At 43.7% G+C, this 71823-nt stretch overlaps 3 protein-coding genes and 1 pseudogene across 10 annotated transcripts in view; 3 read left to right on the top strand and 1 right to left on the bottom strand.

Annotated features, from left to right (window-relative positions):
- The first annotated feature begins 2629 nt into the window (after positions 1 to 2629).
- On the top strand, positions 2630 to 7480 carry LOC116910926 (annotated as a pseudogene).
- Positions 7481 to 18695: 11215 nt separating this feature from the next.
- On the top strand, positions 18696 to 20924 carry LOC116911217 (pyruvate kinase PKM-like). Its single transcript, XM_032915109.1, has one exon. It carries the CDS (start codon positions 18778 to 18780, stop codon positions 20371 to 20373), a length of 1596 nt encoding a protein of 531 aa, XP_032771000.1. The 5' UTR covers positions 18696 to 18777; the 3' UTR covers positions 20374 to 20924.
- A 3024-nt stretch (positions 20925 to 23948) lies between these two features.
- LOC116911423 (sphingolipid delta(4)-desaturase DES1-like) lies at positions 23949 to 30990 on the top strand. The gene is made up of 3 exons (XM_032915389.1): positions 23949 to 24030; positions 28085 to 28827; positions 30841 to 30990. Exons 1-3 carry the CDS (start codon positions 23949 to 23951, stop codon positions 30988 to 30990), a joined length of 975 nt encoding a protein of 324 aa, XP_032771280.1.
- Positions 30991 to 52245: 21255 nt separating this feature from the next.
- Positions 52246 to 71823, bottom strand: part of Nvl (nuclear VCP like) — a 51317-nt gene continuing 31739 nt past the window's right edge. For 7 of the 8 annotated variants that reach the window (XM_032914847.1, XM_032914845.1, XM_032914844.1 and 4 more), the window contains 8 exons: positions 70345 to 70449; positions 67724 to 67786; positions 65444 to 65563; positions 63899 to 63998; positions 60345 to 60451; positions 56457 to 56533; positions 54749 to 54837; positions 52246 to 53003 (listed from right to left, as the gene is read on the bottom strand). In XM_032914847.1, the coding sequence (XP_032770738.1) occupies positions 52786 to 53003; positions 54749 to 54837; positions 56457 to 56533; positions 60345 to 60451; positions 63899 to 63998; positions 65444 to 65563; positions 67724 to 67786; positions 70345 to 70449 (879 nt within the window). In that variant the 3' untranslated portion in view covers positions 52246 to 52785. Of the gene's footprint in view, positions 53004 to 54164; positions 54389 to 54748; positions 54838 to 56456; positions 56534 to 60344; positions 60452 to 63898; positions 63999 to 65443; positions 65564 to 67723; positions 67787 to 70344; positions 70450 to 71823 lie in introns of those variants that run through there. The other variant, XM_032914846.1, reaches the window with a different exon arrangement.

Here is a 71823-nt window from a genome sequence, read left to right on the forward strand (position 1 = left end):
CCTACATCTGGGGAAGGAGGTGTCTTTTTGGGGCAGGTTGTATCTTTCCTAGGGCAAAATGTCTGTCTGTCTCCCTCTCCCTCTCCCTCTCCCTCTCCCTCTTCCCCCTCTCTCTCCCTCCTTCTCTCTCTCTCTCTCTCTCTCTCTCTCTCTCTCTCTCTCTCTCTCTCTCTCTCTCAGAGGAGGACTACAAAGGGTCCACACGTTTGAATTTGTACCGTTTCTGAATCTCAAAAATAAATAGCAAAGAAAGAGAAACTAAAATCAACCCCACACCCTACACTAGATTAAAGAGTTAAATAGTAGGATGTGGCAGTCACATATGCTTGTAATCCCAGCACTGGAGGCAGAGAGAGGCAGGCAAGTGTTTGAGACTAGCCCTGATCTATAGAGTCATAGGACTGCCAAGGCTACACAAATATACCCCATCTTAAAAAGAAGAAAACAATTAGATTGTTCAAAATAATCTTCACTAATGAACTAATAGACTCTAGGAATGAAAAAAAAATGAAGACACACAAAATGCTCCATATGCACCCTGAAAATATACTCTTATCACACTGTACAAAAGTCAGCTTAAAATGAACCAAATAGCTGAACTTAAGATTTGATATTGCTGGAATAAAACCCACTCAAGATATCAGCAGTGAGGGCTAGAGAGGTGGCTCAGTGGTTAAGAGCACTGACTGCTCTTCCAGAGGTCCCAAGTTCAAATCCCAGCAAACACATGGTGGCTCACAACCATCTGTAATGGGATCTGATGCCCTCTTCTGGCGTGTCTGAGAACAGCTACAGTGTACTCATATACATTAAACAAAGAATATTTTAAAAAAGATGTCAGCAATGAATGAGCAGAGAGTCCAAAGGCAAACACGAAGCAGACTCATGAATGAGCTTCTACCAACCTCGAAAGCTTCTGCAAGCGAAGGGGATGACAACAACAGTGTAGAGACAATGTACAGAAGGAGAACATGTTTGCCCGTTGGTCATTGGACAGAAATCTAACATCCGGAATACATAAGGATTTCTTAAAAACTGCAAGCCCACAAGAAATCCAAGATTGAAAGGAGTTCGTGGTCTGAAGAGCGGTTCTCAATAATGAACTACAGATGACAAAGATGTGTATGATAAATGTCAGCATCCTTAGCGATGAAGAGGCATGCTTGCCCCTTCCTGTGGGGGCCATAAACTATACACTTGGCTATAGAGGCCAATATGGATTTTCTAAAAACTAATTCTAAAAAGAAATTGTGGTCCCCCCCCATAATAATCTCACAATAGATCTACCACGTAATCCTCTCCCCTCTTCCTGCTACACTTCCAGAGTGAGTGCAGTCAACGTGCAAATGAGAAACCTGCACATTCGCATGTGTTGTGGCACTCACAACAGCTAGGGTGTGGAGACAGCTGATGTGGCCGTCAATGAGCAGCCAGTATAACAGCAAGTGCAAAGAGGCAATGGTGTGTTTATATAAGAGTGTATTGTTGACCTATGACAAATAAGAATGAAGCAGCCTTAGAGACATAGCTCAGTCAGTGCAGTGCTTACGATGGTGACCTAAATTCACCTAAGTTCCCAGATGAAAGCCAGGCACAGTGGCCCAGAACAGTAATCCTGGCACATGGGCAGCAAAGACAGGAAGGGGCTTATTATTGTGGCTTAGAGCTGTGGCCTGAGCATTCCAGCGACGGTTGTCTCCTGATACAACATTGCCAAGGATACAATAGGTATTTAGTTAGAGAGTCTGAATGTCTCAGCAGTCACACTCTGGAGCTGGAGTCCCAGAGACATCCTACACTGGAATACCAAAGAGGTAGGGCCTGATGCCAGCAAAGAAGTGCCTCACCACAGGGTAGATGAACTCGCCAGTGAGAGTGAGGGGAAGCAGGCAAAAGGCAAAAGCTTGCTTTCTCTGTATCCTTTTATGTGGGTTGCGACCAGAACGTTTGCCTCTGATTTAGGATGGGTCTTGCACCTCATGTAATCCAACCAAGAGAAGTCCCTCACGGGTGTGCTCAGCTGTCTTGGTTTAAGTTAATTCCACAGGTAATCAATCTGGGAACCAAGATTAGCTGGAGAAATATCTGCTCAGACAGTTTTACAATTTTTTTTTAAAAAAAGATTTATTTATTTTTATGAGGTAGCTGTCCTCAGACACACCAGAAGAGGGCATCAGTCTCATTACAGATGGTTGTGAGCCACCATGTGGTTGCTGGGAATTGAACTCAGGACGTCTAGAAGAGCAGTCAGTGCTCCTAACCACTGAGCCATCTCTCCAGTCCACAGCTTTACACTTTTTAAGTTGGATTACTTCTTATTTGTGCAAGCTTTAAAAGTTCCTATACAGTCTACAGAAAGGTTCCTCGTCAACGGTCGTCCCTTTTTCGGTGACATTATTGGCAGAAGAGGAGATTCCTATGCAGTTAAACTTCTTCTTTTATCAAATCCTTTGTGTGTCTTAAAACCCACTGAGGCCATGAGGGTTAACTTGAACATTGTCTTTTGAGATTTGGGGTTTTATCGTTAGGTCTTTGACCCAGTTTCCGTTAATGGCCGTGCGTGCTTGAAGGAAGGTGCTTTTGTGGCAAGTTCTCTTACCCACTGAGCCATCTCCCAACTCCTTTAACGATGGTTTCTTCAATGTGTTCATGTAAATATACTTGATGGTGATTATAATTACACTAATCTCCACCTACTATTCTTGTATTTTCTTTTCTTACAGCAAAGTATCCAGAGATAAAAGCCGACCCTAACCTGATCTGGATCGTAACCGTAATAGTTCTTACCCACTTGGCTTCACTTTACTTAGTCAAAGACTTGGAGTGAAGCGGCTCATATTTCGTGCCTATGTATTTGGTGGCTCTGTTAACCACTCACTAATTTTAGGTTCTCATGAGCTCTGTCATAATTTCCCCTTCGGCCACCACAGGGCCCTGTGGAACCGCTGGTTTAGAATATTTTCAAACCTCCCTATCGGGGTTCCGTATTCGATTTCCTTTAAGAGGTACCACATGGATCATCACTGGTACCTCGGGGTTGACGGCATCGATGTGGGTGTTCCTCGTGATCTTGAGGGCTGGTTCATTCTGCACCACTTTCAGGAGGCTGGTCTGGGTTGCTTTTCAACCACTCTTTATTACTTTTCGGCCTCTATTTATCAACCCCAAACCAATTTCTTACCTGGAAATCATCAATGCTGTTGCTCAGATCGCTTTTGACCTGATAGTTTACTCTGTTTTCAGAATTAAATCTTTAGTCTACGTGCTGGCGTCCTCCATGCTTGGTCTGGGTTTGCACCCAATTTCTGGCAATCTTATAGGGGACCATTGCCTCTTCTTAAAGGAACACAAGACATTCTCCTACTATGGGCCTCTGAACTTTACTCACCTTCAATGTGGGCTATCCCACCAAACACCATGACTTCCCCAACATTCCTGGAAAAGACCTGCCCTTGGTAAGTATAAAGGGTTTGGTAAATATTTTCATTTCCAATAGCTGTATAATCTAAATTAGTCTCCAGTTGCTCATTGCTTGAGGGAAGTTGGTACATTTTAGTAACCAAAACTGCTCATCAAAATGAAAATCAACGCACAATATCATCTGATATCTGACAGGCTAGTTTGACCAAGGGTACGATCTTTCAGATCCTTCAGCTCAGGTTCAGAAGTATTGGCAGATGTGTAAAATTTGTTATGAAGTAAAATGACTCTGTCTTAACTACTGTTCTATTGCTGTGAAGAGACACCATGACCAAGGCAACTTAAAAAAGAAAACATTCAATGGGGGGACTTGATACAGCTTCAAGGGTTAGCCCATAATCATCATGGCAGGGAGCATGGTGCTGGGTGAGACTGGACCTACCATGTGCTTATGAAACCTCAATCCCACCCCCAGGGACACACTTTCTAAAACACAGCCATACCTCCTAATCCTTCATAAGGGGACCCTTTTCAATCTGAGGTGGAGGAGGTCTCATCACTGTTGAACCGGTGGGCTTTGCTAAGATGGCGTGCTGGCTTATGAAATGCTATTACTGTTTCATGACAATGCAGCACACAATCACGTGGTTGATTTGTCCATGAGAACCATGAACTTCTGCATAAGTTTTCTGGAAAATGGGTAGACATCTGCTTGCAATGCTCTATTGCGTTCCTGGCAGGAGCCGTCACTTCTCCCTTGCACAGACTCGTAGAATGTATTGTTGCTCAGTGCTTGGTACTTTGTAGAGTGACACCTTTGGGATATCGAGGGATGAGATACCAATGTTAGCTTCTCTGGAACTCATGCACGCTGCCTGCAACCTAATCCCCATGGGTTCCACGAGGAGAAGAAAGAAAGCGTCTGTGTCTTATGCAGATGGGCATCACAGAGGGTAACGGTGTTACAGCTAATTGTCATGGGAGCCTGTATCACACTTTCAAACTGGGGAAGGGTGTATGGGAGCTAATGATGATTCTTTCAACTGTCCAATGGGGTTCACATTTTCTCAATAAAGTAGTCAAGGGAAGAAGCAGGCACCTGTGTGACCACAACCTTGAGCATGTGTAATGTGACATAGCGTCCAATGCCTTGGTATCAGTCTTCTGCCCTCAATCTCTACAGTGGTTTTTGTTGACCTCTGCTGTGACTTGGCAGGTGAATTTTCATTTTTTTAAGGATTGATTTTTTGTGCATGTATGAATTCCTGCATGTATGTGTGGGGGCCACATGCATAGTAGAGGTTTAAGGAAAGCAGAAGAGGTGTCAAACACCCTGGAACTGGAGTTATAGGCCTTTGTGAGCTGTCACATAAGCTCCGAGAACTGAACTCAGGCCCTCTACAGGAATGGAAGGTGCTGAGCCATCTCTCTAGCCTAGAATTTTAATTATTTTTTAAGTAGGTCTACCAAGAGACAAAGTTGGTAGTATTTTGAACAAACAGATTTTTCTACCCTAAGGTACATAGAAAAGTATGTGAAACTTTCTGTAGCCCTCCGGATCCTGAAACTTTAGTCCAGTTCGGACATCTTGACTTAAGGCCCATGGTACTCCCACAACTATTCAAGTCCCTCTTCCTTTATGCTTTCTTTTTTTATCTGAGCTAATCTTACAAATGTCCCTAGATTTCACTAGTCTAGATTTCCTTGCTCTTTCTATGATTTAATAATTTCCTGGTATTTATTACATTAATTATAGTAGTCGCATTTGTGTAGCTATGAAATGATTGCTGGGGATGCAATGATAAAATGGGTATTTTGTTTGTTCCTTTGCTTGTTTGTGTTACTAGAGATGAAACCATAGCCTCGGGCATGCTAGGCAAACATGGTATCACTGAGCTACACTCCCAACTCGTATGACTTGTAATAGCTTTATTAAAGTGTAACTCATACACAGTGCTGGACATGATGGCATACACTTCCAAATCCGATACCTGGGAGGCAGAGGTAGGTAGGTCTCCAAGTTTGAGGCCAGCCTGGTCTACAGAGCTAATTTCAGGACAGCCAGGCTACACAGAGAAACCCTGTCTGGGAAAAAACCAAAATACATATATCTATGTGTGTGTGTGTGTGTGTGTGTGTGTGTGTGTGTGTGTGTGTGTGTGTTTTCAGGGTGTACATAAGTCGTACACAAAATTTGAAGTACCAATAATCAATTACAGAACATTTTTATACAATACAGTATCAGTTAAAAATGTTTTCAATTCCAGTTTAACATTTTTAATAACTCAGTTTGAGTTAAATTTGCTGTTCACAAAACTGTTGAAGTATTTACATTTTGAGTGTGTGTGTGTGCATATTTCATGGTGTGTATGTTGGAGGCGGGGGTCAAAAGACAGTTTTCCAGACTTGGTTCTCTTCTTCTACCACGTGGACCCTGGGGATTAGATTCAGACCTGCGGGATTGGCAGTAAGTACCTTTGCGTGCTCAGTGATCCCATAACTCACACTTAAACATGCATTTCCCCTGTTCTTACAACTCCATAAAGTACACAGACACCCAGAGATTACGGCAGCCTCTGAATTGTATTGGACAAATTGCTTATAATTTTTCTAAGATTATAATGTTAGAATGTATTCATTTTTAGCCGTATGCCCTTTAGATGTTTATAATTTATCGTCATTTGTATCATTCTGGTTGCTAATATACTTTCAGTCTTTTTGTTTGTTTGTTTGTTTTTTGTTTTCCGGAGCTGGGGACCGAACCCAAGGCCTTGCGCTTGCTAGGCAAGCGCTCTACCACTGAGCTAAATCCCCAACCCCCATACTTTCAGTCTTATTTAATATCTTAAATGCTTATCCAGGCTCTGACTGGTTCCGTCAGTTTACAGTTCTGGAATACTAATGGCTTTATTTATTTATTTATTTATCTATCTAACTTTTTATTGATTTTTTGTGAATTTCACGTCATGCACCCCAGTCCCACTCTTGTTCCCATCCCTTGAAATCCATGCTCTGTCCTTGCAGCCTCGCCCACAGAAGAAAAAAACCCACCTTACTCTGAAGTCAGTAGTGTGTCACAGTACGCCCCACAGTGTGGGACCCCTTTGCCCACACTTCTGTGCTTGCAGATGTTTATTGCAACGAGTCACTGGTCTGCTGGGAGGCCTTATGACACTATCAGTATTGGATCCTCACTGGGACTCCTCTTGCATACCCTGTTGTTGCCCTGTGTCATGGAGATCCTGCAGCTTTGGAACTGTAGGATTGGTCACTCGTGCTTCAACAGTTCACAGATGGGATAGATTTTGGGATGGGCCACCTCAAAGCCCTGGATCTGGACCTGGGTGGTCACTGAATTGGTCACCCCTTAAGATCTCCTGTGCTCATACAATTAGTGTGAGCTTTTCAGCACTGCCCCAGATAGGTCACCCAATGCTTCAGGGGACAAGCAATAGGGTCAGCTCTACTGTGCTACCCAGGTGAGGCACAGGGCCCTCTCACCCGAGTGGTACAGACAGTGAAGGACAGGACTAGCTCTCCAGTTCTCTTGACCCCAGGGCCATCTGATCCCAGGGCTATCTCTCCCATCTGCAGCAGGTGGCAAGGGTCAGGGGTGGAGAGAGGGCATCGCTGCCTTACTACTGTAGTGCAGACACACATTGATGGCTTTCTGTTCTAGTTGCCAAGTGAACTGAATGCTGCTGGCTTTGCCATAAGTCCAGTGTGTAGTATGATGGAACTGTTAATGTGCATGATCTGTAGACCATCTTTATTCATGAAGAACTGCAGTGGTCTGAAGGACCACAAACAAAGGCATTGCCCTGTAGCTGGTTTGGTTGTTTGTCCCTCTGTGTCAGACACTCACTTGTCATCCTGAGTAATCCTCACTGTGTTCTGTTTTGCTTTTTTTTTTTTAAAATTTCAGGTGAGGAAAATAGCGGCTGAATACTATGATAAACTCCCCCATCACATCTCCTGGGTCAAAGTGCTGTATGATTTTGTGATGGATAACATAATAAATCCCTATTCACCGAAGAAGATGCTTCCAGAAGGGAAATAGCTTTTGCAGCAAACACTGTCAGAGCCTAAGCAAGTTCTGCAAAGATTTTTTAATTGCTGGTAATGTGGATTTCTTTTCCTTGCTAAAATTAAGAGCTGTCAGAAGCCAATTAGTAAATATGGCAAGCAGTTTTCTGGTGATGACCTACTGATTTGCGTGGCTGTAATGGGTGCACTCTGAGATGCAGGATCCTCAGAAACTTCACCCCAGAATTGCTTCTTACATCCAATATGCATTTCCTGCCAGTCTTATGTAGCCTAATGATTCTTGGGCATCTACCAACCCTATTGGGCAGATTTTCTGCAGAATCCATATGAAGATGATACTTTCATGTAGTAATGCTGTATAGATGAATTGATGACTTCATAATTCCTGATAATAACTTTATAGAATTCCTAAATTGATACAAGTAATCTCAAATCCCCTATAAAACAAAAGCTGCAAATGGAGCTCTGTAAACCTTCATGTGTCACAGGCTAATTGCATTAGAGAAAGAAAATAGGCTTGGGACAAATTTACAGTGTAGGAGAACATCCCTTCAAGGTTAGGAATGAGGCCCCCTATCTGGTAACTAGGGGTCATAAACTGGGAATGGGAAATGTATTGTAGGTGCAAGGATAAAGCATAAATGATGGACTAGTATATACAAGTCTTCAAAATAATAAGACACAAGGCAGATGATATGTCACTTGACAACTATGTTAACTTATGCTAACTTATGCCTTAAAAATTGTTGCTTTAAACTTTTAATGAATTTATGAAGCTAGTATCAGATAATGAATGTTTAGTCAGGTACAAAAATTACTGCTTTAAACTTTTAATGAACTTATGGATCTAGTAACATATAAGGAATGTTTAGTCAGGTACAAGCCTAATGGAAAGACATATAAACAATTCTATTTTAATCGCTTAAACCTTATTGATCTATGAACTTATGGAATGTAAAAATGTTTAGAAAACCATGTAATCAATTATGAGAAAGTATAAAAACCAAGAACAATAATAGAATGGCAGTGCAGCCTTCTTTAGCTTCATCCAATATGTGTATATCTACGATGTGTGCTTTTCTTCCTTCTTTCTTTTCTTTCTTTCTTTTTTCTTTCTTTCTTTTTTCTTTTTCTTTTTCTTTTTGTTTGTTTCTGTCTCGTGAAGAGTTAAGGAACTCCTCCAAGCCTCTGGCCTGGTTAGTGAGAGGCCTGAGTCAAAGAGAACAGAACCCAGGTAATTAAGTTCCCTTTTTCCTACTGCTATCAGCAGGAGTTAATTGTCAGAAGCCAGCTGCTTTGGGCCCCAGAGATAGAAAGAGATAAATTGTCAAAAGTAAACAGCTTTTGGCTCTGATCACCAACTCTATACCCCTTTGCTGCCTTTCTTGGGGAACTGGATGGCACTATAGCCCCGACAAAGAGCAGTGATGCTCAGAAACTGCCCCAGAACAATTTCACCCCCATGTCAAGAAGCTGTTCAGGTTTCCAGGCAGCCTGACTCTGTTACAGAGCTCAACTGGGGGCTTGTCCAATTACAATCCCAGAGAGGGTGTCTATCCATGTCTGTCATTTTGCAAGTATATCATAAAACTACCTATTTCTACTATATAATTTTTATCACAAAGTTTTACTTTTAAAATAGCTGGTGACCTAAGTTGTTAATCATAGTATATCAATATCTATTGCCTTTTTTAAAAATTTTTCTTTATTACATATGGCTACCTGACTACTAGAAGAAACTTATTTTAAACCTTCCTTTCAAAAAGAGGTTGTTGTGTTTTGTTGTGTTGTGTTTTGTTTTGTTTTGTTTTTTAAGGTCAAGAGGTATGGTGGCACACACAGCACAGCCACACAACAAGAAGGCTACATAAGAGAATTGATGTCCTCAAGGGTTTGGAGCCATTAGCCAACACTCAGCTTCCTTTTCCACCTGTGTAGACACTTACCCTAGCGACACCCCAGGTGGGCTGATGATGGGCAGTTGGTCTCCAGAGGCTGGTTGTTAGTCCAGCGGTCCAGATTACCTCAAAAGCATCACACAGACCCTATGACATAGGGAAATATGATACAATGTAAGCAAATGTTTTCAAATTACTATCAGTCACAGTGCCAGTTTTTAAAGTGTCAAGGCAGGCACAGACTATGGAGATAGAGTCCTCTGTAGGGTTGATGAATTCAATGAACTCTTCCAGTGTCACCCCCAAAGCACACTGGACTCCTTTCCGACCTTCTCATCCAGAGACATTACTACCATCATTCACTAGCTATTGATTTAATGTTCTCTAGCCCCCCAAACCTAGCAAGGGCAGGGCTAATTACTTGATAAATTCAATGAAATCATCAGAGGGTTTACTTGAAAATTATATAAAACGAACAGCCAAAGGCTGGGGTGATTTTCTATGACCTTCAGGTCAATGTAGTATACTAGAAGAAATGGACATTTAAAAATCATTTATGAAACACACTCATATGAAACATTTATGTTGTAAATCCAAAACACAAACACGTTTATTCTGTAGGTTCCTTATCAGACATGGTGTGGCTCTTTGACCCTCTCCCAGAGTGATGCTGAAAGCTTGCATGGCTCGTGAAACTACCAAGGACTAAGGAGCCTTGAGAGGCCCAACCAGTGGACTGTAGACAATGCTGGGAAGTAAACTTCAGTAGTGTAGCAAGATCGACTAACAGTTTTCCTAACTGGTCACCAATGGCGGGTAGGGCTTTGGGCATTTCAGGTGCTAAGAGTTATCCATGTAAGTAATGCCAGTAAATTCATTGCTTTACCAAGCTAGACTCATTTATTTGATGTGCCGTTGGTACCTCTGTCTGGAATGCTACATAAAGACGTCTCAGGACAACACAGCTTCAAGCATTGCACATGGCAGTAAGGATACAAAGTGTGGTCCTAAATAAAGGGTTCTATGCTTTGTCTCTGTGAGATGCTGTCCCTACTTGGCATCATTTAACTGTCAGGAGCCATAATGGGACAAGCTGATAACTAGCAGGTGATCTTACTGAGAAGGTCTGCTTCAGATTATTATATAATCTGCAACAGGTTTGCCCTTATAAGGCAAAGCTGAAAGGAAATTCATTTAAGGAAAGATTCTTACTATTAAAATGCTTTTCTTGTTATGATTAAACACATATAAAAATCACTAAGTAATAGCCCATCCCTTTGAAGCAGATCCCTGCTGATCCATGAAGATGTCTTGTCTTGTAGTGATGCTATATAGACAAATAGATGACTTCTTAATTCTTAACGATGATCCTATAAGAATTCCTAAATTATATCAGTGATTTTTAAGCTCATTTACAGTGGGACTGCTATTAGGTCCTCTTTTTGATAGCCAAAACTGCAATGAGAACTCTGCCAGTCTCCCATGTGTTACCAGTTAATTGCTCTTAATAATCAGATTTTCTCTTACTCAGAGCACAATCCAAGAGGTTGTAAAACAATTAACCAAAGGTGAAAAAAAGGGAAGTAAAGATTTATTATAGGTGCTAGGACAGAGGATAAAATATTGACTGAGTTTATCTATACAAAACTTCACTAATCACTTAGTTACGGTTTAAACCTTCAGTGAACCCATGGAGCTGAGATAGGTGGTGGTCGTTTAGCCAGATAATTACTCCTAGTGGATATGCATGTAAACATCCTCTGTTGTAAACTTCTATTTCAATTTATGATTTGATTTTTTGCGTGAACTTGTGATGAACTTTGTAACATGTGATCATGTACTTTGAAAGATGTGTAAGTACTGAGGACAAAAAGGAGAAAGGAATATTTTTCCCTTAGAAGAACTTTTCCCTTTCCCAGCTTAGGCTCTTTCCACTTTCCCCCTTAGATAGCTTTCATAGGAAACTTTTTACAACTTAGTGATAAACGCCGTAATCCTTTTCTAAGTGTCCCTTTTCTACCTGTGAGACTTTGGACAAGCAGGCTGAAAGTTATAGCCCAGAAGTTTCTGCTGAGAAAGTACAAAGGCTGTGTACTTAATCCTTTGCTGTTTTAGGAAGAGGTGCTAAGTGCCAGAGACCACAGTTTCTGGCCTCAGAAGAATACAGAAGGCAGGTCAGCTACAGAAGCAAGGTAACCTAGATTTAGATAAGTAAACTTTTTATTATACAGCAACCCTAAATATCTCATAAGACAAAGTCTCACCCCCTGTATCTTGTAAGACAAAGTCTTACCCTCCACCGATGCTCTTCCTCCTTTGCTGCCTCATGGAGAACCAACAAGAAAGAAGAATCGCCCCCCCAACTGGGGCTGGCCCTTGGCATTTAACAATAAAGATTCCATGAAATATAGGATAAGCATGTGTCTGGCAAGGGCAGGCAGAGGATGTATGTCTGGTCCTTGGCTCTGTCAGGTCCTACTGTGACAAGCACTGTAAGTCTCTGTCAACCACATGGATGAAGGCCAGATTTGACATCTCAGAATAAACTGAGGCAGGCAGCAAAAAGGAGTTGGGCACTGGCAATTAGGATCATGCTGATAGCTGATGGAGGGCCAACTGACAGTGACAGACTACAGAGTCAGTACTGCAGATGAAATGAAAGAAACAAAACAAAAGAATGTCCAGAGAGGAACTTTGAACTCTTAACTCTTAACTGTACACACACACACACACACACACACACACACACACACACACACACACACAGAGAGAGAGAGAGAGGGGGGTGGAGATACACACACATACACACACACACACATATGGAGAGAGGGGGGAGGGTAAGAGGGAGACAGACAGACAGACATATTCATTTGGTGGATTGGGCAGAGCCCTAACAACTATACTTTATTCCTTCTCTCTGGCAGTTTATACCTTCTTAGACAAAAGTTCTTTATAAAATTACCTCCTAGATAAAATGTTACACAAAAAGGGGAGTTACAGAGGATGTCCTTAGTAAGTTCAAAGCAGTGTTTTATTCTATAAGCTCATTATAAGTTCAAAGCAACAGTTTTACATGGCCTTGTTTTATCATAGTGCACACCTAGGGCTTCGTCCTTGGCATTCAGCATGCTCTAGAATGAATTTTTTCCCAAGCCTGTTTCTCTAATTAGCGCATTTATGAAACCTCACTGTATTCCTTATTGTGCTGCCTTTACTTACTATTCCATGAGGAGCGGCACATTCTAATCTTGATTCTCACTTTACTGTATCATTACATCTTTCTTTTAAAACAACTAAAACCATCTCCTTAAACTTTCATTCTGAGATTATTTGAATCAAATCATGAATTCTATAGTCATTAATTCATCTAAACAGCATTAATTCATGAAAGTTTGCCTTCATGATGATCTGTAGGAAATTTACCCAAAAGGGTGGGCTGACGCCCAGGAATCATTATACTATGTGATGGTGGCAGAAAAGGCACATCAGCAGCGAGAAGCGATCCTGGATGAAGTCTGGGCTGTGCTCTCCAGAGCGCACCCATCACAGACATGGACACAGTGGGCCATTCCCAGGAAACTCGCTTGCTTGCTATACCTTTCCAAGATGGCTTCTGTCACCCCGTGTGATGGCTGTTCTCTCCACATGTTCTCCATGAAGGAACCAGTGTTCAACACACAGGCGACTAACCTGAGCCCACAGGACAAAGACCCAGGGCCCAAACCCAAAACCTAGGTAGGTCAAAGCCCTTCTGTTACTCCACCTACATAGCTGACTCAGGAGTTCTGTTCAAACAAAGAAATGTGTCACATTCCCCCACAAAGTACACCAGGAGCCTTTTCATTTGAAAGGGGGTGAGGCTTCCCATACCTGGATGGAATGGGAATGTCAGGCTAGATTTCTACTTAGCTGAACAACATCCAGCAATCAGGTGAAGGCTGCTGGCTGTGCGCTTGATGAAAGCTCACGTGAACCATTTCAGCCAGTGTGCTGTATCTTTAGCTGACTCGGGAGCAGATGCTTCTGATGAAGGCGCCTTTATCCGAATCCCATTCAGACCTTCGACTAGCAATTCCAGAGTTCCTAGTCTCTGACAACACCATCCTAACTTCAGCAGGAAGTAGTTATAAAAGGACTCCATCATCCCTTATCTTCTACAGAAGGCTGGAATAGGACAGGATGCTTGACCTGCTCTCTGTTAAAATAAAGAAGTTATTGGATGAAGAAAAAAAAGTTGATGTTTGTATGCAAACTACCTGAGAGGCATTAGAGATAATCTGTATAAAAAACAAGATAGAAAATAGAAAACAAAACAAATCCAAAACCACAACAGCAACAAAAACATTGCAGGGGAGATGGGAGCCAAAGATAAGATAAATGACGCTACCATTCTCATCCCGGGCACTTCCTAGGTAGTAATTCTGATGTCAGGCATTGGAGGGCCTTGGATCTTTCTGTTTCTGGGAACTACTGCTGGCCAGTGCATCACTAATGCCTTAACGATATATAGACATTCCCTTTTGGGTGACACCCTTTTGGGTGTCATTGAGCTCCTGGTTATTAGATTCCAATATGAACAGACACCCACCACACAGTCAAGGATTTGACTCAGAATACAACTCAAGGGGGGAATGGGATGTCTAAAGTTATAATTTATGTTTGTTGTGTTTAAAAGATCAACAAAACAAAAATGCTTTTAACCTGTAAGCCCCACTTGTCCGCAGACAGACAATTTCCTGGAATAGCTGATGAATGAATGCCCCGATGCCTGAATTCTGTCTGATTAGCATTCCAGGATTCCTGGACCCTGACAATGACATCCTAATTTCAACAGGAAGTAGTTATAGAAGAAAAACATCAAGCTATTATTCATGTAAGATAACAAGTCATGTGTTTTTTTCTTCTAAGAACAAGGTTTGCCTACGTAGCTAGCTGCACAGGATATACCTGGTCTCACAGCGGCAGGAGGCACATAGGAAGTATAACAGGATGTATGCTTGCCCCCTGCTGGATGGAGGCAGGAAGTAAGTAGCCTTCTGGGTTTGCCTATAAATTCCTGACTAATGTAATTTGTGGCCATAATCTGGGAATGCCTGGTATAATCCTGGCCATCTATCATCCTGGCCAGAATTTATTAGGGCCTGCTTTGCTTTGGTGCAAAGATTGTATTATTTCCGCCCAGTGGGATTACTGTTGGCAGCAAATGTCTCTTTGTCAGCAGGGCTATGCACGAGCTGTCTTTCTGGTCTTCCCACTGGCCTTTCCCAATACAGAACCCCTTCCCTACAGGTAAGAGGAGTGAAGATGCTGGCTCTTCATTCTTAGCCTCGGACAATTGGTGTAGGGTCAAGGGTGCGAGTGTGAGTGTAGCCTTGGACTGCTTGTGGAACTCCCTGTCTTTGCAACAAGGAGAAGCTGGAAGGGGATGAGAAATGCTGCAAACCCGTAGTTAGAGCAGTGTAGTTTTATGGAGGCACTGGGGTTCCAGGGACTGGGGAGCAGGAAGTCTGTTTCTCAAAACCAGCTGTGTAAGATGCAGAATCTTCTTCACACGGAGCTGTGAAGAAGGGAAATAGCCCATCACGCACGGCCCAGATACCAGAATACACACCCCCTGAGCGAGGCTCACCTTTTCTTGGGTGAACGTTGATGGGACGGACATCCCTGGGACAATTTCTAGAGACATTAAGTTGCTATCACAGTCTCAGACATTTTTTAAAAAATGATTGCTGCACTGTAGGGTAGACACCAGAGTTCCCATTCCTTCACTCAGGCAGTAAGAGTTTCTGGAAATGTATCCTACTGTGCCTTTTATCCACATGTCCCTGATAACAGGGGATGGGCATATTTCACATCAACCTGGGAAATTTATATACACTCATACCTGTTTAACCCCAACTCACTCATTTGGGTTTTCCTGCCCCGCTCTGCAGAGCAGCAGGTCCTGTAGGCTGTTGCTGAGGCTTCCCCATCAGCTGGACTCTGGCTATTTGCCTATTGGGAGACACAGGAGGAGGTGGAGGGAGAAGTTGAGGATTTATATCCCTTCTTTTCTCCCTCAGGTCCCACTTTCTGTTGTTTGGGCTCCAGGTCCTTGTAGAGGGCCGCAATAACATTCGCCACCACTAGATGGCGCTGGCTTCAGCTGCGCCCCACGTGGAAGGCCAAGTCAGACAAGATGGCGCCAGCCGGCCCCCTTTCAGGAAGTTAACTGTGCGCATGTGCAAGAGTGCCTTCGTGCCAGGTCTTTGCCCACTCCGGGGCGTGCCTAATGAGATCATGGGCAAAGCAACCAATCAGGTGTGGATGCGCGGCACTAGGGGGTATATAGTGCACCATGTTGGCGTGGCAAAGGGCTTCCTCTTCTAAGATTAATAAAGTTTATCACAGTAAGGATTTCTAAATGTCCACGTGCTTCTTGCCAGCGGGAAGTTGCGCGCGGGACAGGTCCTGACTGACAGGCCTTCTGTGGCTCTGCTGTAACTAGGTGACATGGTGCTGAGTCCTGTTGTCCCTTATCTGAGGAGGAGGCCTTCCAACTGAGGGACAGTGTCTCTTCCTTGTGTGCATTGACTCTGAACTTTGCATTATCTGTGTAACCGCTACCACAATAGAATCCTTTTGTTACCAGGACTTGAAAGGGCCTTTGTCCTCCTCATTAGACCTTCACTGCAAAGCCATAGTGCGTCTTGTCCTGATAAGTCCTTTGTTTCTTGTTTTCTATTCCTCTTTCCTCCTTTTATTTTAAGTCAGAAACCTTCCTTGAGCATACATGTGGCGGTCATTTTCTCTTGGTGTAAGGCTTGATATCCCATTCTTGTCTCTGGAGTCTTGTCTCTGGAGTCTTAGATGTCCTCCTTTACTTTTGGTTTGTGGTTCCAGCCTCCGGCCTCTGCAAGCTAAGCAGCTCTTGACCGTTGAACTGCACACTTAGTGACCAATATATCTCCATGATGACTTGTGCTTTTTGTCTTTTAATAAGTCCTCCCCTAATTGTAACAAGTTCTGTGTCTCCTAAGTTTAAACATAGCTTAGTCTCACCGACCGCATTGCAGTCATAATCTGCCTGAAGCAGTGTCAGCATACAGTGCAGGTGGACTCACTTAGAGCTCCTTCCTCCCCTTTACTGATCTTATAATACTACACACGTGTAGGATTCCTTGCTGGACACTGTATTCTGTCCCTAGTGCTATGTTCTGTATGCATTGGTCAGTAATATTCTGTCTCCTCCAGAATAAGTCATCTGCTTGTACCATTGTTAAGGTATTTCTAGACAGGGCCCTGGAGAAATAAGAGTAGAATCTCATTTATAGGATTAATTCCCCTATAAAAGAAAAAGGCCCAAGGGAGCTTCCTTCTACGCTACCCTGAGAACACAGAGAGAAGATGCCCTCTATGAATTAGGAAGGCAACCTCACCGGTGAAACTGCCAATGCTAAGGTTGTACCCTTGACTACCTGTGACATAGAAGAACATGCCTTTGTATCTTGGGACCCACCTAGTCATTGTTTTTCCAGCAGCCCGAGTTAGCCATGGCGCCCCATAAGTGGCATATTAGAGCTGTATAAAAGCTCACAACTTCTGGCAAGGTCACTTTCCTTCTATTCCGCAGATGTCTTGGTGTTGCTTGATTTTCTTGCCACTCTCCCGTGTAAACTGAAAAGCCATCTGAACGATTCCTAACAAAATTCGACTTGGAAGCTTGGTTAGAACCTGCCAGTCAACTAGCTGAATGGGAGAACTTACATTTTTTATGGAATTTAGCCTCCCACTCTATTAGCATTGTTTTGTGGAGCATACAAGTCTTTAATGTCTTTTCATAAAGAGCCAATGCTAGCTGAGCAGTAGACTGCTTGACACCAGCAAGCCCACCCTCACTCCCTTGTATACCTCTGTCTTAGTTAGGGTTTTACTGCTGTGAACAGACACCACGACCAAGGCAACTCTTATCAGGACAACATTTAATCGGGGCTGGCTTACAGGTTCAGAAGTTCAGTCCATTATCATCAAGGCAGGAACATGGCAGTGCCCAGGCAGGCATGGTGCAGACAGAGATAAGAGTTCTATATCTTCATCTGAAGGCTGCTAGCAGAGTACTGGCTTCCAGGCAGCTAGGATGAGGGTCTTAAAGCCCATATCCACAGTGACACACCTACTCCAACAAGGCCACACCTACAAATAGTGCCACTCCATGGGTCAAGCATATTCAAACATGACAACCTCCAACAAAACTGTTGACATTTAATCTTTTTTTTTCTTTCTTTTTTCGGAGCTGGGGACCGAACCCAGGGCCTTGCGCTTGCTAAGCAAGCGCTCTACCACTGAGCTAAATCCCCAACCCCGACATTTAATCTTAAAGGTCTAGTAAAACTTTGGTTAGATTTGTTTCTAGATGCATTTTTTATGTCTTCATAAGTGTTGTTGTTCCATTTAATTGAAACTTAGAAACAGTTGTTGCTGGTATGTAGAAACACAGAGTGCTTTTGCACGTTACTTTTCTCATCTATCTTTTATTCTGACAACTCAGTCCCACTGGATTGTATGAAAAAATGATGTTAAAAGGGAATTGGATTGCATTACATTCGTTGTTGTTGTTGTTGAGATCATGAAATATGTTTCCCCACTGTCTGCCTTTGTTCTTGCTCTGAGTTGGAAGGCATGAGTGACCGTCTGGCTTTCATAGGCTAACCAGACAGCTTAGCATCACAGGGTGCCCTTGCCTGCAACACGCCACTTGACCGGTAGATTAGCAACTGGAACCTGAGATGTCTAAATCCACAGGCATGAGGGCAGACCCACAGAACCCTACAGAACTGGGTGAACAACTCAGCCACTGGAAGGCATCCCTCTGAAAGAGAGAGGCCCAGAGCCCTGGGTAGACTGTGCTAGAAGAAAGGGTGAAACCACTCAGCTGGGTAGACACTGAGACTGGACAGGATGTGGACCTAAAAATGCCAGCAGTAAATGGCACCGTAGCCTTCCAGTACTGACCAGGGACAGCAGTGCCAAGGGAGGCCTGAGGGGCAGACAACTGACAGGCAAGGTCTCACATCAGTTCTGCTCTAATTAGTCATCCTTGTGGGTGTTTTAACTGAAAAAGTATTGTTATTAATCTAAAAGCACAAGAAAAAAAATCAGATATTTGTTGGCAAAGAATTACCGACTGGATGCTGGGCCCGCCTGACATACAGAAGAAGATATCATGATCAACGTTTGTTTAAAGTGAGTGAGGAATGCTTACTATAACTTTCCCCATGTGACTTAACATTGACGAAGCAGCTCACAGGCCCGAACCTTGCAAAGTCATTGTAAGAGTTCAACTGAGGCACAGCAGCGACCCGTCCTAAGTCGACAGACGTCTGCTTTAGGTATTGCAACAGGATCCGAAGTACGCCCGAGGATCGAAGAAACCATGCCCAAGCCAGACAGCAAAGCAGGGACTGCCTTCATTCAGACCCAGCAGCTCCATGCAGCCATGGCTGACACCTTCCTGGAACACATGTGCCGCCTGGACATTGACTCTGCACCCATCACGGCCCGCAACACTGGGATCATCTGTACCATTGGCCCTGCTTCCCGATCTGTGGAGATGCTGAAGGAGATGATTAAGTCTGGGATGAATGTGGCTCGGCTGAATTTCTCTCATGGAACCCATGAGTACCATGCAGAGACTATCAAGAATGTCCGTGCAGCCACAGAAAGCTTTGCATCTGATCCCATTCTCTACCGACCCATTGCGGTGGCTCTGGATACAAAGGGACCTGAGATCCGGACTGGGCTCATCAAGGGCAGCGGCACCGCAGAGGTGGAGCTGAAGAAGGGAGCCAAGCTGAAGATCACCCTGGACAATGCCTACATGGAGAAGTGCGACGAGAACATCCTGTGGCTGGACTATAAGAACATCTGCAAGGTGGTGGAGGTGGGCAGCAAGATCTACGTGGACGATGGGCTCATCTCCCTGCAGGTGAAGGAGAAAGGTGCTGACTACCTGGTGACAGAAGTGGAAAATGGTGGCTCCTTGGGCAGCAAGAAGGGCGTGAACCTGCCTGGTGCTGCTGTGGACCTCCCTGCCGTGTCAGAAAAGGACATCCAGGACCTGAAGTTTGGGGTGGAGCAGGACGTGGACATGGTGTTTGCGTCTTTCATCCGCAAGGCGGCTGACGTGCATGAGGTTAGGAAGGTCCTGGGAGAGAAGGGCAAGAACATCAAGATCATCAGCAAAATCGAGAACCATGAAGGTGTCCGCAGGTTTGATGAGATTTTGGAGGCCAGCGATGGGATCATGGTAGCTCGTGGTGACCTGGGCATTGAGATTCCGGCAGAGAAGGTCTTCCTGGCTCAGAAGATGATGATTGGACGATGCAACCGAGCTGGAAAGCCGGTCATCTGCGCCACCCAGATGCTGGAGAGCATGATCAAGAAGCCACGCCCCACCCGTGCTGAAGGCAGTGACGTGGCCAATGCAGTCCTAGATGGAGCTGACTGCATCATGCTGTCTGGAGAAACAGCCAAAGGGGACTACCCTCTGGAGGCTGTTCGCATGCAGCACCTGATTGCCCGAGAGGCAGAGGCTGCCATCTACCACTTGCAGTTATTCGAGGAACTCCGCCGCCTGGCGCCCATTACCAGCGACCCCACAGAAGCTGCCGCCGTGGGTGCCGTGGAGGCCTCCTTCAAGTGCTGCAGTGGGGCCATTATCGTGCTCACCAAGTCTGGCAGGAGTGCTCACCAAGTGGCCCGGTACCGCCCAAGGGCTCCTATCATTGCTGTGACCCGCAATCCCCAGACAGCCCGCCAGGCCCATCTGTACCGTGGCATCTTCCCTGTGCTGTGTAAGGATGCCGTACTGGATGCCTGGGCCGAGGACGTTGATCTTCGTGTGAACTTGGCCATGAATGTTGGCAAGGCACGAGGCTTCTTCAAGAAGGGAGATGTGGTCATTGTGCTGACCGGATGGCGCCCTGGCTCTGGCTTCACCAACACCATGCGTGTAGTGCCTGTACCATGATGATCCTCTGGAGCTCCTCTTCTAGCCCCTGCCCCTTCCCCTCCCCTATCCTATCCATTAGGCCAGCAACGCTTGTAGTGCTCACTCTGGGCCATAGTGTGGCGCTGGTGGGCTGGGACACCAGGGAAAATTAATGCCTCTGAAACATGCAATAGAGCCCAGCTATTTTTTCATGGCCCTACTTGAGCCAGGGGTGAAGGAGGAATGCAGGATTGGAAACCCTCTGACTTTATCACAGAAGGGCAGCATTATCTCTGTGTTCTTTGCTCCTGTAGAAAGTTTTCCAGAGAATTCCCAGCCCTGGCCTGGAATCAGGAGACAGCAAGAACAGAGGCTGGGGGCCCAGGGTTCCCATGTAGATGACTTTTGGCCCTGGCCCTGACTTGCTTTCCCAACAGCTTTGGTCTCTCTCCTCCTTCTCGTGCACTCCACTGCTGTCCCTGCAGATGTTCCACTCTCCACCTTGTACTCTGCAGCGTCTCCAGGCCTGTTGCTATAGTGCCCACCTGAATGTCAATAAACGGCAGCGGAAGCAAAAAAAAAAAAAAAAAAAAAAAAAAAAAAAAAAAAAGAGTTCAACTGAAAGATTATTCAGGTGTCTGTGCGAAAATGAAATGGTAGCTGGGTGTGCCCAGGCTGAGGAAGGACGATCACAGATGTGACAGCAGCATCACCCACAGAGGGTCACCTGTCTCAAGCACATAACCCAGAACACAATTAACTAACTAACCAATTAGTTAAAGAAGCAGAAGGGAAGGCTGTGTGGGGGAAGGTTCGTATCTCCCCTGGCACCGCCAGCACCACCGGGAGCCATGCAGACTTGCCAGAGCTTTCGCGTGATCCCGGATGCCTCTTCGAGAAGGACAGGGTAACCGTATCATTGAAACCTCTTGCCAAGACTAACAAAAGAGATGCAAGCTGGGTAACAAATGAAGACGTTTCAAATCTAGAGCTTGGTTTATGCTTCTCTCGGATTATTTTCTGCTTATACCACACAGTGTTTGAAACTGCAGATCTACACATAGCCAGAGCCGTGGGTCCCTCTCATACTCATTCTATACCTCAAATTCTTCTCTTAGAATTTCAAACTCTGCTTTAAAAAATTTACTTTTTTTTAATCTGATTTTTTTTTTCTTCTTACCCTTCCATAGAGTCCTCATTTACAAAATCTCAGTGTAACAGAATGGGAGAGAGCCCAAAATGCTCCCAAGCAGCCAGAAAAGGCCAGATCAGGACATACAATGGAGCTCTGATATCAAGAGGGAATCAAGAAAATGGCCTAGGCGGGCACCAATTTGTGTAACCCTCAAGCTCCAGGGTTGGACTGACTCAGGGGTTCGGACAGCAAGTGAGAAACCTAAGTACGGCTGGGGACACAGGGACGGTGGGCTCTGTGGAAAGCTGTTAATCCTTATGCAGTGGGCAACTAGAGGGCCCAGGGAGAACACATTCCCCTCTCCCTATACAGCCAAGGGTGGGGAGCACTTTATAGCCAAGGGTAGGGAGCACTTTATAGCCAAGGGTGGGGAGCACTGTACAGCCAACGGTGGGGAGCACTGTACAGCTGAGGTGGGGAGCACTGTACAGCAAGTGGGGGGCACTGTACAGCAAGGTGGGGGGCACTGTACAGCCAAGGGTGGGGAGCACTATACAGTCAAGAGTGAGGAGCACTGTACAGCCAAGGGTGGGGAGCACTGTACAGCTAAGGGTGGGGAGCACTGCACAGCAAGGTGGGGAGCACTCTGGCCAAAAATCTCCAGGTGGGTTGAACCTTCAGGAAGCTTATGGGGAAACCATAGATCTGTGGAGAGACTTTGGACATAGCAAAGAAGTGCTTTTGGAGGTTTTAAGGAAAGCACATACAAAGAAAACATTCCGGGAAAATTGCTTAAAAACAAGTGCCTTGGTGAAGGGGTACACACTGAAATCACAGCACCCTGAGGGAAGAGACAGGAGGATCATGTTAATGGGAAACTGTTCCACTGACGTCCTCCCACCTACTTCCTCCTGCACGATGTAATCCGCCCTTGGGTGACGTGAGTGGTTATGTGGTTATGCATGTGCGACCAAGCATGTATGTTCATTGTGTAGCCTACTGTCCATGCCGACAGCTCTGCAGCTAACACGTGCCCTGGGCTCCGTTTCATATTAGTACACTGAGAACCCTAGCTTGCAGTGGCAGCCCGGCATGGCTTCCTATGTACCTGCTTAATTTAGGGTACTTTCCCCTGGAATTTATCTGCTACTTACCTCTAAAGGAGAAACTATAACCATAAAATACTTATATCCCTGTTGACATTTTTAACAGTAACTTCCTAATACCTCCAGTGATTTAAATTAAATGCCAAATCTGTTTTTATTTTTTATTTTTTTTAAGTTTTATTTATTTATTTTATGTGTGATACACCGTAGCTGTTTTCAGACATACCAGAAGAGGGCATTGGATTCCATTATAGATGGCTGTGAGCCACCATGTGATTGCTGGGATTTGAACTCACGGCTTCTGCAAGAGCAGTCAGTGCTCTTAACCACTGAGCCATCTCTCTAGCCCCAAGTTCTGTTTTTAAAACTACAAAACTTGCATCCTAATTTTACTAAAGTCAAACACATTGAAGTTGGTGGGACATCTTTCCATAGACTTTCCCTCTTTGGATCCTTTTTTTATGTTCCTTGAATTATAATCATTAAAGACCCCAGTCACTGTAGGCCCCACTCTCTACAGACAGTTCAGACTGACAGCACCCCTTGGCTGTGCCTTGGCATGGTCCTCTGTCCTTCCCAGTTTCTACACAGTGGCAATGTGAGTCAGGGACCTCAACAGATTGGCTCTCTCTGTGTGTGGCATGGTGCGGGGCGTGTGTAGTTTGAGGTAGAGTGGGTGGTGTATCCTTTTGTTAGGAAGCACACTGTCTACCCTTCTGACATCCTCATCGTGGTTTCTTGTTTAGACCCAAAATGTCCCCTCTTGAAGATCTTCATGAGAGATGCAAGTAAGAGGAATGCGCACATCAGAACGACAGACTCCACGCCATCTTTCTCTCTCACAGGAATCGTGCTTCCGCATGGCTTGCTGGCTTTCCAGCGCCACAGTTTTCCTTCTCGGTGCAAGAGTCCTTCTGTTTAGAAGCAGACACTGGGCTTGGCTGATTTGCCTTGGAAACTAAACAACTAACCCCAATTCAGGGTGCTGGCATGATTAAAGCCGGCATCCTCCTGACTTGGAAAACTTGTGACCACTTTAGGGTCTTCAGTTCCAGGGTGCTCTGGGCAGCAGCCTGTCTACCCTCAGACATTTCTTTCTTTTTCATTTTGTCCTGGAATGAGGGGCTGGCAGCAGACACAGGAGCTGGACCCCACAGGTGCTCGTGCACCGAGTCACCTCAGACTTAGCAACAAGTTCCTAGGAGCCAGAAGGCGGGTGCGTGGGGTGAGTGGGAGGAGTAGGTTAGCCCAGCCTGCTCCTCCCACTCACCCCACCACAGGCACCTGCAGACCAGAGCTAGCAGCAGCCTCTACCTCCTTTGCTTTCAAGAGGTTGGACTGGGAGCAGAACCCAGAGAGGTCCACGCAGAGCCATGGGCAGCCGCGTTTCTCGGGAAGATTTTGAGTGGGTCTACACGGATGAGCCGCATGCGCAGAGAAGACGGGAGATCCTGGGTGAGGTCTTATGCATTTGTTCCACAGGGTGTAGCCAGTGCCCAGGGCCCCAGCAGAAAGAGAGGCCTGGGCTGGGCTCAGGGCGCTCAGCATTAGGGGTGCACGGGACGTATTAGAGAAGCCAGGTTCTGGCGTGCTTCTTTGTGAATCTACCACAGCCTGTGACACCAGAAGACTGTTTCTTGGACTTGTTTCCTCCCTTCTGTTGCCCTTATGCTGTTAGGGTAAAGATGCTGAAGCACAGACCAACCTGACGCTCTAGGGTATACTGGGCACAGAGAGCTCTCTTATCTCTCCCAGGCCGCCCTTCACGACCTGCAGGCTTTTGGGGTGGTTGGTTGATTTTCAGCATTGCCTAACGTCTCACTGCAGCCTCCTGACGTTTCTGTCTTTTAAAGGGTGCAGTGAGAGGGAAGGAGATGAATGCTAGGAGGACGCTAATCTGGGCTAGACAGCCTGCACGGAATGTGCTTCTTACCTGTTCTGTTTAAAACCAATGAAGTCAGTGGTAGGGGCTTTGAATGTGAGAGGCCCCCTCCCTCCAGTGCCGGGGACCAAAGCCAGAGCGTCACAGGGCAGCAGCCTTGACATCCGCCTGTCCAAAGCAAAGGCAGGGCTCCGAGCTCCATGAGTACCTACGTTAGAAACCTCGTTTCTGAATGAGTTCACACTGGTGGGCGCGGGAACTTTTCAGTTGCTTTTTAAGGTAGCCCCATAAAAGACTTTTATCTCATTCTTGGGTTTCTTCTCTCTTCCTGAACAATATTGCAGCTCACTCGTACATTTTTTTAATACATGCTATCGTGCGGTACATTTTTTTCTACACCTTATCTACATATTGCCCAAGAACAATGTGATATCTACCCTGGCAAAACCTGATGCTCGAACTTAGTTTTCTCTTCAGTAGTCAGCAAAGCAAGCAAGAAGGAAGTGCGTTTAAAAAAAAATGTGGGGTTGGGGATTTGGCTCAGTGGTAGAGCGCTTGCCTAGCAAGCGCAAGGCCCTGGGTTCGGTCCCCAGCTCCAAAAAAAAAAAAGCTCTTCTAGCACTGAACCTTTTCTCCACCAGCTTACCACAATGAACCATCTCCCTTGAAAAGCTAAATGGTTCGATGAAAAATACCATTTTTACCCTTCAGTGATCCATTTCTGGAGATAGAAAAGAAATAACCCTAAAGGAACTTATGTAAACTACATCGTTAAAATGACAATGTGCTTGAACTACGTGTTTACTTTGGGGGAAGAAGGAGGAGCACATGATTTCATTTCCCCCACTCAGAGTTAGTGTCAGAGTCTGTTTCACACTTTGTGAACGATCGTCCCGTGTGGGTATCCAAGAGCAAAGGAAGTGGAGGGAAACTCCACCCAGCTCCTTCCGATGGGCTTCACTCTAGGGATGCACTTCAGCTAAAAGAGTGTGGTCTGGGGTACGAGTGTCAAAGAGGGGTGTGCTGTGCTTCCCACCGCTGCCTCTTTGAGCCCACACCTCTGAGAGGTCACTACCAGGGCCTGACAGTACCACAGGCACTTGTCACTGCAGAGCTAACCTCCACAGTGCCCACTGCCCTACACGGCCCACCAGCTGCACCGGAGGAGAAGCTACACTGTGAGGGCTTCATAGGCCCTGCTGTCTACCACACACTGCCTGAACTGTTTGCATGTCCCCACTGTCAGAGCACCCTAGAGGACAGTGGCTCTCACTGACTCTGCCATAGGATACCCTTTGCACACAGAACCGTACATGTGCTGGAGTTAGATAGTGTGGTGAACTACAGGTTACTGTGTCAGACGTAAAGCGAGACGGAGAGTCCCGCATCTCCTCCTTTACGTGCAGAAGCCCGAGGAAGCTGACTGAAAGTGGAATCACAATTCCTAGAGGTTAGGAAGTGCATGAGGAAAGGGGAGAGAGAGGAAGTTAGGTTTGATCTGCACGGGCTGTATGTGCATGCAAAAAAAAAGCACACTGAATCTCATTAGGATGTATAATTAATATAGTCATAAATGCTAACTTGAGGGCTGGAGACATGGCTCATTAGTTAAGAGTGCTGGCTGTTCTTCCAAAGGACCAGGGTTCAATTCCCAGCACCCACCTGGCAGCTCACAACTGTCTGTGGCTGTTGTTCCAAGGGGACCTGACACCCTCACACAGACATACATGCAGGCATGACTCAGGGCACAAATATATAACAAAACAAAAATACATTATTAAAACAAAACGGTAACCTAAATAAAAAGATATGTAGAATTAGTCTATATCGTGCTTTTCCCATTAACAAAGTAAAGATGTTGGGCGATAAGACCACCCTGGACAAGGCTTGAGTCCATCTGAAAACAATTCTTCAAATCTCTAGGGCCCAGGGTATGGCGCACTTCTCTTGCTTGTGCCAGGTTCTATTCCTGGTACACACACTCCAGAGGGATGATACTTTGTTGTGGTAATTATTTTAAAATGGAATCTTTTATCCCACGCTAGTGCTGGCACCATAGGGCCACCTGGCACCTGCAGGGTATTTTCATCTCAGTCAGCAGAGTGTCTCCCCTGATAAGCTTCATCCCATCTCACACTGCCAACGACTACTCTCTGAGCGGCAATCGCTCTCTCTCTCTAGTTCCCAAGGTGGGAACTACCACGCCAGTTTCACACAGAGACCGCCTATCTCACGGCTCTCTTACTGTGGACTCTGCTCACATTTCCAGCATCCACACCCTGGTCCCAGAAGCGCTACCCTCTCCTAACTCTCCTCTGTTTACACTCCCAGCATCTGCCCCCTAATACTCATGGTATAAACTCCCAGCCACCCATTAAAATTAAGACTCAATACGCTGTAATTTAGTAATCAGATTTACATGTTAAATTCTCGATCCACAATACGTCCGCACAATAAACACAATCAATTGATAAAGATATAAACCACCCACCTAGATAAGATAAATTTACCTATAGAAATCCATCCCGTAAGAAATATTCATAACTGCTTGTGGTCATGTAAGGCCACACGAATCTGGGTCGTCCTTCTCTGCCTCCATCTTGGTTCTTCTCCTGTCTCGTCTTCTCTCACCTTACAAAAACTTTGTCCCCACCTTACTTTTTACTGTCCAATTACAGGCCTCGCCTTAACTTGTGTCAGCCCTCACCTACGTATAGACATCAACCTACAATACTTATATTACATAAATATACTTCCAAAAGTACTTTTGGCTAAAATAACAAAACTACCTGTTAAAGTTTTAGGTGCAAAGGGATTTTTCTAATTTGAGTATTCCTAATTTAATTTCTATGTCTTAAGAATTTTTTTTTTAAGATAAAGCCTGAGTGTTAGAGAGCTCACTCTGTAGACCAGACTGACCTCAAACTCACAGAGATCTGCCTGCCTCTGCCTCCTGAGTGCCGGGAGGTGTGCACCACCGTGCTTGATTCAGTCTGAGAATCTTTTCATATTTTTTCATGCTTTGACCAGTAGTTTCTTCTCATTATATTATTCAGTCCATGCATGGGAAACAGCCAGAGTTTTGTTAAAAATCTACATTATACCTTTCAGAGTATGGCTAAATTTTCTTATTTTTCTATAATTATTGCATACAGTAATATTTCATCTATACCATGTCTTTTGTTGAAGGACAAAATCTGTCATCTAAATTCAAGAATATTTAGAGGGTGCTGGAGAGGTGGCTCAGTGGTTAAGAGCACTGACTGCTCTTCCACAGGTCCTGAGTTCAAATCCCAGCAACCACATGGTGGCTCACAACCAACTGTAATGGGATCTGCTGCTTGATGTGTCATTATACCCTTGTAGCAGGTAAAATATTGAGCTAGGAAACTTTACTTAATGTAGCTTTAAGTACTACTCTGTCTTCTTGCCTTGGAGGTTACAAGATCTTGCTAGCAGACTTGGCTCTTTGACTTGGGTTCCAGAGATCAAACTCAGGCCCTCATGCCGTTTGCTCACCCAGCTGTCTCTCCAGACCTCATTATAATTTCTTAGGCGTGTTCATTATAATTGTGTATAATTATATTGTATCTTCTCCACTTAGAATTCTTGTTATATTTCTTACAGCGAAGTATCCAGAGATAAAATCCTTGATGAAGCCCGACCCTAACCTGATCTGGATCGTAACCGCAATGCTTCTCGTCCAGTTGGCTTCGTTTTACTTGGTCAAAGACTTAGAGTGGAAATGGCTCATGTTTTGGTCCTATGTCTTTGGCAGCACTATTAACCATTCAATGACTCTGGCTATCCATGAGATTTCCCACAACTTCCCCTTCGGCCACCACAGGGCCCTGTGGAACCGCTGGTTTGGGATATTTACTAATCTCCCTTTTGGGATTCCATATTCGATTTCCTATAAAATGTATCACATAGATCACCACCGATACCTTGGAACTGCTGGCATTGACGTGGATGCTCCTTCTGACTTTGAGGGCTGGTTCTTCTGCACCACTTTCAGGAAGCTTGTCTGGGTTGCTTTCCAACCTTTTTTTCTCTTATTTCGACCTTATTTCGTCAACCCTAAACCAATGACTTACCTGGAAACTATTAATATTGTGAGCCAGATCACTTTTAACATTGTCATTTACTACGTCTGGGGAATTAAATCTTTAGTCTACATGTTGGCAGCCTCTCTCCTTGGCTTGGGCTTGAATCCCATTTCTGGGCATTTTATAGCTGACCACTTCATGTTCTCAAAGGGACAAGACACTAACTCCTATTATGGGCCTCTTAACTTTTTCATGTTCAATGGCGGCTACCACAACGAACACCACGACTTCCCCAGTATTCCTGGAAGCTGTCTTCCTCAGGTAAGAAAAGTTCTGGTGTATTGTTTTCATTTCTAAATTTGTCTTCAGTGTCTGACAGCCTAATTTTACCAACCTTCACTGTCTTGGGTCCTGACGCTTGGTTGGTGGTTACAATTAGAATTCAGAAGTGTTAGAAGATGTACAAATTTATCACTTGATAAAATAACTCAATTAAGAATCAAATACCTTGGGCTGGAGAGATGGCTCAGTGGTTAAGAGCACTGACTGCTCTTCCAGAGGTCCTGAGTTCAAATCCCAGCAACCACATGGTGGCTCACAACCATCTGTAATGGAATCTGACCCCCTCTTCTGGTGTGTCTGAAGACAGCTACAGTGTACTTATATATAATAAATAAATCTTTAAAAAAAAAGAATCAAATACCTTTGTAAAGGGAACATCAGCTGCATTTTGAGCTGATGGGCTTGGTTAAGATGTGTGTGTGTTTTTCTATTTCATCTTTTGAGAATTTCATACACGAAGGCAGCATATTTTGATAATACCAATCCCCTACTTTTACCAGACCCTGACCCTGTCAAATTCTCCTTTCACTTCATGACTTCTTTTCATAGCCCGCTGGGTCTGCTCAACTCTCTCCTTATTTTCATGGGTGTAGGGTCATTAACAGAGCATGGAAAACTAACAGGGATCGCTTCCCTGAAGAAAACTGTCTCTCCCTACTCCAGAAGCCAATGCTCCTGGGTTAGACGTGGGGTTTCATGAGCCTCTCACATATCTATGCTTGATTTTTGACCGAATCAGTCAAGAAGACACTATTTTGCAGCGATCCTTCCCCCACCCCCAGGCTCCTATAACCTTCCCACCCTTTTGTGAAACACCTGCGAAAATGATCTACAAACTGAATGGACAGGGACCAATGCTGTACTCCCCAAGTAGAGATTCTCTCATCAAAATAAAGCATTGTGTAACGTAGCCGCGGTGTGACAGTCCTGTGATTGGTAAATTAATGCCTGGCGGAACACTGGGGGATGACCCAGCGCAACTATGAACTGCATCTGCAACTTTCAACATGGTCAGTAAGGAGAGCAAAGGCTTTGATTTGTTTTGCACAGACCAGTGCAGAGGGCCGCTCCGTTGCAGTCACTGTTAAACTGATGAAGTGTCTGGAGGTTAGCACCCATTCTTCCAACTTCCTAATAAACCTCACGGGATCAGAATAAAGGTTTGGATAAACAAAGCACGTACCTGAGTGAGCACAACCTGAGTTGGTGAGATGTGCGCTACCCTCCACTTCCTGGCGTCAGTCTACTCTGAACAGAGCACAGCTTTTGTTTCTCCCCTCTGTGGTGCCTTGAATTATGAAATCCTTGGCTGGCCTGAAGCTCACTCTGTAGAGCAGGCTGGCCTCTAACTCACAGAGATCCACCTGCCTCTGCCTCCTTAGTGCTGGGATTAAAGGCGTGGCCACCGTGCCCAACTTCTGATATTTGAAGTTGATTTTTACTTATTTTAACTGAGATTTGTTTTTTGCACTTTTTAAGCATCTGTTTTTCCTGTTGCTCACAGCATTATAAAGACAGTAGACACCCAGGGATTGATAAGGCCAGCATTTGAGTTTCACTGGACATGGCACTAATAAATCCTCTAGGATAACTCCAAGTAGTAAGAAATGTATTAACTTTTTTATTTTATGTCTTTAAAATATGAAAAATAGCAACTTTTATTTTCCCCTGGTTGATAATGTATTCTCAATCCTCAAGAACGCCTTCAGCACTCGTTTTCAGGGTCTGAACCTTGAACCGGCTCTGTCACTTTGGAACTTCAGCGGCTCTCTGTTCTAGCTGCTAAGCTAAGCTGATTGCGGTTGGCTAGGCTCTGAACTCAGTGTGGATTGCGATAGAGGTGTCTAAGTGTGTGATCTACAGATTGTCCTTAACGTGAACAGAGGCGTTGCCCTTTGGCTGGATTTAGTCCCTCTGTCTGTGTCAGGCACCCACCCGTCATCCTGAGGCCTCCGCGACACAGTCCAGCTCTCTGTCTGTCTTCATTTCCAGGTGCGGAGAATCGCAGCTGAGTACTATGACGCGCTCCCGCATCACACCTCCTGGGTGAAGGTGCTGTATGACTTTGTGACGGATGACACAATGAGCCCCTACTCCAGGATAAAGAGGCCACCGAAAGAGAACGAGGTTCTACATAAATAAACATTCCCCAGGGCCAAAGAAAAACCTTCCCTAGGACTTTATAATAGCTGACTGTGTGGAAATGCCTGCCCCATTTGGTTTCTCTCACTGATAATTTAACTTCGAGCACTGTCCCGCTCACCAAGATCTCTGCCAATGAACTGTCCTCCCAGCCCGAACTTTTGTCCGGTTAAACTTGGGATCAGTGACGGTCAGAAGCTGTCTTGCTACCATTTAAACTCAGATCTCCGTGATGTCAAGATTTGACTCTGGTTTTCACTCAACCTGACCTTTACAGTGCTTAACTCTGCCTACAGGGCGCTTGCTTAATGATAGTGAATTATCATTTCTTGTGGTGTCTTCATCCATGTCTATAACTTTCTTAGAACATCATGAAATGGCTACTTTACTACATGATTTATAACGTTAAGTTTCATTTTAATAAAAATGCTAAGGAACTGCTGTCAATCCAAATGCACACACTGGTTTGCTCTTTGGCGTTTGTTTGCTGGATATTCAACTGTCTTTTCTCTGTGTTATGTCGTTACGTTAGTTCTTGGGGAAACTTAACTTGACATTTTTCTTCCCTTAAAAGAGACAAGAATGATTCCTAGGTTGTGGTGGCATACACCCACAGTATTTATTTTTTATTGGATATTTTTTATTTACATTTCAAAAGTTAGTCCCTTTCCCAGTTTCCTGTCCACAAGCCCCCTATCTCATCCCCTCTCCCCCTTCTTCTATGAGAGTGTTCCCCCTCCCCAACCATCACCCTCCCCACCCTGACATTCCCCTACACTGGGGGGGTCCAGCCTTGGCAGGTCCAAGGAGTTCTCCCATCAGTGCCCAACAAGGCCATCCTCTGCTACGTATGCAGCTGGAGCCGTGGGTCTGTCCAAATGTACTCTAGGGTGGTGGTTTAGTCTCTGGGAGCACTGGTTGGTTGGTATTGTGGTTCTTATGGGGTTGCAAGCCCCTTCAGCTCCTTCAATCCTTTCTCTAACCTCCAATGGGGACCCTGTTCTCAGTTCAGTGGTTTGCTGCTAGCATTCGCCTCTGTATTTGTCAGGCTCTGGCTGAGCCTCTCAGGAGACAGCTATATCGGGTTCCCACCAGCATGCACACCTATGGTCTTAAGAATGGTCTGAGGGAGGCTGGGGAAGAGCGTGACTTGTCACCCTCTACTGCACTCGGCTTTATGTAGTTTCTGGGGCTTCGAACATGGATCTGCACACTTGAACCTCAAGCATTTCACCCTCTGGGCCATCTTCCCAGTCCTGTTGTCTCTTTTCAAAAGCTCAGGGAGCACTGCATGCACACCTCAGGAAAATGACCATCTTGCTCCAATTTGACATCACCTCACTTTAAAATGCACATTGGAAAGTGGATAGTCTGGTCCTCATTAAAAGGAAAAGAAAAAAATCAAGGGTCCAAAAATATGAAGTAACTTCTTTCAAGTTGGCCAACTTCCTCTTAACGTGGTGGGGGGAACCGGAACCAGTTCTGAGCCACCTCATTCTAAGTTTAGGAACTCTCCACTGTCTGTGATATTAACTCTCCAGTTATGAGTCCACAAACTGCCTACATATGAAAGAAAGGGTTGGGACCTGACTTCCTTAGTTAGAAACGAGTGTCTAGAAGCTGAGAGAGTTTCAGTAATTGGGAAGATAATCATCCATGGGGATGGGGGATGGATGCTTCCTTCACTCTTCTGTCACCTCCTTCTACTCCAGGGGACGCAGCAAGCCATTTCTGCCTCCAGCTTGGGTTCGTAGAAGTCAGGAAGGCTGGGAAGGAAAGGGAAATCAGGTATGGCACATATACACACATTACACATATTTGCGTTAGGTGCCTTGGCTCATGCCTGCCTGCTACATATTGTGTCCTCGCCCCCCTGGTCATTGTTCTGTGCTAGCCCCAGCACATTCCTTTCTTCCGTGCTCAAGACTGCCACAGTTAGAGCCTCTACCACTCCCTGTGCTGGTTCTAATGCAGCCAACTCATTCACTTCACTCAGCTCTCAACTCAAAGACCTTCACAGTAGGAACCATGGGGCAAGCAGGCATGAAGAAGCACCCAGTGGGCAGGGCAAGGGAAACTCATCCCCACCCTGACTCCTGAGAAAATTCAAGGTCAGCCTCACCAGTGGTAACCTCTCAGCTCTTCATGGAATTATCCATCCACTGTATCTTCTCCTTTCTCTTCATATGGCATACGATTTTCAAGGCTGTTTGAGCAGCAAGGAAATAGAGTTACATGTTGGCTTCATCCCCTCTTCACTAAAGGTTGATCTTGGGCACTTGAATCCCTTTGATGTGCAAGGGACAGAGAAAGTTATCAGGTAAAGAGATCCATGCCAAAGGGCCTTACACTAAGGGTCACCATCCTGAGTAGATGGATAGAAGAGGAAGGACCTGACCAGAAACTATGCTGCTTCACTGGTGTCTCTCCCACATCATTCTCTATCCCAAGTCTTAGGGGACTAATTAGGGTTTCACTGGTTCAGTGTGAAAGGGGACCAGGGGACCTAATATGCCTGGAAAAGAGACCTAGAAAATGGCATTGATAGTCCAAAGAACTTGCCCATAACTACAGAATAGGCTAAGATGTACCCTCTCCCCCCACACACACATAAAAACTTTAGGGAAGCGCGACTATCATAAACAGTTAAAAGGCAGATGAGCATGGTGGTGTGCACCTGTAATCCCAACAGTTGAGTGGCAGAGGCAAGTAGATCTCTGAGTTTCTAGCCACCTTGGTGAACAGATCTAGATCCAGAACAGCCAGGGATACTCAGAGAAACCCTGTCTCAAAATCACAAACAGGCAATCAAACAAGCAAAAATTAAAGGGCATGAAATTTGGGTCTGAAGAAATGAATAAGAAGACTAATGACTGCTCTTCCAGAGGATCCGAGTTTAATTCTGAGCAGCCTGATGGGAGCTCACGGTTGTCTTTAACACCGGTTCCAGTGATTCTACAACCTCTTCTGGCCTCTGCAGGCCCTTACAGTCAATCATCATTCTCTGGTTCTCTGCTCCCACTCTCCTCTCTGTGCCAGGTGACTCCAGGAGAGAGAGCACTGTGTTCTTGGCTCCTGAGGTCACAGGAAAGACTGACGGGTAGTGAGGAATATTAATTACCCTGTTTGGCTTTGTCATTCTCAGACTAGGGAAGCTCTGTCCTCACAGGGTTTAGCTACTGGTTATGCCACCAATTCTAGCAGTCACTAGCAGGACATCCCTGGCCCCTCTGCCTGTAGCTCTGGGTCAGCAGATAACAGCATCCAACACTGTTTCTAGGGACCATCAGGGAGCTCAGGCAGTTTGAAACCACCCCCTCCTCGGGTAGGTGCCTTAAAGGATGAGTTCTGAGTCACAGGAGGAGTCACCTCAGAAAAGCCAACAGCCTTTATCTAGTAAAGCTCCTCAGATGCTTCTCTTTTCTACGTTTGCCTGCCTTCCATTCACTTCCCCAGCCCAACTATCTGCTCTGTTCTTGTGTTGTTGGTTTTATTTGTTAATTCATTTTGTTTTCTATATCTATTTTCTTGACAGGTCTTACTACCTAGCCCAGGCTAGCCTGGAATTGTGTCCCTCCAGCTTCAGACTCACCAAAAAAAGGGATATCATTAACTTGCAAAGAGGACACACTGGGTCTGGGTCTGAGTTCTAGAGGTTCTCAGCAAGAGTGGTTTGCCCCGTCACTTTCTGCTGCCAGCAGCTCAGTGGCTTGGGGACCACAGCAGACACCTTTTCACTTAGCAGTTATGAAGGAGGAAGAGGACATCCACTGTCCCTTTCAAGGCATTCTCCAATGACCTAGTTATAGCCCTCACTTCAACAAACACGTGTCAGCTGGTCTTCAAGGATCAAGTCTACTATCCAAACAGATCAGAGTCTGAGACAGGATGCTCTCATATTTCAGATTTCCTGTGCTACAGAGGGAACTCAAGGAGTTCTGGACAAAAAAAACCAAAAAGTAAAAAAACAACCACAGCAAAAACCAAAGCAAACAAAAACAAAAAAACAAACAGGTTTTCTGAGGCTGGGAATATTGTTCAATGGTGGAGTTGTTGCCAAACATCCTCAAGGCCCTAGTGTTAATACCAGTACCTTAAATAAATGAACAAGTAAGTAAACAAGTGTCTGTGGTCCACTCACTTAGAGTCTTTCGGGTATACTCCCAGGAGTGGTGTTTGCTCTGGATTTAAACATCAATGTACTGTATAATTTTAGATCGTCAAATGGATAGGTGGAAACTGTTTATATTTAGGTTTAGGGGTTTTTTAATCCACACTAATTTTTTTTCTTTTTTTTTCGGAGCAGGAGACCGAACCCAGGGCCTTGCGCTTGCTAGGAAAGTGCTCTACCACTGAGCTAAATCCCCAACTCCCACACTAATTTTTATAGTTGCTAAACCATGGAGCAAGCAGGCATGAAGAAGCACCCAGTGGGCAGGGCAAGGGAAACTCGTCCCCACCCTGACTCCTGAGACAATTCAAGGACAGCCTCACCAGCGGTAACCTCAGCTCTTCATGGAATTTTACACCCACTGTATCTTCATTGCATGCATGCATACATACATACATACATACATACATACGTACATATGTACATGTGTGTGGGTACCCGTGGTTGCCAGAAGATTCCCAGGAGCTGGAGTTAGAGGGGATTGCAAACCACTTAATATGGGGTACAGGGAACGGAACTACTGTCCTCTGCAAGAGCAGTGAGTTCTTAACCATGAAGCCATCTCTCCAGCCTTTGTTGTTCTTAAGGATAGTTATTCTAACTGGGGCAAGATGGGGCATCACTGTAGCCTTGGTTTCCAATCTCCTCACGTCTAACGTGCTATCCATCCTTCATATGACTTTCGGCCATCTTTACTTCATCTTTTGAGAACTGCATTAATCAACTGGATTCTTTGTGGAAATATCTCGATATTTAAAATTTTAAGTACTTTAGATATTAATCCCCAGTCAGATATACAGTTGGTAATTTTTCTTCCATTCTAGAGGCTGTCTCCTCACCCAGTTGTTTCCTATGCTTTTAAAGCTTTTAAAGTTTATTCAATCCCATTTGCCAATGAATTATTATTATTTTCTGAACTATTAATGTCCTGTTCAGAAGGAACTCACTATGCCTATATCTTGAAGTTTATTGCCTCTATTTCCCTCTATTATTTTAACTTCATCTTTATTTTTTGCCTTAACTAAGAGTTGTAGCACTATATTAAATAAAAGTGGAGAAGAAAGACCAGGAATATCTTATTCCTGATTTTAGAGAAAAATATATTTTGTTTTTTTTCACCCATTTACCATATTTTTGATGATAAATTTGATGTGTTGAAATATATTTCTATTTCAAGTTCAGGGTTGGAAATCAGGTTTGGTAGTATTTCTTTCCATTGTGCGCTCTGTATGGATTAACTTAAAGATTAGTATTAGTTCTTCTCAACTTTGGTAAAGGCGTTTCCCTCATCTGTTTAGATGACCATAGGACTTCCCTCCAGTTTTTAATGTTGAGTACTACATTCTTTATTTGCATATGTTGAGCCATCCTTGCTTTCCTGCAATGAAGCCAACCGGATCATGGTGAATAAATCTTTTTAATGTGTTGTTGGCTTCAGATTGCAAGCACTTTATTGAGATGTTCTGTTATTTTGCTTTATCTCTGGTTTGTGTTTTTTGCCCAAGGTTTCCCTCTGAGCTCTGGATGGCCTGGAACTAACTCTGTAAACCAGGCTGGCCTCAGACACACAGTCCTCTTCCTCTGCCTGCCAAATGCTAGATTTAAAGGCATGTGCCACACGCCTGACTTCCTGGTAAGTTTTGCATCCATAGTAGTGGCAGTTTGTATAGGTGTGGCCCCCACAAGCTCATGTATTTAAATGTCTGGCTCATAGGGAGTGACACTATTAGGAGTTGTGGCGTTGGTGGAGTAGGTATGGACTTGGTGGAAGTGTGTCGCTGTGTGAGTAGGCTTTGAGGTCACCTATGCTCACGCTCCACCCAGTGTGGCAGAGTCTCCTGCTGCCTGCAGATCAAGACGTAGACCTCTCAGCTCCCTCTCCAGCACCATGGCTGCCTGAATACCGCCATGTCTCCTGCCAGGGACTCAATCTCTGAACTTGTAAGCCAGCCCCAAGCAAACGTTTTCCTTTGTAAGAGTTGTCTTGGTCACGGTGTCTCTTCACGGCCATAAAATGACAATGTTCACAGGATCGCTGGCTCACGATCTTCTTTTTGCCCGTGCTTACCAGTTTTGGTGTCAGAATAATCCAAGCTTTATAAAGTGAGTTTGGTAGTGTTTCTTTCCATTGTACACTCTGTATGGAATAACTTGAAGATTAGTATTAGTTCTTCTCAACATATCTGATAGAGTTTAGCCGTGATCCAATCAGGCCTGAGGCAGGGCAAGGGGTGTTATTTGGGGAGTCTTTTTTATTAATGCTTCACTTTTACTGCTCATTATATTTGGCTCCAGTTGCTTACACGCCTGTGGCTTAGTTTTGCTAGGCCATTTCTACACATTTATCCACTTCCTCTAGATTTTTCCATGTATTGGAATATACATTTTCAAGGTCCTCTGAGTTTCATAGTTTATCAGTTGTAATGTCTTCCTTTCCATTTCTAATCTTCTCGATTTGGTTCTCTGTCTTTTGCTTGGTTAAGGGCTCGTCAATCTTATTCACCTTTTCAGTAAACCAACTGTTTCACTGATTATCTGATTCTTTTCATTTCCATTTCTTTGTTATTCCTTTCTACATCATTGAACTTCTTCTGTCCTCAATCCATGTCCTCTGCTGACAGCCAGGAAAAAAGGGATGAAAACATGCGAAAGGACAAAAATGGTCTACAGAATCAGATATCAAGAGACATTAAAAAGAGGAGGGGAATGGAGGAAACATATAATAAAATACTGTATTATACATTTTTATTGGATATTTTATTTATATTTCAAATGTTATACCCTTTTCTGGTTTCCCCTCTGAAAACCCCCTATCCTATTCCCTCTCCCCCTGCTTCTGTGAGGGTGCTCCCCCACCCCAACTATCCACTCCAACCTCACCACCCTGGCATTCCCCTGCACTGGCACATAGAGCCTTCACAGGACCAAGGGCCTCTCCTTCCACTGGTGCTCCATAAGGCCATCCTCTGCTACAAATGCAGCTGGAGCCATGCAAACCCCTTCAGCTCCTTCAGTCCTTCTAATTCCTCCACTGGGGGCTCCATGCTCAGTCAGTGGTTGGCTGCCAGCATCCACATCTGTATTTGTCAGGCTCTGGCAGAGTCTCTTCGGAGACAGCTATATCGGGCTTGTGTCAGCAAGCACTTCTTGGCATCCCCAATAGTGTATGGCTTTGATATCTGTATATGGGATGGCTCCCTAGGTGGGGCAGTCTCTGGATGGCCTTTCCTTCAGTCTCTGCTCCACACTCTGTTCCCCTATTCCCTTTAGATAGGAGTGATTCTGGGTTAAAAATTTGGAGATGAGTGGGTGGCCCCATCCTCTAACCCAGGACCTTGCCTAACCTCTGGATATGGTCTCTATAGGTTCTCCCTTGTCGCGCGCCCAATGTCCCGCCAGCAAGAACGACGCGAGGCAACAGGATTCTTCTGCGAACAAGCCTTTACTGTGTTACAGTTCTTCTTAGTGTTACAGCTCTCTTGAACAGGGACCCGGAGCGGCAAAGTCGATCACCTTATATACACAACAGTATGCTAATTATCTCTCAGGGATTGGTGGGGCACGGATCATCCCACTATCACCCCACTACTTGTCCTCCAGGGATTGGCGGAGAATGAATCACCCCACTAGCATGGTACCGCCCCTCATTAGCATATTAACGGCCAACTGACACCAGGTGCAAAACCTGCGCATGCGCAGTACCGTTGTTCACCACTAGAGGGAGCCCTAGCAAGGGGACAAGCCTGCACATGCGCAGTAAGTCGTTTATATCCAGACAAGGCTGGATGTCGGCGCCATCTTTGTTTCTCCGCGCCGCTCTCTACATCTCCCCCTTTTTTGTTTAATAAAATGACTGGTCTAGATCTGGGTGTCACGTCAATCTTGTCATTGCTCCTGTCTTAGGTCGTTCTCATCCAAACTCGGCCTTACCGGTCATAGAGTTACCCTATCGCCACCGGGCCCCGTGTCTTGGGTTGGTCCGAGCTCAAGGAAAGTTGCCCGTCCCTGGATACAATGACTCCACATGACTGTGACAAAAATGATCTAGGGCGAACTCTTGATCTTTCAAAGAGGCCAACCATATATTGGGAGAAGCACCCTTTTTAATGGTGGTCATAGCCTGGTAAACAACCACTTTGTGTCTGGCACGTTCTCTTTTTAAACGGCCAATAAGCCAGAGACCTACTCCACAACCCAGGAGGACAATAGCTCCCCGGGACAAACATGCCCGCCCACTCCTTAACAAGGGAGAAAGCATTCGTAATCCATGAGGTAAAGTCTTCAACTGTGATGGGGTCCAGCCTAGTGCTGTTGAGGACAGCAATCTGCATCAGCAATTGTCTTGATAGTTGCTCTGCTTTCATGGACCAGTTTCCTTTCAGATAATTCGAGATTTCTTTGCTCATTCCCAGTAATAATAGTAGGGTTCGTAGTCTCATCTTCAGGAAGAGCAGAAGGCAATTTTCGAGTCAAACGCTCAGGTACCCAAATTGGATTTTCTTGATTCTGTGGAAAAACTCAAATCGCTCCCCTAGATCTCGAAATCACGGAATCTGGGCCACGCCATTCATCAGTTAAGACATCCTTCCACTTTACTTCTGCATTGTAGGTGTAGTAGTAGCATGGTAATCCACAGCAGAGTGGCCATGCATCCAGAATTAAGAAATTTAGAGTAAAAAGAGCTAAAGAAAGTTGTTCTTTTGGTGTTCGGCTGCTGGCAATTCCCCCTTTTTGTTTTTGTATAAGCTCTTTTAAGGTACGATGTACTCTTTCCACAATTCCTTGACCTTGGGAATTGTATTGTAAGCCTGTAGTATGACCGACCTGTATTGTCTGGCAAAATGCCTGAAAGGACTTTGCAGTGTAGGCAGGCCCGTTGTCTGTCTTGAGACTATCAGGCTTTCCCCAGGCTGCCCATGCCTCTAAGCAATGGCTAATGGCATTACAAGCCTTTTCACCAGTCATCAGAGTAGCGTGTATAATACCAGAACAGGTATCAACAGAAACATGAGCATATTTTAAATTTCCAAATTGAGATATGTGTGTGACATCCATCTGCCAAAGTTTTAGCTGGATCAGACCATGAGGGTTAATACCCACATGAGGAGGGTGGTGAAATTGAACACAATTTTGGCAACGTAACACCACATCACGAGCTGCAGCTCTAGAGATTTTAAATTTTTGTTGAAGAGTAAAGGCAGGTACATGAAACTTTTGATGAAATTCTCTAGCGAGATCAACCGGAGCGGCATGAAAAATGAACTCTCTATGAGTACTAGCATCCACCAGGGCGTTATTACTGGTCGTGGGACCAGGCAAATTAGTATGGGCTCGAATATGTTGTATAAAAAATTTATTTTTTCTGGCCCAAATCAAATTTTGTAATTCTAAAAGAATTTGACATACAATACTAGTCGACCGAATTGGCCCTGCAATTTCAAGTGAGCGCACCGCATTAACTACATAAGCAGAGTCAGAAATTAAATTAAAAGAATCATGAAATCTTTTGAAAACTTCCAATACAATTTTACATTCTGTAATTTGGGGGGTGCCTGAACTGTATTGAATTAATACTGGTTCTTGAGAATCAACCATATAGGCACCTACACCTGTTTTGGAGCCATCTGTATAAATATCTAACGCTCCAGACAAAGGCTCTGAGGCAGTGATCTTAGGAAAGATCACTGGATGTTCAGTAAAAAAAAAATTGTAGCAAAGGATCCTTAGGATAATGATTGTCAAACTCTCCATCAAAACTACAGCGTAATATGGCCCAATCATCTATCAAGGCACACAATGTTTCTATCTGAGCAGTTGTATATGGTATAATAATTTTCTTGGGTAAAATACCAAAATGCTGAATACAAGATTTAATGCCTAACACAGCAAGCTGTGCAACAGCAGAAGGGTAATATTCAAGGGTCTTATTTGGAGAAGTATGGGGATAAATCCAAAGAAGTGGACCTTGTTGCTATAGCACTCCTGTAGGCTGACGAAAGGTTCTTAGTATACACAAAAGGAGATCTTCCTTTTCCTTGTACCTTCTTAGCATTGCCTTTTCTAATCTTTCTTCTACTTTCCTCAAGGATAATCGTGCTTCCTTGGTTAAAACACGGGGTGAAGTAAGCTGAGAATCCCCTTTCAGGATCTCATAAAGTGGTTGTAAATCTACATTGGGCATTTTAATATAGGGTCGAATCCAATTTATGCTTCCTAGTAATTTTTGAAAATCATTTAATGTTTTTAAATGGTCTTTTCGTAATTCAATTTTTTGAGGGGAAATACTATGAGGAGTGATTTTAGTTCCTAAATATTCTCCCATTTGGCCCATTTGCACCTTTTCAGGTGCTATGAACAATTGATTGTTTTCAAGCACCTTAACCACTTTTGCATAGGCCGCTTCTCGGGTGCCACAATCTTCATATCTCTCCCTCTCACACTGAGCAGCCTCTTACTCGAGATCAGCCTCATCATCCCAAAATCCAGTCTCCAAAACACCGAGTCTATCCTTCATTTACAAGGTTTGACTGCCAATTCCTACATATGAACACATGATGGTGCGGTCTCCAATACCTCAACAAAGAGACATTGCCTTAAAATCTTTTAGAAGCCTGGTTTCTAGGATCATCCCAATTTAGACCTGTTTCCCTAGATTGGCTCATGCCACATGTTGTCTAGAATGACTCCATCCAAATTTACCAGTTTTATGTCAACTTTCTGTTACCAATGTTACATTTTTTTTAACCATATCCAATAACTTAAAAGCCAATAGTCCATAACCAAGGCATGTAGAGAATATTCATACATTTAAAACCAATCAGAAAACAAAAATGAAGTGGCTACACATACCTTGAATATTTAAATCAATCACCATTTTTACTTTTTCTAGCTGTAGTTTTAAGAGAAACACCTTGTCACCTGTTGAGTCCAATAATCACAGTCAAAGATTTTTCTAAGAGAGACAGCAATCAGTTCCATTACCTCAGAAGTTGTGAAGCTCCTAGTGTCTTTAGGATCGGCTAGTATAAAGATTTAGCCAGCCCCCTGGGGAGCTTGCCCAGCCGACTTAGGCTTCTAGCTACAGATGCAGGCTCCAAAAGCCAATTGAAACATTTTATTTATTTGTTCCTTTCTTGAAAGGAGTTAAAGCTACATCAATGGGTGAATCAACCAGCATTTAAAATTTTAACCTTTTCTTTTAAACATGAAACACAAAACATTCAAGCAATGAGAAGCAAAACCCAGACATAAATTGACATACATGGACAGCTTGGTGCACCAAGGACAGACAGTAGACACAGAGGAAAAGAACTAGATGGTGTTCCACCAAAGTGACCCAGACATCCTGCCTAAAGAACCCAGAACCAGAAATAAGCATTTTCTCAACCCCATTCTTTCTCTTGTCCAGGGTGTAAACTGTCTCTAGTCAGGGTCCAAAGACTAAAAGTATCTATGAGAATCGACTTTGCTTCTCTAGATTTTAACATAACTCTAAAAGAACACATACACAAAAACATTTTACCATTATTACCTTGTCCCCTTTTGACCACTACCACTACCCCAAATCTTTATCTTTGCACATGCTTTCAATTTCTGTGATCCTTCTGAACTCTGCTTACTGCTGCCTTTAAAATCTGTATCCACCACCTGAGTTCCCATTCAAGGGGTCAATACGAGTCTGGTGGTGGAACTGAGGTCGAGTCCTGTGCTTACTTTTGTTGCTCTGCGGGAGGCCCCGGACCTGATGGTTCTACCTTTAGTTTCACTTTCTCTAAGCTGTCGGTGATGTTTTCTAGATTGTCTGACATTTCTAAGGTCAAGGCTTTTAAAGAAGAATATATCTTATTTGTTTCCTGGTTCTGATTATCCTCTTTTTTTTATCTCTGCCTTCTCTCTGTTCCTTTTATCTCCTTTTCTTTTCTTTTTTTCTTTCGAGTCCTTTTCTCCCTCTGACATACTTTGTTGCTCTGCAAGGACCCTCTGACCTGACCTAATGGCTCTAACGGCTTCCTCACATCGTTTATCCTCTAAGCAGGCTGGGACCATTCGCCAAAGAGGTTTTGGTCCGGGCTTAAGCTTGCCATCTGTGGCTTCTCTATCCAACACAAAGAAAAAAAGAAACAAAATTACCAGCCTTGCCCACAAAGGATCCATAACTTTCGGTTTCTTCACAGTGGCTCTCCACCTAGGCCCATAGCTTTCCTCATATATGGCTGCCTCTTCCTCTAATTCCTCCTCCGACTCTGACAACTCTTGCTCAGAGTCACTGCCAGCCAGTTCTAAGGCTTCTAATTCTTTTAATGGATACAAAGTATCCTCTCCGGATGACTTGTACTTCGTCCTCCGGGGCATACCTATTTTTTCCTCCTGCAGCGTTTCTTCCGCCTTTTGTATCTCTTTCACTTTTGTTTTAGTAAACTTTTTCTTTTTGCCCGCTCCTAGCTCCGTTTCTGACATGCTCTCTTAAATCCAAAAAGGGGCATGCCTCTCGGAAGCCTAATTTCTCACTCTGCTCCGTTTCTGACATGCTCTCTTCCAAAATGGGGCATGCCTCTCGAAGCTTACCTTTTAATTTACCTTCTCGCAGTTCTGAATCCTCTTCAGCACACTGAAGGGTCCCCTCGGCACCGGCGATGTTGGTTCCCGGGGTTTCGGCACCACTTGTCGCGCACCCAATGTCCCACCAGCAAGAACGACGCGCGGCAACAGGATTCTTCTGCGAACAAGCCTTTACTGTGTTACAGTTCTTCTTAGTGTTACAGCTCTCTTGAACAGGGACCCCGAGCGGCAAAGTCGCTCGCCTTATATACACAACAGTATGCTAATTATCTCTCAGGGATTGGTGGGGCACGGATCACCCCACTATCACCCCACTACTTGTCCTCCAGGGATTGGCGGAGAATGAATCACCCCACTAGCATGGTACCGCCCCTCATTAGCATATTAACAGCCAACTGACACCTGGTGCAAAAACCGCACATGTGCAGTACCATTGTTCACCACTGGAGGGCGCCCTACATTCATTATCGTATGGCTGCCCTAGCAAGGGGACAAGCCTGCACATGCGCAGTAAGTTGTTGACATCCAGACAAGGCTGGATGTCGGCGCCATCTTTGTTTCGCCACGCCGCTCTCTACATCTCCCCCTTTTTTGTTTAATAAAATGACTGGTCTAGATCTGGGTGTCACGTCAATCTTGTCATTGCTCCTGTCTTAGGTCGTTCTCATCCAAACTCGGCCTTACCGGTCATAGAGTTACCCTATCGCCACCGGGCCCCGTGTCTTGGGTTGGTCCGAGCTCGAGGAAAGTTGCCCGTCCCTGGATACAATGACTCCACATGACTCTCTACACTCCCTCCCTTTGATTGGGCATTTCAGCTCATCGCATCCCTGTTGGGCTTGAGAGCCTCTTGCTTTCCTCTATGTATACATTTTAATTGTTTTATCTGGTTTAACCTTTGACAGTATTTGTCTTGATTAGGGTTTCTGTTGTTTCAGTTAAAGTCCATGGCCAAAAGCAAGTTGAGGAGGACGTGGTTTATTTGCTTACACTTCCACAGCACTGTTCATCATCGAAGGAAGCGAGGACGGGAACTCAAGGCTGAAACCTAGGAAGGAGCTGATGCAGAGGCCATGGATATGGCTTACTGGCTTGTTCCTCATGAATTGCTCAGTTTGCTTTCCTATGGAACTCGGGACCAGCAGCAAAGGAATGGTAGCATCTATGATGGGCTGAGCCTTTCCCCACCAATCACTAACTAAGAAATGCCTTACACACAGACCTTATGGAGACAGTTTCTCAGTTGAAGTTCCCTCCTTTCAGGTAACTCGTCTGTGTGTCAAGTTAACATCAGACTAGCCAGCACACTATACAAGTCCTATAATCGGGGCTGGGGATGTGATTCAGATGGTAGGGTGAGTGAACCCCTGGATCCAATCTATAGTACCACCTGAAAACAAGCATGGTGGGGGAGGAAGATGAGGAATTGAAGGTCATCCTCTACTACACAGAAAGTTAGAGGCCGGCATGAACAACCTGAGACCTTTCTCTCAAGAAAATGTCCTAGTCACAGAAGAGAATGCTGAGAGAAAAAAATAGGGAAGAAGTCATAGTAAAGATAAAAACAAACATATTAGTTAAAAAAGTAAGAGGGGCATGGTAGGCCACACCTTTAATCCAATACTTGGGAGGCAGAGGTGGACAGATCTCTTGGAGTCTGAAGACAGTCTGGTCTATATCAGGACAATCAGGCTTACATAAAGAGACTCTGTCTAAAATAAAAAACAAAACAAAAAACTAAAAACAAACAAAAACAAAATCCCACAGCAACAAAAGCAAAAACAAATTTTAAAGTATGTGGTTCTCTGTTGCCTAGAGATATTGCTTGCCTATGGTAGCACAGTCTATATTTTGTTTCCCTTCTCTGATTATTTTGAGTTGGTGTCGTCTCATGAGAATGAATCCTTTATAGCATTTATGTCAATATCTTCATTTGTCTCCTGAAACTGTAGGGTGTAGCTCATGGGCCAGGCAGTGTGCTCTTTCCAGCTCCGGGGACCTTAAAGGACTATTGTCCCAAGGGCACATAGCACCTTCAAGCTTCCTGGCTGTGGCAGGGCACAATAGCGCTAACACTTCGCTCCGTGGCTTCTGTTGTTGCTGTTTCTTCTTCCTCCACAGGAACTCTGGTAGTTAGCTTCTCTATGTGGCCCCAGGATGGGGACATGAGCTCTACTACAGCTTATGGGGAAGACAGGGCTAAACTGCGGAGCTCTCCGTGGTGCTGACTCATATCTTTTCTTAAGGCCAACTCTTCGCGCTGACACCTGACACCTGCGCGGGGTTTCCAAAGTAGGTACTGCCAGGAAGGATCTCTCTCTCTCTCTCTCTCTCTCTCTCTCTCTCTCTCTCTCTCTCTCTTTCTCTCTCTCTCTCTATCTTTCTTTTTCTTTTTCTTTCTTTCTTTTTTTTTTTTTTTAGTTTTTTTTACTTTTTTTGTATAGGATTACACTGTAGCTGTTTTCAGACTCACCAGAACAGGTCATCAGATCCCATTACAGATGGTTGTGAGCCACCATGTGGTTGCTGGGATTTGAATTCAGGATCTCAGGAAGAACAGTCGGTGCTCTTAACCACTGAGCCATCTCTCCAGTCCAGGAAGGAATCTTTAATTTGTGGAACTGCAAGGTGGACTCAACAAGGGTTTTTCAAACTGGCTTCCTGAAGCACACTGACCCAATGCAGAGATAGTTTCCCAAACACAAATATATTTGGTTTATAGATTTGATTAGTTTTCTTAGACATGGTCCCATTCCATATCTGAGACTGAGTTGGCACTCAGTGTATACATACACCAGGCTAACCTTAAACCCAAGTGTGGGGATTACAGGCATGAATCACTATGCCCAGTCAGAACCTGTTTTATAAACCCCATGATCTCTTGTCTAGTTACAGCAAATCTGCTCAGTGAGAAGACCTGTTAGGTTTTCTGAATCTGTTATGAAGTTTGGGGAAATGTATAGGCTTCAAAACCCACTTCAATAAGGGTTCTCAAATGCTTTGACCCTCTTTTTAGCCCACTGTCCAAAGGTAGGGGAGACAAGATGATAAATAGGACAAGGGAACCTGTTTAGAAATAGTTCTTTGGGGCTATTCCAATCTCCATTTGTCAGGATACCAGCAGTCCAGTTCAGTAGTATCAGGATACCAATAGTCAGTCCAGTTCAAAAGTGTCACCAAACAGCAATCAGCAATGATGGCATAATACAGCAGAAACTATCAGGCCTCTGCCAAATTAGCACGAGTCATCCAGTCAGTGGAATGACCAGGACCAGCTGGAATGCCAGAAGCTCTCTGTTGTGCTTCTCAAGAAGTGATCAGCTAAGTTGTGAGACCAATGAAGAGTTGCATAGCTAGCTTATGCAAGTGCCCCATCATGCTGAGTCCTACTTATACTCTCCAAACATTCTGTGCCCTCTCATGGGTCTTTCTTCAACAAAACACCTGAGTCTGCACCACCTGACACAAAACAGAAAATTTCACTCCTGGAGTTGTTTGTTCGCCAATCCTTTCTGTGTCATGTGGCTTTTGTCCTTTGTACCACCTCTCTTCAGTGCCCTTATTCTCTTAATTTCTGATACTGAAGTACTCATATTTTCTGAGGCTTTCTCCTTGCCTTTTAGTGGTTCTCTCTGCTCTCCTCATCTGGAGTTGAGCATGCCACACATGGGGTGGAGACTTCAAGAATGAATGTCCTGAGGGTTGGGGATTTAGCTCAGTGGTAGAGCTCTTGCCTAGTAAGCGCAAGGCCCCGGGTTCGGCCCCCAGCCCCAAAAAAAAAAAAAAAAAAAAAAAAAAAAAAGAATGAATGTCCTTTTCCTACTGTTCTGCTTCCTAAAGCTTTCCGGCCTTCTTCACAGCTATTTCAGTGTCTCCCCATCTCAGGTGACTCACTTATTCTCTTGAGATTCCTGTGCTTTGTGCCTGGGTGTCTTCACCCATCTTTTTAATTCAGAAAAGCTTCTTTTAAAGTTGTGAAACTTCAATGAACTAACTGCACATGGAGCAGTGCCTCGCCCCAACTAGTGATGCTGTCTGTGATGGCTATTCCTGGTCGTCAACTTGGCTACATTTGGAATGAACTACAATCCAGAAGAAATGGAAGGCACACCTGTGACCCAGATCTTGAGGCTGAAAGAAACAGGCTTCTGACTGGGATCTTGACATGGGATGACACAGGCTTTTGACCCAGATCTTGAGGCAGATGGCCAGGAAAAGCTTAGGCCCAGGGAAGGTGGTACATGCCTTCAATCCCAGGTGACTGAGGCAAGCAGATCTCTTGAGTTCAAGGCCAGCCTGGGACAGAGCAAGTTCTAAATCCAGGCAAGGTGGTACACACCTTTAATCTGGGCCATACCTTCTGTTGGAGGCCTACTAGATTCTTGGACTTCCTGTAAGTCATTACAATAATTTCATTTATATAGAGAGACATTCCTTAAGTTCTATGACTCTACAGGACCCTAATACATTATTGTCTAAATCATGTCAGGCTAGGCACACAGTAAGTATGAAAGTGAGTATGTGGACAGTCTTTGTGTAAGATCCTTAGATTCTTAACTACAAGGTGTGCCCTGAGTGGGAAAATCATCAAAATGGCAGTTTCTTAATTGGTTTGGAGGTTAGGCACTCGTAACACAGGATCACATCACTCAAGAACTAAGTTGTTTATTCAGAGGGAACGCAGGGCCTCTTTAGCTCCCTTTGCATATACAGTGGATCAGGTTCTGTGCAGCGAAGACCTTTGCCATGCTACGTTTTTTTCAGCTCTAAGGCCATTTCTTTAGAAAAAACTAAAACCCTCTGTCTTTTCATTCTGCTTTACATCATTTGGGTTTTACTTGTTTTGAGGCAGTCTATGCAGCCCAGGATGCAGGCCTAGCTAGGTTTCCTTACCTCATAACCTATAGGCTTGTTACATGGGACTCCCATTACCTTACAATCCCTACATGGTTAAACTCTTTAGAAAATTTTTATTGACTGTGGCATCCTGCAGGTCAGGTTCCGTGAGATGAATCAGTCTGCAATGGTAACTAGAGCTCTGAATACCCTAACCTGTGTGTTCTGGTGTTATGGGCTTCTAGCAGCACAGAGTATGTTATAGTCCAAGCAAGAAAGTTCCAGACCACTGGTATATAAGGCCAAGCAAACAGTCTTTATTTAAGATAGAGAGCAGGCTCTTGTTACAAAGTTTTGACCCAAAGCTCACAGATGCAGCATTTATAAAGGTGAAAGTTATAAGGATGTCAGTCACAGAAAACCCTGAATGTGCTGCCACACTCAGCGGGCCAGCTTAGGGCTGGCTAAGGACCCTGACAAAATAGTCAGAGTAAGTTCACTGGCAGACAGCAAAGCAACCTGAAATTGAGTCCACGGAGCCATCTTTCTCCATCAGGGCACTACTTCTGGGCACTCCCACACAGGCACATTTTTTAAAGATGTTATTTGTGTACGTGAGCACACTATAGCTGTCTTCATGTACAACAAACACCAGGAAGAGGGCACCAGACCCCATGATAGATGGTTGTGAGCCACCATGTTTGCTGGGAACTGAACTCTTAACTGCTGTGTTCTCTCTCCAACCCCTAGGTAAGTTTCTTATCCTTAAGTTGGAAGAACAGGACCTCAAGGGTTCTTGTACAATAGGGCACAGGTGAGCCAGTCATGAAAAAGTTGGTGAAGAGACATCCCCAACCAAGACGTTAACAGCACTTCCGAGTGTTAATTTATGAAGCCACCAGCCTCCACTCCTGTTCATATTAGCAAACTCTCCATCTTTATTTCTATAAAGTGTGTATGTGAAAAGAGCCTACTGAGCTGGGAACACCACATAAGACAAACGAGTGTCAAGCACTCTACTGAGTATGTTCAAAAGGTGTTATTTGAAGAAATGTTGTAATCCATTTTCTGCTCAGTAACTGACTTCTGTTCCACTTGTACCATAGCAGACACAACCTGCATTTTATGTCCAGGTCACCAGAAATACATGCACTTAGATCCAGCATTCAGTTGTCGAGAAGATCCGACATGGCAGACGGCGTTTTCATTTGGCATACAGCAAGTGTGGCATCAGGCTCAACTGCTCAGGCTCACTATTAAAGGTTTTTCTGGCACTTATTTCTAACTCTCCAATTGCCCTCATTCTGGGATCCAGTTGTTTCCTTTACGACCTTCATTGAACAGTGTCATTCTGTACCTATAAACCTCTGCCAAGTCCCCATGATAAAGGTCATGTTGACCTTTGCAACCATAACCCTAATTTTATTTGTTGTATTTTTCCAATTTAATGTGTGTGTTTGCGTGTGTGTGTGTGTGTGTGTGTGTGTGTGTGTGTGTGTGTGTGTGAGAGAGAGAGAGAGAGAGAGAGAGAGAGAGAGAGAGAGAGAGAGAGATCTCGACTGAGATCCTCAGGGTCAGAGTACAGCTTTTAGGAGTTAGTTCTTCCCATCACGTGACTCCCCAGGATCAAGATCAGGATTTCACCAATCCATTATCAATTTCATTGGTTTTATAAAATGTTTAATTTCTAAAAAGTGTTGGGGAGGTGTGGGGGGCAGGGTGTTACACACATGTGAGCACAGGTAATGTGGAAGCCAGAAATGCAGGACCTCCTGTAGCTAGGAGTACAGGCAGTTTTGAGCTGCCTATGTGGGTGCTGGGAATCAAACTTGGTCCTCTGAAAGAGCAATATGTACTCTTAATTACTAAGCCATTTCTTCAGCTCCATCATTCTTAAATTCTTAAAAGGAACCTCAAAGACTTTGCAGAAGGAGATAGAATAAAAATTTAGGAAGAGAATGAAATAAGCAGACCTGTTTGTACAGCAACAACAATGCTTGAATGGCTGGTTGAAATAACCATGACACAGCATAAACTTCCTCATAAAACATTAGCTTAGAGATTCACTAAAGACACAATCCGAGACATCTGAACATCCAACCATGACAATGAATAAATCACTGAAAAACACTCTCCCCTGGATCTGGTGAGGGTGGAACACATGTATGAGAAGGGAAATTATCTCCCCACACAGGAGTGAATTAAAAAGGAAAAGCAGTGACTGCAGTGCAGGAACCTGCTAGACCACATGAATCAAGTGACCACAGGGACAGTTTGAAGGACCAGCGAGTTGTATTAGCGCTTGAAAGGATGCCGAGACTGGCTTTACTATGTATCTTCAAGGAGATAAAATTAAGCCAATCCAATCACTGACCCAAGAAGTTGAGAAAAGCTGGATATGAGGCACACACCTTTAATCTCAGCACTCAGGAAGCAGAGGCACACAGAACTCTGGGAGTCTGAGGCCAGCCTACTCTATACAGTAAGTTCCAGGCCAGACAGGGGTACATACAAACTGTCCCCAAACAAAACACAAAATCCAGCAACAACAAAAACTTGTGGAAACTCTAAGGAAGACTTAACACACTGGAATAGGTAACTTAGACCAGATCCCTCTACTATAAATGACACCAGAAGAGCTGAGTAAGACTGATTGGAGTGAAATTGTAGCAATGTGTCAATGTACTGATGGTTGGTAATGCAGAAAAATGTTCTGGCTTACAGAAAACTGATATGAATGTGTATGTGAGATGATGGGATGTAAGGCGATCAATTCTCAAGGAAACTGTTTATGCGTGATCAAGATAGTTCAAAATAAAATTTTATTTGAATAAGGTTTTATCAGTTCTTTTTTTCTCTTTCTTAAAAAGGAGGTAGAGAGTTTTTCCACAAAGCTGGTCAGATAGGAAACACCATTTTCTTCGATTTGGCCTCATTAACTTGAAAATAAAATGCTTACAAAAAGACCATCTGTGTCAAGTTGAAAGTAGACCCGTCAGGTGAGTGTGGTTCGTGATGAGTCCCATGCACTGGACGCAGACGTCACTTACTGAGGGACCTCTGTAGAGCTTCATACATCTTTTGATCCTGTGAAGATAAAAAATGCCACACTGTGCTATGGATCAGTTATGGGATGGAAGGCGTAACCTGCAAATTCCTACACTGAAGCCCCAACCCCTAGGACCTCTGAGTGTGGCTGCCTTGGAAACAGGGCTTCTGCAGAGGTGAGAGGTGAAAGTGGGCCTCAGTCCCAAATGACTGGGGTTCGAGAGGAAGCTTGGACACAGTGCATAACTAGAAGGACATGTGAAGACAGAACAGGGAGGGCACCCACAGGGATAGAGACCACAGAACTCTGACAAGACCACATCTCTATCTTAGACGTCATCTCTGTTGTTTAAGGTGCCCATCCATGGGCCTTGGCTACAGAAGCCCTAACTGCGGGACCCCGAGATTCTGCCCTGCCCTGCACCCTAAGTCTGTGCACGCTCCTGTCTGGGATATGCCATGATTTCCATCAGTGTCCAGGGAAGTCTGCACACAGGTCAAGGGGTGTGTACACCTGTAAGCTACCCTGAGTCCTGATGGAAACAGAAGGCTAAGGAAAAACTCTCAAAGTGTCTTAACATTCCAAGAAACTGCCAAGATGGCTCCCACTCGACTGTTCCACTCTGTACAGCACAATGCATGAAACTTCCTCCTCACCTCCCTTGCTGTGGTCAGTCTTTCAGAGTTCTGTCAGTGTAGCAGGTATATAGTGGGAGCTCACTGACACCACATGAACCTTTTCCGTGTCACATGGCAATCCCACCCTTACCTATTTATCCCAAAAGAAAACTTACAATGTGTTCTGCTTTATTTCCAGCTACTTAGAATCTATCTTAGGGCCAACAGTTCAATCCTTACCCTCTACACAATACAGAGAACTCTCACACGTTACCCTCGGACTTATGCTTACATGCTGTGGTACAAGTGTGCTCCCTACCATATACAAACTAAAAATAAAAGTGAATTTATAATTAAAAGCCAATTGTGCTAGGCCTGGTGGCTCAAGCTTACAATCTAACACATTTCCTATGCTGTTTATTTAATAATATATTTGAGAGATACTTATTGTCTTCCATTACGTGAGCATTTAACATTTTGGCCTACTATGATACATGCCGGTGAAGAGGGGTATTGCAGCACATATCTGAAATCCTGAAACATAGACTGCTGAGGCAGGCGTCTCATGAGTTTGAGGCTAGCTTAGGCTGGACAAAGAGACTATCCTTCAATAAAAATAAACAAAGAAAATAAAATGATAAAATTTCTGAGTTCTTATGAATGGATGTCATTTCATTCCTCTTCTCTAGACCCTGAGGAGTGTTTCTCACCTTTACTGATATGGATGGTTTCACTTTCCTGAAAGCTTCTTCAAAGTGCTTATGACTGACCGTCAGCTCAGCTGTGGAGGAAATGCCAAATACACATCTCAGTATGTGTATATTTTTTTTTCACAAGAAAACGGAAGGGGTTGATCAGATGGAACTTATTTAAGCACATGACCATATGCCCCTCTCCAGATCTGCCTCACTGAGAATCTCTCCATTTCACTCTCCAGCAGGAAACAGGACTGCTGGCAGTCAGTCTGTCTCTCAGCAATGTGGGGATGGAGGAAAACCAGTTGAAGCTGTGCAATGTGTTCTCAGGTAGAAATAACTTAAGAGAGTATAGGGAGAGATGATCAACAGAACTAGAATTAACGGAGAACGAGTATTACCACCCAAGGGTGTGTTCTTGAATACACATTTCCACTACTGAGTAACAAAGGCTAGAAGTCCTCAAAGACAAAACCACTAAGGGTACATACATATGCATAGCATAAAACTGGTTTTGGAGGGGTATAATTTTTATAAGGCTAGTTGGTAAAATAGTTAAATGCTAAAATATAACTTGGTTTACAATTTAATGTGAGAACTTAAATGATGACAATTTATACTCAAAATAGTAAACAGATATTAGGATAACATATTTACCTAAAATAATACATGCTGCTGAGCATGTCAGTGAGAAACTGGACAGCCGAGCGGCCTATGATCTGGGTAAGGTATTAGCTGGTACAAAGTCACTAAAGGCCAGAGAGCTAAAAATGAAAGCCACAGCCAAGCAGAGACGGCAGCATTTATTATGTGTGTACATAAAAATAACCAGGCAAGCAAGTAGCAACTCCAACACATGGGAAAGGCCTGTTAACTTTTAGTCACCAAACTTACGCTAAGACAGTGGTCAGATTCAGCTTACAAAGTGGCATACACGACTGTGAATTTGACTGTCATGGAGGTGTGGGCAAGAAGGATATGACACACTCATGATGTGACTCAACAACTAAAGACCTGTCAGTTTCTTAGGCATAGGATTTCAAGTACACAGTTTTGTTAATAAAATGTTCTAATTTTGCTTATTGTCATTAATGTCCAAAAGGAACAGAACACAGTTTATAATATATATATATATGCATATGTATATATGTCTCTGTGTGTGTGTATATATATATATTTCTGAATCTTAACATTATCCAGAAAAACAAAAAAACCCCTTCCTAATAAATGTATGCACGTGTGCCAATAAATCTATGCTAATCAGATGTTGTAATAATATTTAGCTTTGAGATCCACAGCCTTAGCTGTAGAGATAACTCGGTGTTAAGAGTGCATCCTGCTCTTGCAGAGGATCTGAGTTCAGGTCCCAGTATCCATGTCAGCTGGTTCACAACCAGCCCCAGAGGATCTTAATGTCCTCGTGGTCTCTGAAGGCACCTGCATTCGTGTGCACATTTCTCCTTCAACCAACCTACCACAAACACACCCACATGCACATAATTAGTGCACAAGGAGACCAGTGCGCAAGGATTTTTGTCTTTGTCTTTCTGGCTTTGTGGTGCTAGGGAAAGAATCCTGTGCCTTGCACATGCTAAGAAAATGCTCCACCGGTGACCAGTACATATTGCCACCTAATTTTATATTTCAAAAGAACAAAATCTTGATTATAGAAAACTGTGTATTTCTTTAATCTTCTAAAAGTCTCATCAAAACAAAGTCATCCTCATTATACACTGCTCTAAAAAAGGTTAGAGAAACACTACTTTAAAGCAGTATTTTTAAATATACAGAATAATAAACTAGAATGGAGAAATCCTAGAGAACCTCATACCTGTTCCAATGCCATTCTTCTGTCCTGTTATTTCTTGTCTCAGGGCACAGAGAGAAGCTTCTCGGACCAAAGCAGAAAGGTCTGCACCCCTATAATAAAAGAAACGTTCTTATGTATTCCTAGGCATTCTAAAAGCCAAGAAAGATAATTATAATATACTTAACAATGAAGACAAAGCAATGAGAGAAGGTGGGACCAGGAGCAGTGAGGAACAGCTTTTGGCTTTCACTTAAACCTTTCATTATCAACCTTTAGAAGAAAGGAACTTGAGGAAGGTGCAATACAATGAAAAACAAAATGTCCTTCCTTTTAGCCACAGATACTACTGTTGCTCTAAAACATCCAGTCAGATGCTAGGGTATAATGACTGAATTCAATTCCTAGAAACCACATTAAAAGAGGAGAAGGAGCAGGGGGAGGAGGAGGAAGAGTAAGAGGAGGAAAGGGGGAAAAAAAGAATAACCCAGTCCAAGTTATAGGCAGGCAGATTCCTGGAGTTTACTAATGGAGAGTCAGCCTAGTCTAATAGACACGAGCTTCATGATTTAAAAAGAACAAAACAAAAAATGCAAAACTATTGTCTCAAAACACAAGTGGCTTCTGAGAAACAATACCTGAGCACCTAAGGTAGTCTATCCTGACATCTTGAGGGACCTGCACACACACACACACACACGCACACACACACACACACACACACACACACACACACACACACACACACACACACACACAGAGAGCTGAATGAAGACACAAACACATACCAAGCTTAGTCTGTGTGACTACTTCAAGTAACAGCAGCAGCTGGGTCAGCACAACCCTAAGAGGTTTGAGGCGTCTGTGCTGACTGGGCTTCCCTATACTGCAGCTTTAACAGGAGCCACACAGACGCTCTAAGAAAGAGTTGAATTTTGGAACTAAAGCCCCATTTTCAGGTATCAAATAATCAAGAGCCCGTGTTACTATTCAAGGAGCTTACAGTGCTGAGCTACAGCTCTAAAGCCCTTGATTAAAAACCCTCACTCGGGGTTGGGGATTTAGCTCAGCAGTAGAGCGCTTGTCTAGCAAGCGCAAGGCCCTGGGTTCGGTCCCCAGCTTCGAAAAAAGAAAAAACAAAACAAAACAAAACAAAACAAAACAAAACCCTCACTCAGTCATCTCACTGTCTTGTGGATGCCCTGTATTATGGGCCTTGGTCTATAAGCATCCACCAAGCACCAGAGGTATTAGGGACAAAGTATGGGGCTTTTAAAATTATAGAGGCTGGGGCATCTCAGCTAAACTATAACAAGAACAAACATTAAAACCCAAGGCAGAAATATCAGGTGTCCGGTTGCCCTTGCACGCTGTCAAGGGCACGTGAATGCAGGGAGCACCCAGTCTTGCAGATTAACCTCTGTTTTGCAGACATAACTAAGAAATCTGATGCTTTACATATTCTAAAAGTGGAACTTACAGTGCAGTGTAACAACCTGGTTAGGGAAACTTGAGGGACGAAAGGGACAATCTATGCTAGGAATTCAGCCTCCAAATGGGCAGGCAAGCTGTCGTGAAAAGAAAGCAGCAACAACCAGCCAGGCACTGGGTAAGGTGCCACATAGGAAACAACATTAGCCTTTCCAACAATATGAGAAGTGGGCTTCTTTTCCTTTCTTGTGACGAAGAAACTATACTCCAGAGGTTTAAGAGAACAGACTTAAAAACTCACGTATAGCAATCACAACGAAGGTCATTAGCAATTGCTTCCAAATCTACATCTTCATCCAGGGGAGGTTTGGTGCCATTCTGAATAAGAGAGAAATATGAGATCTGTTTGAGGCTTTAAAGACTTATATGTATCTGTGTTGTTAATGAAAAAGAAAGGCTGACGACTAAGGTATTAGAACCAACTCCAAAGCAATGTAGAATGCCAGGGGTTTCAACCTGGAGAATCAGGGTAAGACCCAGATTTAAGCTGTAAAGAAAGGCAAGCTACTGACACTCATGAAGTTGGAGGAATTTGTGTCATGAAGCTGACTGAGGAGAACGGTATTAAACCCAGCTTGTTGAGCATGAGAGGAGGTTGGCTACTCTGCACAGGACCCAAAATGTTGTTTTTAATCTCTCATCTAAAACCCAACACTGACATTGGAACCAATTCCTCCGCAGCTCATAATTACAGATGCTAAAAACGGCAGGGCTCAGAAAAGCCTCAGAATTTCGACACTGAACAAGCACTATGTACAGGAACCATGCTTAGTAATATTCTAAGTAGATTACATGGCAGAAGCAAACACTACACAGTTTTTTTAAAAAATGATTTTACAGAGGCTGCTTAGTGGTTAAGAGCCTCGGCTACTTTTCTAAGAGAACTCGGTTCAGAGTTCTAGTACCCACATGGTGGTTCGCAACCATCTATAACTAATTCTGGGAGATCTGACACTCTCTTCTGGCCTCCATAGTACAGCATATGTAGTTAATGCATACGCATGAGTGTTTAAGACCCCCAAAATAAAATTTTACAGTTAAAGACTACTTATGTGCATATATGGGTTTGCAAGAGAGGCTGGGCAAAATTTCCAGTTGATTCTTTCCTTCCATCATGAAAGTGTGAGGACTGAACTCAAGGACTTCAGGCTTAGAGGCAGGTGCCTCTATCCTCTGAGCCATCTTACCTGTTTCCAGTATAGCTTTTCATGACTTAAAATGTTAGGACGGTTGGATGGTAGGTTCAAGAATATTACTGTCCCAATGCAGGACTTACACATGCATTGTCCTCTTTTCTCTGAAGTATATGCTTATACCACATTATGAAATTAACTATTCACAGGTGAATAAACATGCCAATTAGTTAATCTTAGCATCAAATAGCAACACTGCAGGGTGCTGTCAATATGGGATTAAGCAGACAGCCACTTTGTGCAATTATCTATCACTCTACCCAGATCCATAAAGAAACTTTGCATGTGTCCCATGCAGAAACTGTGGGCTCTAAGAGCCACTGTCACGATAAATATCAAACCCATCTAACACAGGGCCAAGGAATCAGTTCTGGTGCCTATTGAATACACCTTTATCCATGGACTAAGTTCTGCATATAGCAGAAACAATCATAAAGCCAGACCGCATGATCATCAAACATCTCTCAGTGCAGCCTGCACAGCTACTAACCCTGGACCGCTGCAGTGCTGAGAAGTCACTGGAAGGGAGCAGGAAGGTGACTACTGCAGACATGTACACATTAGTGTGCAGGAGCTGCCAGGAGGGGTTCAACCTCAATGTCAAACAGCACACAAAACCTCCCATATATATTCTATACGCTATTAGACTTTTACCTTAAATCTTCTAGTTTCTATATCAAAAGCTCAATCATAAGGAACAAACGCACTGGGTATTACCTGAGGACTCCTGTATAGCACTCAATACTTACATTCTATTCTTGTCAAGCTGGTACTCGCAAGCCCAGGATCTGCCCAGAATGCACTTCTCTGACCTTTCCTAACACTGGACTTAAAGAACTGAGCTTGAGTTCTGTCCTGCAGCTGACATGAGACAATCTGACTTGCTCTGGCTCATTCCAAGGGGCTTTTTACTGTGATGTTAGTGGGATATTGGTTAAGGCATCATTCAATACATCCTTTGTGTGAAGCAACTATCAATTTTCTATACCTGTCATATCTATAATCTAAGAACGTGTGAGGATGGGGGCAGGAGGACCAGGATTCATAGACACTGGACTACACAGTAAACTATGACACTACAGGCTACATGAGATTGCCAAAAAAACTAAACAAACAACAAGTCACACTGCAATTTCTACAAAGACAAGTGGAGAGGCTGCACAACATAGGAAGAATCAGTCCCAGGTAACCTATCATCGAACTATAAAGACAATAAGCAGTAACTCTTAAATTGAAAATAACTCAGGAATAGAGTTGAATAAACTACCAAGGAATAAAATAAACCCAATAATGACATAGATCAACCAAAATAATGAATCTAGAAAATGTATTTGGGAAAAAAAAAAACCGGCAAAGGTGCTACTTAAGTACTGTATCTACTGAAACATTCTGAACACTGACTATTGAGCAGAGTGCCAGTGTGATAAAACTGGACAAAAATATACAAGGAACAAACAGTGGGCAGAGGAAGGAGACGTACCAAACACTGATTGCTTCATTAATTAAATATGTGTCCAAAATGAAGTATGGCTGGTGTGACGGCTCACATGTGTAATTCCTGCACTTAGAAAGCAGAGGCAGGGGTGTGACAACTTCAAAGACAGCCTGGATTACACTGTGACACCTTTTCAGGCTGGCTTTAAGAAGTCATTACTTCCAGTTGGGCAGTGGTGGTGGCACAAGCCTTTATCCCAGCACTCTGGAAGCAGAGGCAAGCAGATCTCTGAGTTTGAGGCCAGCCTGGTCTACAGTTTGAGTTCGAGGATAGCCAGGGTTACACAGAGAAACCCTTTCTAGGAAAAACCAAAATAACAAAACAAAACAACAAAAAAATTAACTAGGAAGTCCAGGCATGGTGGCACACGCCTTTAACCCTAGCACGTAGGAGGCAAAGGCAGGCAGATCTCTGTGCGTTCAAGGTAGTCTGAGCTACGTAGCTAGCCCCAGCCAGAACAGGCTACAGTGAGACTGTATCTTAATAACGGTAACAACAACAACAAAGCTAACTGTGGTAACTGAGAAACAGAATTTATTATGAAGACATCAAATCTCAATGTGTTCCTGAATGTTCCTGATGAGTCTGTATTGACTTTCTTTACATCCTGTCCTCTATCAGACAGGATGATCTGATGAGCAAACATTTAAAGACATAGGGAACATGACTACAAGGACATCTGATAGCACTTGTTGAACACTAACTCCAATCCTTCGTTTACTTTACCTTCATTGTGAGTAAGAAGAAAGGAGAATGGACCAAGGTTTGGTGCCCATTTTGGGAGACAGAGGCCTGGTAAGCATTTAAGCTCTAGAAGAATAATTAGCTGACGTAAATTACTACGAGGCATAACTTTAAAATGGTGGAGCAGGGCTGGGAGGGCTCGGTGGTGGAGCAGGGCTGGGAGGGCTAGGTGGTGAGCAGGGCTGGGGAGGGCTCGGCGGTGAGCTGGGCTGGGGAGGGCTCGGTGGTGAGCAGGGCTGGGAGGGCTCGGTGGTGAGCAGGGCTGGGGAGGGCCGGTGGTGAGCAGGGCTGGGAGGCTCGGTGGTGAGCAGGGCTGGGAGGGCTCGGTGGTGGAGCAGGGCTGGGGAGGGCTCGGTGGTGAGCAGGGCTGGGAGGGCTCGGTGGTGAGCAGGGCTGGGAGGGCTCGGTGGTGAGCAGGGCTGGGAGGGCTCGGTGGCTTTCAGCTCTTGCAGAGAACCAGGTTAGGCTCCAAGCACCCACAAGAGAAGGCTCACATCCTCGAGTCACTCCAGGATAGAGGATCTCATTGCTTTTTACCTACTGGGCAACTGCATCCATGTAGTGTACATAATTCTCACAGGCGCGCGCGCACACACACACACACACACACACACACACACACACACACACACACGGACATAGAATAAAGACATTTTTAAACAATATAAACATACACAAAGTCATTTCTCTTACTCACTTTTGTAATAGTCTTTAATATGGCAACACGGTCTGCTGGGGGTGGCAAACCCACAAAGAGTGTTTTGTCCAGCCGGCCTGGGCGCAGAATAGCAGGGTCAATGATATCTAGAGAAGAGAGAAAAACAGATATAAATTAAATTGAATGGCCTTTTTTCTTTAAAAAATGTAAATTAGTAAAAGACAGGAAAAATTCTTTTTGAAAAAACAAAACAACAACAACGACAACAAAAAACCAAACTAAAAACAAAACAAAACAAAAAAACAAACTAAAAACCGTGGTCAACTGGGTATTACTGAAGTAAAATGCTCTGGGGCTGGGAAATGGCTTAGGTGGTAAAGTGTTTACAATGCAGCCACTGGGACAAAGTTCAAATCCCCAGAAGTCCCATGAAAAGCAAAGTATGGCAGCAAGTGCCTATGAGACAGATCAGGGCTGCGAGGGCAGAGGTAAGATCCCTAGGGCTCGCTGGTCAGTCAGTCTAGCCAGAGTGAGTTCCTGGTTCAGTGAGGGATCCTGTGTCAAAAAACAAGGTGAAGATTGAGGAAGATGCCTGTTGACCTTCACATCCAACACGCACACCCACATGCAGGTCTCACACACACACCCCTCCTACACAAATCAAAGCTACGACTTATCAAATACATCCGTGTTCCGACAACGAACCTCTCATCCCGCCTGTACTCCGCAGCTGCTCTCCTTCCAGGACCCTCCATCTGAGGTGCTATGTCTGCCCCAATGGTGCTCCTCTCAGTGGTGCCTTCCCTGCCCTTTATCCAGGAATCTGTTGGAATTTCCCAAGAGCACCTAAGCCCCCCTGAATCTTCTCACAGAAACTGTCTTGTGTTTGTTCCTCTGTGTTCCTGGCTTAGGAGCGAGGGCCTGGGCATCATACTGCCTTAACGCCGAGGCTCACTATAGAACTTTCTGACTTCACCAAGAACCCGTTGTAAGCCACACTTTTTCAACAGTTTTTATACCAAGACAGAGATGTGAGAAGTACCAATGGCTAACACTGCCATTTACACAGGCAAATCGTGAAGCACACGTATGCACACACCATTCACATGCACATAAACACACACATTGTATCCACTCATGCATGTGCTCTACCACTAAGTAAATACCCCGGCCTGCCTCTAGCTTCCACTCACAGCTCGGCTCATGGCAGGTTTTCTCGGTCCCTCACCTGAGAATGCTGTGAAATACATGTCTGATGGAGAGTCTTTTCAGCTTTTGAGAAGTATTATACCATTTCTCTCTGGCCTTTATTGTCTTTTGATAAAAATCTGCTATCATTTCATTTTCTTAGTGCGGATATATACATACAGGTAAAAACTAACACATTAAAGCCACACAAATGTGTGTGTGTGTGTGTGTGTGTGTGTGTGTGTGTGTGTTGGGTTTGTAGCTCAGTTATTGATAGAGACCCTGGGTTCAACTCCCAGCACTGCAAAAAAATTCTTAGTTAAAAAATAAACTAGGCAGAAAATTATTATAGACATCAAAACAAGTCACATGATATAATGAAATACAACAGCCCAAGAGTCATGAGTCCAACTGAAGAAGACGCAGACAATGTGTCTGTAAACATGTGCAGCAATCTGACACTGCAGGCTAAGTTATAAGGGGATGAGAGAGATTCAACAGAGCACAAGTGCACGAGCGGCCAAGCACAGGTAAACTAAGGTTCAACATCACTCAACACAGGCCACACTCAGTGCAGAACGTTAAACAAAACACTATGCTTTACAACCGAGAACAAAAACCTGGAGAACAGAGAACCTTAAGATGACTGACACGCGAGGGTAAGAAAGCCTTCAGGAAGGGTAGTGTGGGTATGGATGAAATGGTAGGTATCATTGCGGTGGGCAGTTCTATAGTAACACCAGCCAGACAACTGAGAAATCCACTCGAGGAGCCAAGGGAGGACTCCATCTCTGTAATCACAGTACTTAAAGAGGCCAAGGCAGAAATATGTACATACCAGGCCTTCCAGGGCTGTGTGATTCTATCTCAAAAAGAGAAAACAAACCCAAAACATGCTAAGATACCATAGTGACAGAGCTGGGGAGATGACTCCATGGTTAAAAGCTCTTGATGCTCTTCCAAAGTACTCGAGTTTGTATCCCAATATCCATGTTAGGTGACTGACAAGCGCCTATTACTCTGGCTCTAAGAACTTGATGTCTCTTGGCTAGCAGACAGTTATCAAACATCATGATACTCTATCTTAGAAAGTTTGGGTTGCGGGGAGGGCAAAGGATTAAAGATATGAAGAAAAACTAGAGTAAAACAGAGAAGCTAATGTGAGCACCTGTGAAGTCTGTAGGCTTTTATGCAAATCCACCATAGAAAGCTTAAGCTTGAGGGCAATTTTTAAACCGTAGGCCAGTAACAGGACATGGCACAAAAGCTTTTAAAATTTCTGGAATGACGAGGAGAGTTCCTTGTTTCCATGAACTTTAGAGAAATCATACTACATAATTTCTGAGACTACTTTTATGGTCAGAAGTATACATTAAGCCAGGCATGGTGGACCATGGTTATAATACCAGTACTCAGGAAGCTGAGTAGGAAGACAGACATCTCAAGGCCAATGTATCTAACAATATCCTGTGTCTAAAAACAGACAAGCCAGAAACAAAGATGAGCGTGGTACACGTATTCTCTGACAAGAAGACAACTTTATTAGAATTGTTCTAATTTGCTCTCTATTGCTGTGGTAAACGTCAATACTAAAAAAATAAACAAATGCGACATGGGGGAGGAAAGTATTTACTGGGCTTACATGTAATACCCTAATGGCTTGCTCACCAGCTCACATTCAACCAGCTTTCTCTTCTTTTAAAGATTTATTGATTTTTATCTTGTGTGACATATGAGGGTTTTGCCTGCATGTACAGGTGTCTACTGTTTAGCTACGTTGCCTAGAGACCAAAAGAGGTCAAACGATCCCTGGAACTGGAGTTAAAGATGATGGTGAGCAGAAGTGGGCACTAGGAACTGACCTTGAGTCTTCTGCAAGAGCATCAAATGCCTTTAACCTCTATCACCTCTCCAGCCCTCGGCTAGCTTTCTCATGCAGCCTTTAGTGTGTTGGGCCCTCTCATGTCACTTAACACTCAAGATAATCTCTTAAGGACCCAGCCAAAGGCTGTCTGAACCGAGCATCTAATTATTCAAATGAAGTTCCAACCTCCTGGGTGAGTATAGGTTGTGCCAAACTGATGACAAACCACCCACCGGAAAAGTCAAGAGAGAGACACCATTTCATGAAATATGTTAGAAGATTTATTATTTTATGTGTACAGTGTTTTGTCTACCAGTATGTCTGTGCATCACACGCTTGCAGTGGATTCCCTGGAACAAACAGTTGTGTGCTGCCTTGTGGGTTCTGTGAACTGAACACAGGTCCTATGGGAGAGCACTGAGTGTACTTAGCTGCTGAGCCATCTTTCAAACCTCAATGTTTTAGATGCAGCATAAATGAGACCGGTCTTAGGTTTAAATTCACTTTATAAATGCATTTATGTAATGTTCTTCTTCCTTACCTGGTCTATTAGTGGCAGCCAAAATAAAAACTTGTTGGCGTGTTTCTAAACCATCCATTTCTGTCAGCAGCTGATTCACCACACGGACACTAGCACCTGTCTAAAGAAAGAAAATCGAATTCCTTCATCTTCAACATAAGGAAAGCAGTCCATTTTTCCCCTACGCGACTAAACACATTTCCTCTCTTGAATGAAAGCCTCTGTCCAAGAAAGATCACAGTGACTGAGCTGCAGCATGAACCCAGAAGTCCCAGGGTCCCAGAGGCTGGGGCAAGAATACAAGTATAGGGTCAATTTGAGCAACAAGGGGGGAGTGCAGAGGTGGGGGGGGGGACAAGCTTGGAAGTAGAAGAGAGGGGGGAAAAGGAAAGCAGGCAGGTAGCAAATGGGCACCAATGACTACTTGTTAAAGAGTCACTGTCACTATAGACAGACACTGTGCAAATGCGATCCTCAGTCATTCCCCAGTCAGAATGAGAAAAACTGAAGCTTAGCAGAGAAGTTATCTGTGTAAGTTATATGGTTCTGAATTATTTAATAGCTACCATGAACCTAGTTGCCATTTGGGCAACTCTAAATTCAGCTTCCAAGCTCTAGATTTCTGCCACGGTCGAGTATCCAATATCTCTCAATGCAATACATAAAGGGACATTGAGTCCCTAAGTCTATCTTTTTCTTGAAACAAATGGTACGAGTATGGCTATTCAGAACTAAACCTAAGTGAATGGGTTAGGAAGAAGGTACAGGGATACAGAGATATGGAAACATGGAAATAAAACACAGACAATGAAGGAAATGAGAAAGTGCTGCTATGGGCTTTTTACTATAAATTGACTTTCTTCGTTTACTATAAATCTATATATAGATACAGCAATGTGCTTTAACCCACGGAATCTTTTAATGGATGCACTTGCAGAGCACGGTTATCACTCTTGGGTGACACAGCACTAATAATTAAGGACAACAACAAACTCATAATCCAGGCTCAGGAACATTATGAATTACTGGATTTAGTCAGGTAGTGGCTGTGCACACCTTTACTCCCAGTACTTGGGAAGCAGAGACAAGTGGATCTCTGTGAGTTCAATACCAGTCTGGTCTACACAGTGAGTTCCAGGAAAGGGAAGGCTACACAAAGAAACCCTGTCTTGAAAAGAAAAAGAAAAAGATTACTAGTTTCAGAAAGAAACTGAGAGGCTAGAGAGATGACTCACTTGCTCCACAAAATATATTTTGTTAATAAAATTGACAAAAAAAAAAAAATAAAGTTGGCATTATCCTTGCAATGGTGACTTGTTTACACAGCTAGAAATAAAGTCCTCAGGATAGCATAGTCATCCTTGTAAGTACAGCAGAAGGCTAAGCTATTCGAGATTATGAGTGATTAAAATGGTAACATGATGGAGCACACAGTGGTGTTAGTGTCAGCAACTTGCAAGCAGGGTCACCTGGAGAAAGGGATTTTAACTTTTCCATAAATGTGACTTATACGAACTTTATAATCATGCATTCATATTTAACTAGAAAAAAAGCTCTGATACTTACTTCTCGGTCTGATCTCCGGGGGCATAAGGCATCCACCTCATCAAAGAATATCACGCAGGGCGCCGAGTTCTTGGCTCGCTGAAAAACCTGTCGCACACCGCGCTCACTCTCCCCGACATACTAAACACACAGAGAGCAGACAGAATGCAGACAATGTTCAATCTTGGGCAGAGTACACAGTGACCGTCAAAGTAGTTTTACACCATGCAGGTCCTATGCATTTATATACTCAGGAACGTTAAGCAATAATTTTTAGAGGTCATAAGTTTGAGAGAGCACAAGTGAATGGTTAGATGGAGAAAAGGAAAGGGAACAAATGTTGCAATCACAATTTAATTAAAAGAGTAATGAAACATTGAAGTCATATAGATGTCAGGATTTCTGAAAGTGCTAAACTGTATGCAATTGCTAATAATGCTAAATCATTTTGACCTATAGAAATAACCAATTGTACTGGACACCGTGGTATACTCCTATATCTCAGTATTTGGGAGGTTTTGAGACAGAATAATCACCAGTTTTAAGTACTTGGCAAGCCCTGTCTTAAAAAAAACACAGACAGCCAATTAAATATTTAATCAAATCAGCTGTTTTTGATTTTGTTTTCTGACAAAATGAATTAGTTTAAAAAAAAAATCTGGGACTGGAGAGATGGCTCAGTGGTTAAGAACACACTGACTGCTCTTCCAGAGGACCTGAGTTCAAATCTCAGGAACCACATGGTGGCTCACAACCATCTGTAATGAGATCTGATGCCCTCTTCTGGTGTGGCTGAAGATAGCTACAGTGAACTTATAAATAGTAAATCAATTAATCTTAAAAAAAAAAATCCCATAATTCTATCGTAGTCTAAACCCAATTTCCTATTTCTTAAGTAATAAAATAACCAGGAGTAATTGGTACACATCCAACAGTATTATTAAAATATACAAATCAAATTGATATCTACTCCCATACATAAACAAACAAATACTCTTGCTAAAATGGGAAAAAAACATTTTTACACAGCAACAGCGGAGTCCGGGTGAATGTATAAGGCATCTCATAGTCGTAATGGCTTATTCCATGCAAAACTCTAAATTTAAATAAAAACATTAAGTTTAGGCAATCCATACATAGCTATCCATAAGTGGCAATAGATCAGACTGAATAATTAGGCACTTTATAGGTAAGGACAAGGTCTTCCTCTTTGGTCACACATAAAATAGCTTGAGTAGTGCAGCAATGTCCAGCATACACAAGGCCAAGAGTCATTATAAAAAAGAAAAGGTTTTACAACTAACACTTGTGATGCGGAGATAGACAGCTTGCTGTGCAAGCATGAGGATCTGAGTTCAATTCCCAGGACCCACATAAAAAAGACAAAAACCAAAAATGTAGTGGCTAGAATTGATAACCCCAACCGTGAGAGAGAGATACAGGAAGATCCTTGGGGTTTGCTGATCAGCCAATCCGGACCAATCAGCAAGCTCCAGTCTACTCAGTGACCCTGTTTCAATAAAACAAGGTAGACAGAATCCGAGGAACATCACCAAAGGTATTCTTCTGGTCTCCCCCCACACCTGTGCACCCTCCAATACAGACAATACAAACATACTCTACTACTACTAGATATTTAATCTTCTCATTCATTTATCTTGTGTATGGCCAGGGAGGCACGCCAGAGCTGAGACAGCTCAGATGGTAAGTGCCTGCACACACGCATGAGAGCTCAAGTCCAATTCCTAGAACCCACTGACAGAACCGGGCACTAGGGAAGCAGAGCAGGCATGTTCCTAGAGTTCACTGTCCAGCAGTACAGTCTCACAAGACCTAGGTCCCAGTAAGAGACCCTATCTCAAAACACAAGGTGGACAGGTTCTGAAGAATACCCTGCAAGGTAGACCCCTAACTTCCATACACAAGTGCATCTGTGCACATGCATTAGTGTACACACGTACACACGTACACACACACACACACACACACACACACACACACGAATCATACTTCACACGCTGTTCAATACATTTGAAGTATCTGACAAATAGCAGAGAACACATTTCAATGTTAATAACTGTAAGAAATCATTTCTATTTTAAAGCACAAGTTCATAGTTTAATAGATTTGCTCAAGAAAGCATTACAAACCCTGTATGTCATAGCAGGGTCAATCTTCAACTCTGTAACAGAGGTTTTGTCAAAATGTCACAACTGTCCAAAGATGTGAGAGCAGAGTCCTATAATTAGAATCGGCACATTTTATCTTAATTAAAATAATGGCTGATGCCATGTAACTTACCATATTTAATAATTCGGGGCCTTTGACAGATATAAAATTTAGTCCAGACTCATTTGCCACAGCCTAGTTAGAAGAAATAAAAAGACGTAAAACAAATAGGAAAAAACCCTTTTGTACTACACACACACTTATGTTGGATGGTCATACATTAAAACAAACGTGGCAGGTATACACCTTTACTCATAGCAATCAGAGGCAGAAGCAGGCACACCTCTGAGAGTTCAAGGTCATTCTGCTCTAACACAAGCTCTAGTCAACTGACTGAGGTCCCATCTAAATAAAGAAAAGCACTTTAGATGGTGATTGCAAGTTTAAGTTGTGAGATGAATGCTCACACTCTACTAATGGCACAAACCTTTAGAAAGCCACCTTAATATCCTTTTAAAATGTGCATTCTATTTACGGAAAAATGATCTAGGACTATTCTAATAAAATTACTGGTAAATATGAGACTATATAATGTAATTGGATTTTTGTTTGTTTGCTTGGTTGGTTTGAGACAAAGGTTTCATGTGGTCTAGGCTAGCCTCAAATTCATTGTGTAGCAGAGGATAACCTTAAACTATTGATCCTCCTGCCTCTAGTTCCCAAAGTACTGGGGTTATATGCATGTACGACCATATCTATATCACCATATAAACTATAAAACAGCTCTATGGCAAACTACAATTACACTCCATTAAAAATGTGAAAACTTTTCTTACCTCTACCTATGTGTGCATGTGTAGGTGTGCACGTGCATCACAGCACTCTTGTGGAGGAGTCCGTTCTTTCCTTCCACAGTGTGGGTCCTGGGAGTGAACTCAGGCCATGAGGCTTGGCGGTAAATGCCTTACCCTGCTCTCTGGCCATCTCTTTAGCCCAACATATCAAAAATATTGTATTCGGGGCTGGAGAGAAGGCTCAGTGGTAAAAGCACTGCTGCTTTTCCAGAGGACCTGGGTTTCCCAGCACCCAAATGACAGCTGGTACAACCCTCTGCAAAACTCCTGTTCCAGGGTTTCTGTTGCTGTCTTTTCAGCTCTCTGGGCCCCAGGAACGCATATTGCACAACTGATGTTGAAAATAAAAATACTATATTCAGGAACTAATGCTAAGTAAGAAAAGTGTGTTTAAAGACCTTTTATTTGAAGCCAGGTATAATAATACACACTTATAATCCCAGCACTCAGGAGGCTAAGATAGAAGGATGATCTGAAAGAGTCTGAGGTCAGCCTGCACTACATGAGTTCCAGATCAACCTAGGATACAGAGGAGGACACTATTCCCTGAAATTAAAATAAAGTTTTACATTTTTGGAATGTATACGTATTATTATTGTTATGATCTAGATTATGAAACATGTCCCAAAGGTTTGTACAGTTAAAGGTCTGAGTTTCTGCTGACAGTTTTGAGAAGAAATTGGATCCTAAGAGATTTGACCTAAACGACAGATTAATTGATACATTAACAATTTGATCTCCTAAGATGTGCCTAGTCCTCCTGGAACTTGATATGCCAAGGTGGGTTGATATCCATGGGAGGCCTCCCTTTTTCTCAGAAGAAAGGGAGGGCAGGAGGAAGGGAAGGAAGAGGGAAGGATTGTGAGGACAGAAGAAAGGGAAGCTATGACTGGAATATAAAAAAAAAAAAAAAATAATAATAATAATAATAATAATTCAATCTCCTGGAGTGGTAGTAGTACATGCCTTTAATCTGGGAGGCAAAGGCAGGCAAATCTCTGTATGAGAACAGCTTGCTTCCAGAAGGGAGTTCCAGGATAGCCAAGGTTACACAGAGAAACCTTGTCTGGTGGGATTCGACCTCATGACTGAGAGGTAGTGGGATGTTTGAGAATGAAAGTCATTAGGGGCACATTCTGGAAAGACTTATCTTGTCCCCACTCTCTTTCTAGCTATTCCTCTCTCTGCTTCCTAAGTGCCACAAGGTGAGCTACTTTTCTCTGTTACCCTGCTGACATGATACCCTCCCCACAGGCATAGAAACATGGAGCTACCAGTTTCTGGACTAAAGTCTCAGAAATCATGAGCCTTCACATGTCTGTATTTGAACACACCACCAAAGCTCATTAACAAGTTACCTTGTATATATTATATCTTGATATGCATAAAAGAAAGACATCTGGGACTGACTACCAAACACAACAGTGATAGCACAAAGCAGTAGCAGGAATAGAAACGGTTTTCCCTTTTGCTCATCTGTATTTTCTATTACAGAAAGTTTCTTTTATGTATCATAAAGAACATAGGAGAGAATACTCAATAATAAAACAAAAGCAAGGAAGGAGATCAGCTGCAAGCTACAGTGAGATAACAATACTCGGACGACGGGAAGGTCAGAACGACTGAGCCAGAGCACTGTAATTCACAAATGTTGCAGCTCTGAGAAACACATGAGGCTTTTTGTCTTTGGGGGACAGGACCCTTTGATTCCTTCTTTCTAAGGAATGAGAGTGACACAATCAATTAAAACCATTTTGTTCTAAAGGACAATGTAGAAAATTTTATTGCAAAAATCCATTTTGCTAAAATGGATTTCTAACCGAGTGTATATCAGGATCTACTTCGTGATGTTACTTAGACCTTCACGATCCTACTGAAGGCAAGAACTGCAGCCCGTACCTTTGCCAGCAGCGTTTTCCCACACCCAGGAGGTCCGGCTAGGAGGACGCCAGCTGGGGCCACCAAACCAAGCGCCCTGAACTGCTCCGGGTTGCGAACAGGTGCCTAGAAGAAACAATGGCAGCTGTGATCACTGCAGACGCTTACTTTACGCTGAATGTGCAAACGTATTCATCTCTACAGTCAGCCCTGACCACAAAGCCTAAATGACAGTGGCTGGTCAATTCCTGCTTTAGACTCAGGTAACACAGTACATGGCGACAAACAGGAAAGGCTCTCTCTTTTCTTTTACCTTTCTTTTTTGGAGACATGGTCACACTATAGATTCTAGTTAGCCTTCATCTCAATGTGTAGACCAGGCTGGCCTCAAGTCAAAGATCTGCCTCTGTCTCCTAAGAATGAAGGTTAGAGGTATGTACTACCACATCAAGCCAGACACATTCTTGAGGAACTTATACATACATGTAAATTATGAGAACATTTATCATTAAAATGTGCATGCCAATGTATGCCCAGATAGAGGACAATCTCTGGCCCTTGCCTTCCACCTTCCATGAAGTAGGGTCTCTTGCTTTTTCTGTTATGTATACCAAGCAGGCTGGCCCACAAGCTTCCGGGGACCCTTGCTGTCTCTGCCTCCAGTCACCAGCTTGGGAGTGTTGTAGTTACAGACATTCACTACTGCATCTGGTTTAACATGGCTTCTGGGGACACAAACTCCATTGAACTATTCTCTTCCCAGGACAAGATAAACTATTTCAATATATTAAAGTCAAGTTTTATAAAATCAACCAAATTTCTAAGTTATGAAAGTCCAGGTGACAACTTTCTCAGGGAAACCAATTAGGGACAACAGAAGCAACAAGCCCTAGACATGGTTAAAAGCCACACGTGCTTGCTCTCTGCAACCCTAGTGTGCTTTTCACATTTGGTAGTGCATACGTCCTAAATGGAGCACAACTCAATTAAAATGGTCAGTAAGCAGAAAAGTCAAAGTAAACTAAAATCAATCCAAAGTTTCACAGGCATAGAAACTGCCTTCACCCTGTTGACTATGACCAAGAAGGTGGTTTTCACACATACTGGCCTTGAATGAAACCTGAATTTGTTTTTCTTGAATTCACGACGTAGTAACCAAACACAACCATAATGAGGAGTAGGAGACATCTCAATGGAGTGACACCTCACTGTTGAGACAGGTAAGACTTAAAAGATGACAAACTGAAGCTGAATCTACTACAATATTTGAACTGGATCTCGGTAACGTTATATTTTAAAGCATACGTTTGGGGGCTGTAGAGATGGCCCAATGGTTGAATACTTACTGCTCTTGCAGAGAACCTAGGTTCATTTCCCAGCACCCACAAAAAGTGGTTCTCAATAATTTACAATACCAATTCCAAAGGAGTGATGCCTTCAGACCTCTGCCAGTACCAGACATGCACATGGTACACACACATACATGCAGGAGAAACATCA

The sequence above is a fragment of the Rattus rattus genome, chromosome 10 (assembly GCF_011064425.1).
Source record: "Rattus rattus isolate New Zealand chromosome 10, Rrattus_CSIRO_v1, whole genome shotgun sequence".
NCBI lineage: Eukaryota > Metazoa > Chordata > Mammalia > Rodentia > Muridae > Rattus > Rattus rattus.

Excerpts from the sequence above, each read along its gene's own strand:
- LOC116911423 (XM_032915389.1), top strand. The coding sequence starts at position 23,949 with ATGGGCAGCCGCGTTTCTCGGGAAGATTTTGAGTGGGTCTACACGGAT. Across the intron at positions 24,031-28,084 it reads GAGAAGACGGGAGATCCTGG|CGAAGTATCCAGAGATAAAA; the intron begins GTGAGGTCTTAT and ends TATTTCTTACAG. Across the intron at positions 28,828-30,840 it reads CTGGAAGCTGTCTTCCTCAG|GTGCGGAGAATCGCAGCTGA; the intron begins GTAAGAAAAGTT and ends CTTCATTTCCAG.
- LOC116911217 (XM_032915109.1), top strand. The coding sequence starts at position 18,778 with ATGCCCAAGCCAGACAGCAAAGCAGGGACTGCCTTCATTCAGACCCAG.